Here is a 72,089-nt window from a genome sequence, read left to right on the forward strand (position 1 = left end):
ACTGAGCCACCCAGGCACCCCAAGAGGACATTCTTGATAGGACATTCACAGGGAGACCTTTTTGGTCCTTAAAAGGCTGTGCTTATGCTAAGGGTATTTGAAGATCAAATACCTGTTCTCAAAATACTGCTTCTTCTGTTATTTTTAAGGTGACTAAAATATCTTAAAGAGGTACACCCAGTGAAGAAAAACACCATTGGTCTGGGGAATGTAACAACTAGAAAAGTATTGACCTGTTTTATATATGGAGTAACTCTGCCTTCGTGGAGGCACTTGAAAATAAAATTAAGCATAGGTCAAAAGAATTTATGTGAAACTTTTGGATACTTTAAGTGTTCTTATTATTTTCCTTTGCCTGACTTGGGCAAGATTATACTTAATTTACAGTGTTTTATTTTTGTTCTCTTGATTATTGTTTGTGTGGTAGATATATAAGTAAAATATTTTTATTATAATCATTTTAACAGCATGTTATTTTTAAGTGTTTATATTATATAATTATTCAAACCTATACTGAAGTAGAGGGCACAATGGGCCAAAATTCCATGTAATTGGCTTCATGAATTTTCAGTAGTTTGTCATTTTTCCCCATTTATTTCTCCCCTTTTAGGGGCATTTTTAAATTTTAGATATGGTGGCATTTCACCCTTGCATACTTCAGTGTACGTCTTTCACACTTACTGCTTGGTCTGTTACATAGCCCCCCAGTACTGAGTGCATGATTTTGTGATTTGATCTGGATTCAGCTCTGTGACTTACATCTGCTCTGTGTTGTGTCATTTCGGCTTACTGCTGAGTTTTCTCCTGGCTGTCAACTAAATTTGGTCTGGCATTTGGTTTGTGGCTGCAGGTTGGTGCACCTTGATTTTGTCCACATGGCCTCTCACCTTCCTGTAAGCTAAACCTGGCTTTTTCATTGCAAAGTGGTTTCAGGATTCCAAGAGAGAAAACAGGTCTCATGAGCTCTGGCCTTGGAAGTCACACACCACCACTTCCTGCTGCGTTCCGCTGGTCACAGGAAGTCAAAGGGCCAGCCCTGATTTGAGGGGAGGGAAATAGGTTCTTCCTCTAGATGGGAGGAAGGGCAAAAGCACATGACACAGAGGCAGGTGGGCAATGAGAGGAATTGTTCTTGGTGTTTTTTAAACAAGACTCTATTTTTAGAGCAGTTTTGGGTTCACAGAAGTATTGAGCCATAAGGTACAGCAGGTTCCCATATATCTTCTGCCCCAGCACATGTATAGCCTGTCCCATTAATCAGCACCACCACCAGAGTGGTACTTTTGATACAATTGATGAGCCTAGGGGCACCTGGGCAGCTTAGGGTCCGCCTTTGGCTCAGGTTATGATCCCGGGGCTTGGGGATCACATCGGGCTTCTTGCTTAGTGGGGAGTCTGCTTCTACTTCTCCCTCTCTCCCTCCCCCTGCTTGTGTTCAGTCGCTCTTTGTCAAACAGATAAAATCTTTTAAAAAGAATTTTTAAAAATTGGTGAGCCTACCTACATTAACACCTCATTATCACCTAGAGTGCAGAGTTTACATTAGGGTTTACCCTTGATGTCTTACGTTCTGTGGGTTTGGATCAATGTATGACATGTTTTCACCCTTATAGTATCAAACAGAGAAGTTTCACTGCCCTAACAATCCTTTGTGCTCTTCTTATTGAGTCCCACTCCCCACCCCCAAACCCTGGTAATCACTGGTATTTGTACTCCCTCCATAGTTTTGTCTTTTCCAGAATGTCATATACTTGGAATCCTACAGTTACATATCCTCCTTAGATTGGTTTCTTTCACCTAGTACTGTACATGTCAGATTCTTCCATATCTTTTTATGGTTCAATAGCTCATCTGTTTTCAGCGCCGAATAATATTCTGTTGTCTAGATATACCACAGTTTATCCATTCACCTCCTGAAGTACGTCCTGGTTGCCTCCAAATTTTGGCTTTATGAATGAAGCTATTACAAGCATCAGTGGGCAGGTTTTTGTGTGTATGTAAGTTTTCCACTCCTCTGGATAAATACCAAGTAGTGCAATTGCTGGATGGTATAATAAGGCTGTGTTTAGTTTTGAAAACAATGCCAACCTGTCTTCACACGTGTCTCTCCCGTTTTGCTTTTATAAGTGAAAAGTCTATCATAGGATATCTGATATTTTTGTTTTTACTATCACCATGCCACTAAAGGAGTTAACAAATTTAACAGTATTTTTAAAAAATTAATTTTTTTAAGATTTTGTTTATTTGACAGCGATCACAAGTGGGCAGAGAGGCAGGCAGAGAGAGAGAGAGGAGGAAGCAGGCTCCCTGCGGAGCAGAGAGCCCGATGTGGGACTCGATCCCAGGATCCTGAGATCATGACCTGAGCTGAAGGCAGAGGCTTAACCCACTGAACCACCCAGGTGCCCCCAAAATTAATTTGTTTTTAATGTTATGTTTTAGTTTACATTCAGTAATTTTGTGTGTGTTTGCATGTGTACACTTCTCTGACTTTTGACAAATGTATAGAGCTCTCTAACAGTCACCGGAATTAGGGTATAGATGCGTTTCCTCACTACCAAAAACTCCTATGTGCTGTCCATTTGAAATCAAACCCCACTTGTACTCCTAACCACTAGAAACTACTGATTTGTTATCAATCTCAATAGTTAGGCTTTTTTTTTTTTGGAATATCATATAAGTAAGAATTGACTGAAGGTAATCCTTGTGAGTCTGTGTTGTTTCGCTTAACATAATACAATTGAGGTTGATCGGTATTATTGGGTCAGTAACATGTTCCTTTTATAGTAGTCCATTTTTAGGATGTACCACTGCTGGTTTTTACATTCTTTAGTTGAATGACATGTAGATTTTTCTAGTTTGGGGGAATTGTCAATAATGTGTGATAAATATTTATATATAGATTTTTGTATGAACCTAAGTTTTGGTTTCTTTAGGGTAAATACCTAGGAGTTGGATCATATGATAAGAGCATGTTTAAATTTAAAAAATAGCCAAGCTGTTGAGGCATGTGGATGGCTCAGTTGGTTAAGCATCCAACTTTTGATTTCAGCTCAGGTTGTGATCTCAGGGTCGTGAATTCGAGCCCCACATTGGGCTCTGTGATTGGTGTGGGGTCTGCTTGGGATTCTCTCTCTCCCTCTCCCTGTACTCCCTGCCCACTGCTTGTACTTGCTCGCACATGTGCTCTCTCTCTCTCTCTCTCTGTCAAATAAATAAATAAAATCTAAAAAATATGGCCAAACTGTTTTCTGTTCTCACCAGCACTTTGTAAAGCTTTATGTAGGTTTGTTTTAGCCATTCTAATAGGTATAGGCATATGTTATTATTATTTTAATTTGTATTTTCCTGATGACAAATGGTCTTGAGTATCTCTGCGTGTGCTTATTTGCATCCCATGTCTCTTCTTCAGTGAAAATATATGGAAGGTATGTAACAGGCAAAACTTTTGCCCGTTCTTAAAATTAGGTTGTTTTTTTAGTGAGTTTTGAGCCTTCTTTTTATCTTCTACATATAGGCCTTTTGTTTGGTAACTGCTAGGCAAATAGTTTCTCCCAGTCTATAGATTGTTCTTTTATTCTTTTGTGATGTGAAGAGCAAAAGTTTTTAATTTTGATAAATTCAGATTTGTCTTCTTTAACTTTTATGGATCAGAACTCTTTGTTTAACCCAAGATCATGAAGATTTTCTCCTAAAAGTTTATATTATTTGAAATTTTGCATTTATACCTGTGATCCATTTTGAGTTAATTTTGTGCAAGGTTTGAGATACAGGTTGAAGTTTTTGCTCTCCCCTCTTGGTTTAATTTGGGGCAGGGCAGGGAAGAATAGAGATGTGCAGTTGTTCAGCAACATTTCTTTAGAGGACTCCTTTCTTCCTTGAGTTCATTTTAAAACTTAACAGTTGGCTATATTTGTGTTGGTCTGTTTCTGTGCTCTGTGATTTGTTGAGTTGATATTTGTGTCTTCCCTCTCACCAATACCCCTCTCCAAGGACCGGAAGGTCCTTACATTATAAGGAGGACCACATCTAGCCACATCTAGCTCTCTTGCTTGTGGTAACTTTATAGTAAGTCACTCTTTTTGTAGATTTATTTATTTATTTTAGAGAGAGCAAGTAAGGGAGGGAAGAGGGAGAGAAGGAATCTCAAGCAGATTCCCCACTGAGCACAGAGCCTGATGCGGGGCTTGATCCCATGACCCTGAGATCATGACCCGAGTTGAAATCAAGAGTCGGGTGCTTAACCAACTGAGCCACCCAGTTGCCCCTATAATAAGTCTTAAAATCAGGTTGTGTGCATCTTCCAACTTTGTTCTAATAGTAATTTTTTAATATTATTTCATAATAGTCTCCAATTTCAGTTTTTCCCAATAGCTTTAAAATTATTTTTGTTCAGTTGTTTTGCTTGAATCAAGACCTGAATGTCCTTTGACACACTGAATTTGGTTGTATATCTCTGAAGTTTTTCCTATAACACTTCCCCCACCTTCTGTTCCCCCTTCATGCCTTAAGGAACCAGGTCATTTGTCCAGTAGAGTGTCCCACATACCCCCTTCGGCTGACTTTTTTCTTCATGGTGTCATTTAGATTGCTGTTGTATTCCTCATACATCTTGTAAACAGGCGATTAGATCTTGATTGGCTTTGGGTTTAGATTTTGATTAGGTGACTTCACAGGCTCCTTTCTAAGCTTTACATCAAGAGTTGCACAATGGTGATGTTTTGGTTTTAGAGTTCATTTTGCATTTATTAGACAGAAAGTTTGTTTATAGAGGGACTTCACTTGATCAACTTTGCATTGGAGAGGCAGGACAAATGTTTCTTTCCTTAATTTATCAATTTTCATAGTAATGAGTTGGTGCCCTGGCAACTTCTGATTGAGACCAATTATTTTTACTATCCTTGTGAACTTATGGATTTGTAGTCACTTAGCATATTTAAAGCCATTTAAGTCATTATTTTTGATGCTCAAATTATCTCATTTTAGTCCACTGAAAGCTCTTTCACCTTGACATTAACCCATTACTTCTTTTTTTTTTTAAGATTTTATTTATTTATTTGAGAGAGAGTGAGAATGAGAGAGAGAGAGAGCATGAGAAAGGGGAGGGTCAGAGGGAGAAGCAGACTCCCCGCCGAGCAAGAATCCCGATGTGGGATTTGATCCTGGACTCCAGGATCATGACCTGAGCCGAAGGCAGTTGCTTAACCAACTGAACCACCCAGGCACCCCGAACCCATTACTTCTTAATAGCTTTCTTGTTTTCTGGATCAGTAGTATCCTAAACTAATCTTGTTCATTTTCCTGTCCCATTCCTGGATTCAGCCATTTCTCCAAAGAATCCTTGGAACCTTTCAGTGGCTAATAGACTCTAGAAAACACATTTTGGTGACTGGTAAAACAGGTAAATTTTGAATGTTGGCAACGTGGTGGTTTTCAGAGTTTTTATTTTAAAGCATCATACAGATCTTCAGAGAATGTTTATACTATCCTCATAATCCATTGTTAAGCCTCAATTAAAAGGACTGGCCTAGGGTAAGAATTTACCAACCTCAAGTCCAAAAGTGGCTGCCCTGTATTTCCATAACTATTAGTGTACCTAATTACCTAAAGGGTTGGAGCATTGTGGGGGGACAAATTCTGTGAAAGATTTCTCTGAGGCAATGATTGACTACAGTTAAATGCAAATGTCGCTGCCAGTAGGACTGGAAGGTCCTTACATTATAAGGAGGACACGTCTAGCCATATATCAAGATTTGGTTTATATCAGGTCACCAACTTTGCTTTCAGCAGTGTCACACTTACTTTCCTGTCATATTTGTTCAGCGGAAATTGGGAGAAAAAGGCATGCTCCAGCATTAAATCTGCTATGAGTATACAAATTTTTATTAAGCTAGACAACAGTGTGAATGCAAAGACTTTAAAGTGACAATTTTTGTATGGAACTAGCTAGACATTTTGATCTCATTACCTTGAATAAAGTTATGCTGCACTTTGCATAAATGTGTTTATTCTCCTATTTGCATTGGGAAATGACCTTTCCCTCAGTACTGATGCGAGCCTCAGGGCAGGAAACACTGACTGTGTAACTTAGCTCCTGTTCACCGTGTGCAGGCAGGTGCTGTATATAGTCTCAGTCTGTCTACTTTCTCATATTCTAGAAATGAGAAAGGTCGAAGATAGCTGCATTCAGTGATTTAAAATTCAAATGAGAAGCTGTCTCTTGCTCTGTGAACCCAGTCATTATCCATGATCTGTATGTCCTTTGCCTACTTGATTTTTTCCTTAGCTTTTTTATTACTTGTGCAGAATACTAGAATAAACACACAATGTATATGAGATACCAAGCATCGGACTCTCTTTATCTCCATCTGTATTATATCTACGTCTATAGGTTCATCTACATCTGTAGCTGTATTTAGCTAGCTGGCTAGACTACTAAGCTTTCGGTAAGCTTTTCTTTATGTTTCTTTTTTTCCATTGTGGGGAAGCACTTATTGAGCACGTATTCTAAACCATTTACAGATATTCTAACAAGTAACGGGTGATAGGCTTCTGAATGCTGACATGTATGTGTACTTGATGTCCCACTGAACCTGTAATGTAAGAGGTATTTGCCCAAATAAAGATGTGCACAGTACACTCTGCATCTAGTCCTCCATCATGAACCTTCATTACTGGCTCATGCCCCCCGTAATTTACCCAGGTTCTTAGACTGATGATGATGCTAGCTCAGTAGTTTTGTAGGAAGAACTGAGCATATCTGTTTTATCGTACAGCACAGTGTCAGAGGCCTTCATAAATATTTTGGCTCTGCATATATTCCAACCAAAAGAAAATAAACTGCGGTTGTGGCCTTAAAAACAGCTCCATTGACTTAGCCCTCTACCACATGACAATCCATTGTTTAGCACTGGGGCACACCATTCCCCTCGTCTCTGCATTTTATTTATGAATTTTACATGAAATCATTACCATTTCTGTATTCAATTTTTCTGCAGCGGCGGAAGCAGGGATCTAAACAGGCTGTTACATCTCAAAGACACATTCATTAGGCCTGAATTATGAGTTCAGCATATCCTGAAAATAGGAACTGCTCAGAACCTCCTCACAGCTGTGGTTTTGCTTCTCTCCTACAACTGCCATTGCCATGTACAAAATGACGACTCCATTCCACACCCACCAGATGTTTTTGCCCTCGTTTTATGGTGTTAGCTTTGAATACAGAAAGCTTGTGTTTTATCAAAATCTATATAGGCTGCTTTTAAGGAAGATGAGGGAAGAAAACACAAGGTTGTTGATATTAATATAAAGTACTAGAAGAATCTGTCTCCTGGCTTCAGTCACTTCAAAAGATAGAAAGCTAGGAGTCTTTTATATTGGAAAAGATGTATTGAAGAGATCTAACATTTTAAAAAGATGGTGGCTTGAAAATAAAAAACTGTAAAAAAAAGTTGGTGGCTTATACTCATAAAATAGCACGTGCTTCAGTCATAAATGGAAGATAATAAATATCACTACTGATCTTCTCTAGAACCAATCAATTAATTTTTATTAATTTCTTTTAATGGTAATATGTTCATGGTAGAGCCCTCAGACAGTTTTATGAGAATCTCATTATCCAAGTAGAGATACCTCTTGGAAGATACCAATTCTGTATTTATTTGGGCCACCATATTGTGTCTGCTTAATCACATCTCTTACATGGAAAAGACTTGTCCTGAAGGCAAAAAAGGAATAAAGGAATTAAGATTTGGTAAAAATAACTAAGTAAGTAAAGGTAGTAAGGAAATTGGAATTAATATCTAGCCTTCATGGCTTCTTGCTCATCCATGTTCATTCATGTTAATATAATTTAAACATAGCGTTTATTATTTGTCAGAGATGCAGGTAGTTGGTGATAATTATTATGTGATGAAAGCTGGGATAGAAGAATGAAAATGAGCCTTTACCATGTGTCTTGTGTATTCCAAGTACTTTTTTATGTAGCCTATTTTATTTAACCCTTAAAAAATGTCTATGAAGAAGGTATTTGTATTGTTTTGTTAGAAATGAAGATATTAGCTTGAAGATGATTAGTTGTCCTTTTTAGTGTTGTAGAGCAACAACGTGGCAGAACACATTCTCTTCAGATCTGTCCGTTTTTATGAAATGATGCTGCTTCATTTGAGCAACATCATGAGGGATAAACAGAAGTTTGACAAGAAGTACACATAGAAGGAATGACATTCCAGCTCAAGACTCATAGAAAAGGAGAAGCACTGTTCTTTCTGGTAATTGCCAGAAGTTCAGTCCGGTTGGAGTGCAGGCTGAATGAAGGGGAATAGGGAGAGAAGAAGCCTGATGCCTTGGCCCGCAACTTAGAAAGTGTTTGAATGAAAATCAGTTTTATTGATGAATAAATCACATACAATAAAATGCGTCAATCTTCAAGGTACAGTCAGTCTGTAAGGGTGATCTTCTTTACACGGTACTGATTCAAACGCTAATCTCTTCCCCTTCTGGAAACACCCTCATAGACACATGCAAAAAAAAATGTTTTACCACCTTTCTGGGCATCCCTTAACCCAGTCAGTTTGACTCGTAGAATTAACTGTCACAATTAACATTTTCCTGCTGCCTGGAAAACTTACATGACATTCCTGTAGTCTAGGTCTGTTGGCAGTAATCTCTCTCTCTGTTTGTCTGCTTATGGTTATTTATTTCACTGTAATTTTTAAAAGATATGTTCATAATACATAGAATTTAAGTGTGACTTTTTTCAGTATTTAAGAAATGTTCAATTTTCTTCTGCCTTAAATAATTTCAGATGAGAAGTCTATGATCTTTTGTATCTTTGTTCCTCCATACGTAATGTGTCTTCCTTCTCTAGCTGCTTTATGCCTTTCTCTTGATGACTATTTTTCATTAATTTATGAACTACCTTGGTGTAATTTTCTTTGTGTCTTTCATTGGGCTTGGGAAAGCTGCTTGGACCTGTAGGTTTATAATTTTTATCAGTTGGATAATTTGTGGTCAACATTACTTAAGATACTATTTTTGACTCCCCCCCCCCCATTCTTTTCATGACTATAACTACGTGTGTTAGACTTTTTTTGATAATGTCCTACAGGGCACTGAGGCTGTGTGTATTTTTTTAGTCGTCTTTATTTTATGCTTCACTTTGAATCATTTCTAGAGCTAGGTATTCACGTTTACTAATCTCCTGTTCTACAGCATCTAATTTGCTACTATTTTCCAGTGAAATTTTCGATTTCAGGTACTATATATATTTTTTAAGATTTTATTTATTTATTTGACAGACAGAGATCACAAGTAGGCAAAGAGGTAGGCAGAGATAGAGGAAGGGAAGCAGTCTCCCTGCTGAGCAGAGAGCCCGATGTGGGGCTCGATCCCGGACCCTGGGATCATGACCTGGGCTGAAGGCAGAGGCTTTAACCCACTAGCCACCCAGGTGCCCCTCAGATACTATATTTTGAAACTCCTGAAGTTTCATCATGTCTATTGTTTCCCCTTCTAATTCTCTCTACATGATGTTCATATGTTCTTCTTGTTGTTGTTTGTATGTTCTTTAAAATTCTTGAGCATGTTTATAATACCTATTTTAAAGTTCTTGTCAATTTCATCATCTCTGTTTTTTCTAGGCCTACTTATTTTGACTTAGTTTTCTCCTGGTTATGTGTCATATGTTTTGACTGCTTCACATGGGTATTACTCTTTTTTTAAATGCATTGCAGGGTCACTTGGGTGTCTCAGTGGTTTAAAGCCTCTGTTTTCGGCTCAGGTCATAATCTCAGGGTCCAGGGATCAAGCCCCTCATTGGGCTCTCTGCTCAGCAGGAAGCCTGCTTCCCCCTCTCTCTCTGCCTGCCTTTCTGCCTACTTGTGATCTCTCTGTCAAATAAATAAATAAAATCTTTAAAAAATAAATAAATAAACTGCATAACAAACATTTTAAATTTGATGTTGAGTGTTGGATTTGTTCTAGTAGGCAGCTTAGGCATTTGCAGATCAGCTTGATCCTTTAAAGGCTTCTTTACAGCCTTATTTGGGGCAGTCCTATAAACTAAGCCTTTATTCTAGGATGAGTTTAGCCATACTACTAAATCATAATCCTTTGGGTTTTATACAAAATTCTTCCATGTATTCAATAAAGTCTCTCCTCCTGAGCTGGTGGGTAAGTGAACAATTCTCAGCCCCTAGTGTCTCAGATCCTTAGTAATTGTTCTTTAATAAGAATGACTCTTTGCTTGGCCTCAGGGAGTTTCATCTTGTGTATATTCATGGAGGTATTCAGACAAGAAAGTCAATAGGACGAGCACAAAGATTTCTAGAGGACATTCTCTACATAACACTCCTTGGTTTGGTACTCTGTCTCCCAAATTATAGCTACCTCAGCCTCCCCAGTTTTCATTTTTGTCTTCTCAACTCAGTGATACTGCTGAACAATGTTTGGTTCCCGTTCCATTTGTCATAGTTCAGAAATTTCCACTCAGTAGAGAGCTGAGTAAGTCCCAGAGCTCATCTTAATTGTTTTCCTTCTCACAGGGATCACATTCTTGTGCTTAGTTTTGTTGAATGTCAAAAATCACTTATTCCATATATTTTTTCCCACTTTTATAATTGTTGATAGTGATAGAGTAATTGTCACGAGGTGAGTTTTTACATGGAACGATCGATGATGTACACCTTGAAATCCTAGACAACAAAGTCCTGAATGATAATAAATCACTGTAACTAAATCATAAAAATTGCCTGAATTTCTGATTTTTGGAATGATGGGATAGTAAATCAGACCACTCTCATAATTTAGGACAACTAAAAATAGTACAAATAAATCAAAAAGAAAACCTTTTAAAAACAGTGGAGAACTAACAACAATGGTGAAGAATTTGCAGGCCCAAAAAGGGAAAGCTGAGAATGCAGGAAGTTAAATGTGGCCCTCAAATAATTTTTTGTATTGAGAACATTTGCTAATCTGGAAGAAATTGCTGTGAAATTGAGTGCAGTTTTGGTGGTCTTGCAGAATGATCAAAATATATGTCAACAGTTGATAGAAAAATGACCAAATACTTAACAGATACTTAAGAGGAAATTCAAGGGGCGCCTGGGTGGCTCAGTCGGTAAGTGACTTTGGCTCAGGTCAGGATCCCAGGACTCTGGGATTGAGCCCTGCATTGGGCTTGGGACATCTGAGTAGCAATCAAAGGATGATGTTTTGTAGGCTGTTGGATATACCAGTCCAGAATTTAGAAGAACGATCGTGTGGCTCTTGGTTGTTATCAGTGTATGTTTATACCTGGTGTTTAGAAAACACAGGGAAGATTTCCCAGGAATAGAATGTAAAACATAGGTTCTTAACCATTTTATCTCTAAACACAGCAAGATGAAGGAGTCATTCTGCGAGAGCATTGTGGTTTTCTTTCTTTTTTAAAAATTTTTTAAATTTATTTTCAGCATAACAGTATTCATTGTTTTTGCACCACACCCAGTGCTCCATGCAATTCGTGCCCTCTCCAATACCCACCACCTGGTTCCCCCAACCTCCCACCCCCTACCCCTTCAAATCCCTCAGATTGTTTTTCAGAGTCCATAGTCTCTCATGTTCACCTCTCCTTCCAATTTCCCTCCACTCCCTTCTCCTCTCTAACTCCCCTTGTCCTCCATGCTATTTGTTATGCTCCACAAATAAGTGAAACCATATGATAATTGACTCTCTCTGTTTGACTTATTTCACTCAGCATAATCTCTTCCAGTCCCATCCGTGTTGCTACAAAAGTTGGGTATTCATCCTTTCTGATGGAGGCATAATACTCCATAGTGTATGTGGACCACATCTTCCTTATCCATTAGTCCGTTGAAGGGCATCTTGGTTCTTTCCACAGTTTGGCGACTGTGGCCATTGCTGCTATAAACATAGGGGTACAGATGGCCCTTCTTTTCACTACATCTGTATCTTTGGGGTAAATACCCAGTAGTGCAATTGCAGGTCATAGGGAAGCTTTATTTTTAATTTCTTGAGGAATCTCCACACTGTTCTCCAAAGTGGCTGCACCAACTTGCATTCCCACCAACAGTGGAAGAGGGTTCCCCTTTCTCCACATCCCCTCCAACACATGTTGTTTCCTGTCTTGCTAATTTTGGCCATTCTAACTGTTGTAAGGTGGCATTGTGTTTTAAAATTACATGGTAATGTTGAAGTGAATTTTGGTGAGTATCCTAAACGAATCATTTATCTACCAGTACCTGATTAACTCAGGTGTTGTGTGTCAATGTTGGCAGGCTAAAGCTTTAAAAATTGTTGGGAGAAACAAGATTCACTTGGCTCGAAATCCCATTACATTTCTTCAATAGCATCGGCGTTATTGTCATACTGGGTTTTCTTGGGAAGCATAGTAATTAGCTGCACATATTTGAATAGTTTTAAAATAACGGGAGAGCTCTTCCTTGTACTTAAACCTACTATTGACAAGATGTGACATCGGAAGAAGAAAGTAAGTTTCTGTAAGAAGCACAAAAAGTCCAGGAAATGTCAGTATGTGGTAGGATCTCTTTCCTTTATTGTACTTTTTATTTCCAGAGTGCTTTTTATAAAAAATTTATGCAAACATGAGGGCAGAAATCTTTTTAATAACAATTTTATTGAGATACAGTAAACGTACCATAAATTGACCCTTTAAAGTGAACAGCTTGTTAGTTTTTATATATTCACAGAATTATGCAACCATCACTACCACGTAACTTTAGAACAATTTCATAACACCTCCAAATCTTGTAATCAGTAGCAGTCACTTTGCATTCCCCCCCAACTCTCAACCCTTGGCAACCATTAGTCTACTTTTTGTCTCTTTAGATTTTCCTACTCTATTTAGCAGTACTTCACTGTAAGTCAACATGCACATTAAGCAAGATAGAATGTTGCTTAAATCCTCAGTGTGTACATCATCAGTGTACAACTCAATGAAACTTTAAAAAGTGAATACCGTTGTGTATCCAACACCCAGGTCTGGAAATAGATTATTATCAGCACTCCAGAAGCTCCCTCTTGTGCCCCCTGCATTGTCCCTGTTACTTAGAGGTAACCAACTATTTTGAATTGTCACCCTTTCTTACTTTTTTATGTTTTTGAATATTATTTTTGAGATTCGTTTGTGTTTTATTCATTCTATTTAATTGTTGATCCCTTTCAAGGGATCAAGGAAGTCTTTTCTTTTTTTTTTTTAGGTTTTTTTTTAATTGTTCTTGGTTTTCCTTCAGTTTCATTATAGTATGTCTAGATTTAATTTTTATCGATGCTGCTTGGAGTAGTTTGGAGTTTTTGATTCTATGACTGATTCCTTAGTGGATTATCAGTCAACATTATCTTCTAATATTGTTTTTCTTTACATTTTTGCTCTCTTCTTCCTATTTAAAAACTCTAATTTTTTCTCCATTCTCTTTTTTAAAAAATCATTTTTGTTAGTGCATAATTTATATATGGAAAAATGCACTACTTTTACATACAGAGTTGAAAAAATTTTGACAAGTATTTTTACGCTTGTAGCCACCACCCCAGTCAAAATAGAGCACATTTCTCTACCTGTGCAGTAAGCATTCTTCCAATCCTTTCTGGTCGGTCTGCTTCCCCCATAACAACCACTGCTCTAGTTTCTAACCCCATGGATTTGTTTTTTTCTGTTCTTGAACTTCCTAAAAATGAGATCACTCAATATATACTCTGTGGTTTGTGGCTCTTTTGCTCTGAACAGCGTTTTTGAGATTCATGTGTTGATTCACCTATGAAAAAATTCATTGCTTTTCAGTGGTGGGGTGGATTTCATTGTATGAATATCTCTTTATCCATTCACCTCTTGATTACATTTGCATTGTTTCTGGTTTGAGGCTATTACACACATAGAGCATTCTGAACATTCTCATGCACATCTTTTTGTGGACTGTAGAAAATTTTCCCTCTACCCTTCTAGGTTCTTGGCTCAGATGCCTCCCCCACCCCCATAATAAGAGACTGATTAGCAAGAGAAAAATGAACAGAAGTTTAATAACGTGTGCCTCCAATGTGCATGGCAGAGACCCCGGAAAACTCCCTAAAATGGGCAAAGCCATCACCTTAATTATCATGTCCAGCTAAAGGCAAAAGAAGATGCTGAGGATGGGGAGTCAGTTATGAGAGGTTACCAGGAAAAACACAGCAAACAAGCGTATGGGGGTTATACAGGTTTAAATCCTTGCCTTCTCCACTGATAAATGTTTCTAAAGATTGAGAGTCATCCTCCTCTTTCTGGTACAAAGAGGAAAAACCCGTACAAACGGAGATTTCCTTTATAAATGTCTTACAAAAGGGTAACTCCTCAGGTTTTCAGAGCTTTTTCTGTGTGTGCTGGTTCTTAAAAATAATTAGCCTAAAATAATTCTTATGCCATAGAGGCATATTTTGGGGTGGCATATTCTGCTCCCCTACCACCTTCTGAGAGTAGTAGCTGCTGTTTTTCTTTCATCGTCTGAGTATCATCTTGTCTCTGATTAACCAGGATCCAAACAGGGAAGGGATTCTGGGAAGTGTACTAAACCGCTTTAGAAAAAAATAGTGAGGTGAGGTATTTTTCTAGTTAAGATTTTCTTTAAATTTGTTTTTTCAGATCTGCTTGGTTATTTTTTCATACCAGCTATGTTTGGAGATGTCTGTTTGAATTTTTCATTCTATTTGATCTTTGCTAATCTGGTTGGACAAAAGTTTCTCATTTTTTTTCCTGTTAGCAGATTTGTCAGAAACCTTTTGTATATGTTTTATCCCTATTTATAATTATTTTATGAATTTCTTCTTAATTCTTTTTGTCCCTTTTTGTATTAAAGTGTTTATTTTTAAAACTAATGTACAGGAGTTACCTATACAAGAATGTTTTATTTTTCTGGTCTTCTGCATATATTTGCAGATATTGCCCCCAGGTTATCATGTGCCCTTTGTATTTGTTTATGTGTTAATATTTTGCATTAAACATTTAAAAGTTTTAGATTATCAAATCTGAATATTTTTCCCTTATGAGTTCTACTTTGGGCCTCATTCTTAGAATGTCCCTTCTGTAATCCTGAGGATCACATTAAAATGTGTATGTTGCTTCTTTGAAACACTTTCTAAATGTTTATGATATTTTAGAAGTATTTTTGCTGAAATTCCAACATGAAAAAGGGTTTTCTGTTAGTGAATTGAATTCAACAGATATTTATTAAATGCCCACTGGAAACGAGGTATTTTGTTGGCAAAACAGAAATAAATACAGTTCCTACCATTGAGAAATGGCTGGTGGAGGACCTACATATGTAAACAGTCACCATATTGAGATGTGATAAATATGTGCTTAGAACTGTTCCAGAAAGATACAGAGAAAATGTTGCTGGATGTCTGAAAAGGATGTTTGTAAATAATGTTCATTAATTAATGGCATATGAAGAATTAACTCACAAAGGTAAAAAATGTGATCATGTTAACAGTTTGAATCATAAAATTATGAATGTTATGCTGTAACAAACTGCATAATTCACAGGATACAGATAAACATTAGGCACAGGTGAAGGCTTCTCTATCCACAAAGGCTTCTGAAATGGTCAGAGGGAACCTCCAAAAATGTCCTTTCCCCTCGCATTAGGGACTTTTTGATTTCGAGTCAACATAGGAGTGTTTGGCAGTGTAAGCAAAAATAGTATTTATGAATGCAATCCAGTTTGATTTGGAACATTTTCTTTTTTTTTACTCGGTTATTTAGATAGCTTCTTTGACTACCCCTCATCTGCTCTATCTCATAAAGGCACAAATTCTAGCTTTATTTACATTTTAAAAACCTGCTGGGAAATACCATTTGCATCTTGATAAGGAAGTCACTCAAAGTCATTCATTGACATGATTGATGGTTGGGGACTAAGTCAGGGGCCTGCTGGTAAACCTCTCTCTGGGCTTTTCCTCTTCATTCTTTGAGATCATCTCTTTGAATTATTTATTTTATTGTCCTTGTTCAGTGTTTTTCCTTTTTTAAACAAGTGTTGTCTGGGAGTCTAATATTTTCCAGGCACTGTGCTAAATGTTTTTCACAAGTTATTTCAGTGTAAAACTGTAGATTCAACTCTTGCAGCCTTTAAGATAATAAGATATTAAGATGAAGTGCTCAGAGAAATGAAGATAGGTGAAAATAACTTGCTGTAATGAATAGAAGTGATCTTTTTCTTGGGAGCACATCTATTACAGGCAATAATACTGAAACTGGAGATATGACAAGATGATTATCATTTTGCATTTATCTAATACTTTTAAGAAATAAAACTCAAATAGGTTGTATTAGTTATGGCTGGGTAACAAACCACCCCAAAACTCAGTGGCTTAAGACAACCATCATTAATTATTTGGGTTGGTAATCCAGACGCTGAGCTGGGCACTTTTTTTTTTCTTACCACCTTCTTCATTTTTAATATTGACTGATTGGATTGATCAAGGTAAGAACACTTAACATTAAGATATACTCTCAGCAAACTTAAGTATTCAGCACTACAGTGTTAACCATAGACTCTGTGCTGTAAGATAGATCTCTAGCACTTACTCATCTTGTATAACTGAAACTTTGTGCCTTTTGATTAATACCTTCCCCTCCCCCCATCCCTGCCTCTGGCAAACACATTGTACTTTCTGCTTCTATGAATTTGACTATTTTAGATTGATCATCTACCTGGGGTCATGTAATATTTATTCTACCCCCTGAGTTTTTTGATTTTTGTTTTTTGTTTTTTTTTTTTTTGGTCTTAGTTAAGTTCCCTCTCATGTGTCTGCATTCAGATTTGAATCAGCCACGTGGCCCTACTTCTGGCGTTGGCTGCCTGTCATCCTTGGTGTTAGGGGACAACTCGGCATTGTCTCTCTAATTCCCCAGCAGATTGGCCTAGGCTTGTTCACTTGGCAGCAGCTTCTAAGAGAAGGAAGTGAATCTCAAGTGGTAAGGCTTTTTCAAATCTTTCAAGGACCAAAGTAAGTCAGGTGGCCCAGCTGAGAGTCAGTGTGAGGTGAAGCCTGAAAGGTATGGATTAAGGGAGACATCAACAAGATGTGGGCCACTGTTAAAATAATCTACCACAAAAATTGTGCTTTTGAGAATATTTTTTTCCTAAAGTTTTCCCTAAGCTCTCAAACATCTCATCTTTCTTACCTCTTTTCTCTTTGTCACTCTTGTTCTTACTGTTGTACATACACACACACACACACACACACACACACACACACTTTTTTTTTTCTAACAGAAATCAGATACCCTTGACAGAAGGCATAGAGACCAGTAGTGCAGATCAGAACAATGACATTATTTTTCAATTCTTGCCTTGTCCTAGCTCTCTGAAACATGAGTAGGTATTGAAGATTATATAACCAGACTGCTATCAAAATTGAATCCTTAAATCGGCTTTTTAAAAGAAATGTGTTATTTTTAAAAATGTGTTTCCAGTTTGATCGAGAAATAATTGATAAATGTCACTGTGTAAGTTTAAGGAGTACAATTAAAAGAAAAGAATAAAGGAAGAAATTTTCTCTTTATGATTAGGATTTATTCTCAGAGCTTTCCTAGATACCGTCTAGCACTCCTGACTGTGGTCATCATGTGCTACATTACACCCCCAGTACTTCTTTCTCTTATAACTGGAAGTTTGTGCCCTTTGACCGCCTTTCTCCAAGCTCCCGCCTCCCAACCCCCCCTAATTAGCTTTTCAAAAGGAACAAACTGACTGTGGCCTCAATATTGTTGAGGAGGAAAAATTTTCCTCTATCCTCGAGATTCTTCTGGGTGGTCTAAGAATTAAATTGACATTAGACAGGTTAACAGGAGAAGCTCACCTTTAATTATGTACTTTTGGGGGTTCAGAAGAGTATGAGGCCTACAGGCAGTCAGGCATTTGAGGCTTATGTGCCAGCCAGAGGTAAGGAGAAGGGGTCAAGGTCTGAGACTTCAAAGCAAGGAAGACCATTCACAAGAAGATCAAAAAAAGGAGTAAAGGTTCTATAAACAAATGTTTATGGGGGGCCATGGAGAAGAATTTTAATGAACAGCTTTCTCTAGGTTCTTCCTGGTCCATCACACGTGGTCATGCTATGCTTTAGTTATCTCTGGTGCTAGTTCCTTCCCTGGAGCAGGTCGCCTAAATTCTCTTGGGCATTTGGGGGTGTGGGGAGGCAAAAAAGAAAAACTTCTAGAGTCTTCTGTTTCTTAAAAATACTCAACCTAAAATAATCCACTTGCCAAAGAGACACATTTTGGGCTGGTAAATTTTGCTCCCCTACAGCAGCAACAAAGAATTGCTGAACGCAGCAGCCAGAGCAGAGAGATGCTGCCGGAAAGGAGCAGCACACCAAATTGCCTCGCCAACCTTGCTTCCAGAGCTGTGCAACAGGGTGCCCAGGCAGCTTTGAAGTGTTAGTTTCTATTTGTGCTTTGCTTTAGTGTTAACTTCCAATTTAGGCTTTTTAAATGGAAACTCAATCTTAAAATCAGTTTGGATGCCAGAAAAGCAGTTTTTGAAGAGGCAAGGAAACGAAGACATTATATTTATATAAAACATGGGCAGATGAGGAACTGTAATAAGAATTTCGAGTGACTCGTATTCTAGAGTGCCTTTTTCCCCCCTCTACCACGGTCTATTCTTTATCACTAGATAACTCAGAAACTTTGATTAAAAAGTTGTAGAGGTTACTTCTAGAATGTGTTTGTAGGACAACAAATAAATATATGATCAGCCCAGTTGTCTGAATATGAATTACCTACTTGATCTCTGGCTTAGGATGTTTTCAGTGGATACTGTGATTCAGCCCTTTGTTTAGCGCCCTCTGAGACCAAGCACCTTTTTGTTCAGGCTAGTGTGCACCAAGGAAATTAATCTAATCATTAAAATGGGAGCATAAAAATGATATGTTAGTGAGATTAGGATATAATTCATTGGGTAATGGCAGTGCAGTCTACATAGGGTATGCCTTCTAAGGACACTCAAAATAATAATCAAAGAACCGCATCCAACAAATCCTATCTATAGATAATAATTTCTAACTTAAGCTCTCTTTTTTTAATTTTCACAACTAAGTGAATTGGATCCTTTTTTCCTTATTCTCTTGAGGAAGGAACCAAGTCTCACAGAAGGCACGCATTTGTTCTTAGCCGGTGGAGTGGTGCACCTTGAGATGTGAACTTGGGAATACTTCTCTAACTCTAAAACTCATATTCTTTTCATGGCTTATTCCTAGTTTCCCTTCATCAACAGAGATACTGTATCTTTTTTATATGTGGAAGATGTTAAGCAGCTGTTTGTTAAATTGAACAAAATTAAATGTTGGCAGTTTCAGTATCTGTCATCCTGGCCAAGTTAATTTAATACTATTATTAGTTTTTACTAAGATTACTTTGTTAAGAACTTGTTTTAAACTTTTTTTGAAATGCACAGAAAAGTTCCTCCTAAACAGGAGCAGAAGAACAGGTGTCTTTAATTTCAAGTTCATTGTGGACATACTTTTTTGTAATGAAATAATGAAAATCACTAAAAAAAATGAAATAAGGATAAGAATATACAGTGTAAGTTAAAAAAAAAATACCACTAGATTCCAACATAAAATTGCTTTCTGAGTTGGTAAGGAACATTTGCAAGTGCACTTACTTGAAATTCTGTGCCTTTGTCCTTGAGGGCTACTAACATACGTTTGGTGGACCAATACAAGTCCTCATGTCCATGAAACCACTTGAGGCAGTACTACACTATGAAATTGTTGGCCTCACGTAGGCAACACATACTCTGAAATGGAATGATGTTGGGGGAAAAAGCATTTCGTATGTTTATGAACTGGTAAGTTGTTTCCAGCATCTTTTGTGAAGTGGAAAACGAAATACAAAAGATGTATAGATAGTTTGCTCCATTTTGGGTAAGAAAAAAGAGAAATAAGAAAATAGATAGGGATGTGTTAATTTTTCTGAAAATTGACCCAGGCAAGATAAATCCGATATTAATGATGAATTACCTATAGCTGGTGTGTGGTAAGGGACAGATGGCAAAAATTGCAGATAGCATCTACACTGCATATTAATGTAGTGATGTTAAATTTCCTGAATTGTATGATTATGCTGTGGTGTGTATTAGTATGTTCTTGTGCTTAGGAAATACTCGATGAAACATCCATGTGTACAAGGCCCCAGATGTCTACAACCGATGAGCAGTTAATGTGAAGCATTTTTCCGTTTCATTCTTGCATCTCTTCTGTAAGCTTGAAATTCTTTTCGAATAAACAAAGGACACTTAGGTAACCAAAAGGATAAATATTCAGAACTGAAAAAAAGGAGGAAAAACATCAACACCTACTTTTTTTTTTTTTTTTTACCAACTTTGCACATTGAACTACTACACTGATTGACTTTTAACCTTGAGATTGTAGGAGGAGTAATAAGGTAATTTTTTTTTAGCCTTATTTACCCTGGCAGAATTGTGTGCAGTATTTAAAAAATCATGCATTACACGTTGCATCTAATTAATCTCCTGCCAGACGCTTAATCTCCTGTGAAATTCAGCTGCCATGGAAATAATTTGACAAAGTGGCCTCACTTGTTAATAGTAAAAGTATTTGAACATGCAAGCCAAATTATAGACTCCTCCATCATCTATAGCTCAGTGGTGGCCTAAAAAGCAAAACCAACGTCCAAGAGTGGCCAATTTTGAATTTCTTTGGATTTCTTTATTATCTGCGGAAGTGTTAGGCAGGGCTATCTGCCACTAAATATTATCCCTCACACCTGTGGTTCCTAAAAGGGGATTTCAGATATTTGAGTCCTTTAATCTCCTCTGTTTGAATAAAATAAAACCATGGAAGGTAGTAGATACTTTCAGCCAACACATTTGTTGACTATCAACTAAAAATGAAACATTTTGAGAGTGGAAAATTGAAGAAGTTCGTACAAGCGGGAATTGGCCTGAGGCATACCTGATATTTTCATCAGGTTCTTAGCACCTGGATGAGGATTAAGAAACCGGAAGACGATCAGCAGTGGGAATATGTTCAGGAATTGGGTGAGGTGCCTACTGGGGTCTTGACAAGATAATGGAATGAGCTCAAAATTAAAAACAAACAAAAAGGCACAGATGAAACCCAGCTCTTTCCAAATAGCCAGATTTCGAAGTATTTGTTCTGTGGAGTAGGGGAAGGCTGAAGGCCCAGGATGGAGGAAAGGGTGTATGTTTCAGGTGTTGGGAGAAAATCAGGAGGTATAAGAATCATGACATTACTCATAAACTGAAGGTTGTGAGACTGGAGGGATCTGCTGTTGGAGACCCGCCTGCGGTGTCCGCGAGCTTTGGTGATGTGGCCCTGCCTCTCGCTGGTGGTCAGGTGGACTGGCGCACAGTCCTCATTTTGTCTGGGATCAGGAGTCTTCCCATGATGCACAGGGTGCGTTCACTTGGTTCAGATGGCAGTACTGTTCCTTTTTTATATCTGGGTTTAAACGTTCCCAGGGATTGTCTCATCTCTGGGGAAGTTTTCGGTCCAGATTCCAATCACAACAGGTGTCTCTCTTTAATGAATTGGTAAATGCCTTCCACATTTTAAATCTCAACTCTGCCCATTCAGTATAATTTAAACAATGGAAGCCAAAAGTTTGAAGTAGCATAAATTATTTGGGTTTGTGACCTTTATCATGTTTTTCTACTACAGGACAGTAAACTTAATGGTTATGGACAGAAATGGTATCTTCTTTACTCTGTGCAAAGAAGTCTGTCTTGGCCCTTGAACTCATAACTTCAGGACTTCAACTACCAGAGATGAAAAAGTATTAGTTTAGTGTCAACCAAGATGATCTCTTTTACACCCTCTGTATCACCTACCAGGAATAGCTGTTGGCACCAGATCTGAGAAAGCCCCAGCATATGTGAGGGAACCAAAGACAGACATTTCCGAAGAGAACCTACATGATTTATTAAAGATCAGGGTTACAGAAAAGAAGAAACTGTAGTTTTCATGCAATGTGGGCTCTGTGCTCCTTTTGCTTTGTACCTTGGTCTCACCTGTAGAAGGAAGCTTAAGCCTAAGTTTTTCCCTGTTGGAACAGGAAATTGAGATTCATTCTATGTAAAGTGAGTTGACCAGAAAAAGAAAAGAAGTTATCATGTCCTTAACATCCAAAGACCACTGGACTGAGTAGTCTAAAATTGAATAGTTCATTATAGTAGCCACTACATACATGCGGTTATAGAAATTTAAACTTAATAAACTAAAATGTCAACGTTCGGTTTCTCAGTTTCACTAGCTACATTTTATATTCTCAGCAACTATATTTGGGTAGTGGCTACCATATTGGGCAGCACAGATAAAGAATTTTTTTATGATTGTGGAAAGATCTGTTGGATGGCACTAATAAAGAATCTGTTGATTGATGGTGAGATAAATGTCTCCATTGATTGGCGCTCTGATTATCTGTGTTTAGATTCAATCTTGATCCCCCTTCTCTGATAATCAGATTTCCCAGTAAAGATTTTGTAACAACTTTGTAGAAACTCCTCTCTCCCGTGGGGACGAAAAGTCTTAGCAGATTCCAAATACTTGAAGAGCCATCTCTGCCCATAAAAAGGTTACGAGTCAAAGAATACATCCTTTTATGTACAGTGTAAAGTGGTCTTTTGTCCATAACATCTTGTGGCCACATTATTGTTTCTGAAGAAGAGCAAACTGATAGTAATGTGATTAAGGCCCCATGTGTCTCTACTTGACTCTAGGGAGAGAGTTAACACCATACATTATTCCTCTCCCCTTAAATACTTTGATATTCAAAGTCTCTTTATAGCTACCAGACAACTGAGTTTGATTCCCAATAGGCCTCTAGCTTTTGAGTCTTATACTATAAATTCTTTCAGCTCAGCCATGTCATAATCAATTCCATCCAGAGAAAACTCATCCCTGCCAGTTGGGGATCCTCCAGGATGAACAGATGAAGTAGAACTCAATGCCCTAGCGCCTGAGAAAGTCCTAAAATTCAGAGCTTGTGTATCTCTTATTTAGAGAAAATAGGAAATTCTCTTGTAAACCTCACACTTTCTTGATTGGATCAGCCAGCCCACCTCCCTGTCTGTCCTCTTTCCTCTCAGAAATATTTGTTAGAATTTACTACAGAGATGATACATATTTAATAAATTATGTCTTAGCATGACTGTCATTAGCCATTATGTTTTCCAGGTATGTTAGTACTTGATTCAGCATCTCTATAAGAAGCTGTTGTAACTTGGGCATTAAAGAACTGTGAAGCTGAAGGAAATTAAGCAGTTCATTTTTCTTTGTTTTCTTCTAGAAGAGATATAGTATTAGCTGTTAGAGTTAGCTCCTTGACTCCTTTTTAACAGTAAAGGGATTCCTTCTAACATTTCATTCTTTCATATGATGTCTTTAATGTGTCAGAAAAGATACCTTTCATAACACAAAAGAATTTTCTTCATATTCCCTGTTTGCCTAATAGACACCTTTGGATCCTCAACTTCCTTGATGTCTCAGCGCTTTTACTAGAAGACTATTCCCTCCTGCTTTGCCTTCTAACTGCCTGTCTTCTCATTCTCATTCACCTCTTCCTCCTCTTTTTCTGACTTCTGCCTATTTTGTGAGGTCAGTTTCTGGTCTTTTTCAATAATACAAATTATTCTCAGGGTCTTGAGAGAAATGTGGCTGCTTTAGGGTAGTAGGTCATCAGGGATAATGTGGTTGGTTCTGTACTAAAATCAGGCTTCCTACTACTTGAATACTGATGTGTGCTACAGAATAAGTTTGCAAGCCAGTAAAACACCTACCCAGCCTGCTTCAAGCACTGATGACAAATGCAGTGGAAGAATGGCCAGCAGACATCCTTCTAATAGTAGGCTTGGGCCTGACTCGGGGGTATGCAGAACACAGTCATATCCCAAGAGAGGGAGAACCTTGAAGAGGGTTAAGCTAGGCATGCCCATTTTTGTATTCTACTTTGATCAATCAAAAAGCCTGTCATATCTCCTTTGGAAAGATTGGAGATGGATCCAATTTATTTTCCCAGTATTGTTCTATCTTAGGAAATGGCACAGAAGTTAAAATTAGGAGATAGGAAAGGGGACAGAACCTCCCATTACAGCCATTTCTGTGTTCATTACTTTGAAGGAAATATCGGTAGCACAAATCTTCACTTAAATTTTCATATATCCAAGTGTTTTTATGATTTTTCCACTGAGTTGTATCATTGACAGCTCAAAGCTAGTATGTCTAACTTCCTAACATGTACACAGATGATCCGTGACTTAGGATGGTTTGACTTAAAAATCTTTGACTTTATGATGGTGCAAAAAAGATACATTCAGTAGAAACCATATTTCAGATTTTCAGCTTGGGTCTTTACCTGGGCTAGTAACATGTTCCAATCTTCCTTGGGATGCCGGGCAGTGACAGCGAGCCATAGCTCCCAGTCAGCCACCCATCAAGAGGGTGAACCACCAATACACTTATAACCATTCTGTCCCCGTACACCCATGCTGTTTTTTACATTCAATACAGTATTCAATAGATTACCTACGATAATCAATACTTCATTTTAAGGTAAGCTTTGTGTTAGATGATTTTGCTCAGCTATAGACTAAGGTTAAGTGTTCTGAGCGCGTTTAAGGTAAGCAAGTTTAAGCTGTGAGGTTCAGTTGGATTAGGAGTATTAAATGCATTTTTGAAGTAAGATATTTTCAACCTCCAACAGGTTTATTGGGGTGTAACCCCATCATAAGCCCAGGAAAATCTGTCATCTTAGTAGATAGTCTAACCCATCACAGTAAAGGTCATCTCTACCTATGTAAGTGCTCCAGCCACAAATCTAGGAGTCTTCTTTTATATTTCCCTTCCCATTCCATTGGTTCTACATACAAAATACATGGTAACCCCATCTGGTCATCTCTCTCCCTACTGCCATCAGCCTCTTCAAATCACTTACCATCTGTCTTCTGAAGGATTGCAGTGTCTTCCTAATCCTTTCCCCGCTTCTACCCTCACTTTCCTCCAATCCTGGATCCACACAGTAGCGACAGAAGACTTTAAATGTTATAAATCAGATTGGAATGAGCCTCTGCTTTAAAAGCCTCCATGGCTTCTCCTTTTCCTGAGGACAGAACGCATATATCCCCCCGCCCTCCCTTACTGCCTATCTCTGTAGTTTGTTTGTTTCCTTTTTAACCCTACATGTAGTAATTATTTTCTTTCAGTAAATGTCTCTAGTATATTTTAGCTCTTCTATGTAATGTACACTCTGTGAAGGCAGAAGCTATCTTGTACCTGGTTCATCACTCTGTCCCCAGAACATGAATGCCAGGCTCTGAGAAATTCTTTGGATACGTTCTTTCATTTGATGTTCATGGCACCCTGATAAGTTTGCTAGTATCTCCTGGTTAGATAGGAGAAAAAAAAGTACTCTGAGACCTAGCATGGCTAAGTAACTTGGCCAAGATTGCACAGCTTTAAAGGTATAAATGTTGTATTTGAACCTACATCTGTCTGACACCAAAGCCTGAGTGTCCCACCACCCGCTGTTCTATTACCGGCACATGGAAACCAGGAATAAAACTAATTATCTGCCTAACTCTTTTTCTCTTTTGAAAGAATGTACCTAACAAGGAGATAGGCTAAAAAAAAGAGAGAGAATTTTCCTTTCTGCAGGGAATATTTTAGTAGGTCAAATAATTACATTTTAGGGGGACATCTTTGCCTGGGAGAGTCGAACACTTGCCATTTAAAAGAAACAGCCAGAAGCACTGTTGAATACAACGGGATATTGCCACAGTATGTAGGAATGAGCTCACCATCAGACATTTAGAACGAATCCATTCCTTGATTCATAATTAAACAATCAAGAAATGGTTTGGGGGCACTCACTGTGTGTCAATCAATACAACTTCATTATAAGAATTACAAAGACAGTCTCCGCTCTCAAGAAATTTAAAATCGAATGGAAAAGACAGCCGTGTAAATAAGTAAATGAAATACAAGTCAGAACAAAGTAAGAACTAAAGCAGAGGAAGAATCTCAGTGTCTTTTTGACACACAATTTGTATTTTTGGTACTGAGTACACTCTCATGCATAGCATACTGATAATAAGCTTGACAGTTTTTGTGCGGTCATTTTATTTTTCTAAGTCAAATACCTAACACCTTCAATTTTTATTTGCCATGTGTGTGTATGTATATGAGACTGAGGAAGTGTGGCATGGCATTGAAGACAGAGGGTTGGAATGGCCCCGACCAGCATTCCCGTGGCTCTAGCATCACCCAGCTCTGCTTCCTTGGGCAAGTTTATTAATTCTCTAAACTTTCCTCATCGGTAAAAGAGGATAATAATAGTGTCTAACTCTCAGAGTTTGGGGGAAGGTCAAGTGAGACAAGGTCTATAAAATTTTCAGCGTTTCCAGTACCTAGTAAGTTCTCAAAGGCATTAGTTCCTATCATGGTGGTAATGTGGATTAAAGATGTTTTTGGGTTCTTTATAAAATACAGAAACCTACATGGAGTGTTTAAAGAAAAAGAAAAGCACCTGACCAAAAAAAAAAAAAAAAGTCACATACCATTAAGCTCTAGTTCCTGCTCTGTTGCTTTCTACGCAAGTGACTTTAGCAACCTTAACTTTTTATCTGTTCCAAACAGATATTTCAATGATAAACGCCATTCCCCCTCAATCACAAGGCAGTTGAGGGCAGGCTGTAAAGGTAGAAACTGTTGCGCACATAGGGACACACAGATTTATTTGATAAGCCGCTTTTCCACAGATAATCCAAAAGCTGATGAAGTATGTATATTTAAATCTGTTTATGAAAGGTTATAGAGTCTGAGAAATAAGCAAAGACTATTTCTAGTGTATGTGATTGCTTTATAAGTTCAGGCGGCCTTGATATGTTTCACAACTGAAATAAGTCAAAGGGTAGCCATGCACCCCCAGGGTGACCTGAATTTCTCCAGGGGCTTCAGTAACTGTGTACTGTTGTCTCTCAAAAGGAAATGTCCAGTGCCCAGGTCCCTTGGGTCCCCCTCATTTCTGTGAACAACTCCTCTATCATAAAAACAAATGCCCTATGTCCCAAGCGGGGCGCTCATTGTTGTGCTATGCAGATCAGTTCTATCACATTAGACAGTGGTTTTTACTGTGGTGTGATTCTGCCTGCCAGGGGACATTTGACAATGTCTGGAGATAGGTCTGGTTGTTAGGGCAGGGGGTGGGGTGTTATGCTACTGGCATCTGGTGGGTGGCCTGGGATGCTGCTCACCACCCTTTCATGCACCAGATATCACCCCCACACTTACTTTCATGATGGCATTATCTGGCCCCAGTGTCAATTGCTGTGGTTTAGAAACCCTGATACTTAGGTGATTTCCACCTAAGTGGTAGCCCAAATCAGAAACCTGGGAGGCAACCTTGATTCCTCCTCCAGCCACACATAGGCCAGTCTGGCAAGAGAATGTTTTCTATCTTTTCCTTGCCATTACCATTTTCATCTGAAGTAACTTGTGCCTCAAACTTCTCCAGTTTCCTTAGAATGGGGCTTTGTCACGTGCTCCTTCTAACCCACTTTCTTTTTTGTTTTCAGAATTACTTTCCTGAAATGAGATTGTGAGTATTCCTCTTCTACTTGTAGTAGTTCAAGGGTAAACTCAAACTGTTAAGGACAGACTAGAGAAGGCCTTTCAGAGGTCAGAAACCACTGGTCCATCTCTGTAGGACCGCCTCTTACCAAACCTCTAGTGCACTCAGGATTTCAGCACATGGACAGCACATGCCATGCTTGAGATCTCTCCCTCTAGTCCCAGTCTTTTCTTTGTCAAGCCTTTGTGCCTTTGGGACCCGGGCCCTCTATTGTAGTAGAGGAGCTACTCTACTTGTAGATTGTAGTTGTAAAGCAACTCCCACACCGTGTCTCCTCTTCATCCTTTTAAGGCCTTGCTCAGAAATGGCCTGCTTGGGAAGCTCTCTCTGACTCTTGTGTTGAGATTAATTACCTTTTCTTTGTAAATTTCTCTACAACATGAAGTATGAAAATGTACTGATGTCCTAGATTGTGAGCTTCTTAAAGCAGGGCTCTATTTTATACCTTAGTGTTGTCAGTACCTAGTAGTGTCTGGAACATACTTATTATACTTAACTTTGTTGAAGGAATCAAGTCAAACTACAAATGATAGAATATTATTTAGGAAATGGAAAAAACAACATGGCTCTGTTAGAGTTCAGTAGGAAAGAGATGAAAGAGTCAGATTGAATAATCTGAAGATAATGTAATAAGGAAACTCTTTACATGGGGTGGAGAAACTGAGAGAAACTGCAGGGAATTGGAGTTGGTAACGTAAGGGAGGTGTCGCCACCATGGCCCACATGAGTGAGAAGTGGGAGCCACCACTGAAATCATTGGGGAGGGAGAGAATGAGAGAGAAGCATCTTCGGATCTCCTGCAGGGGCTCTTCTGTTTGAACCCAACCAAAAGCCAGAAAGAAATGGGGGCATATCAGTGAATCCACCCAGATCAGGCTGAAAGGACCAAAACCAGGATGGAGAAGGGTGAGAAGTAGATCTGGACAGGGTAAATAGAAAATACCAGCACCATGACATAGTGAAAGGAGGCATGCATTTCAAAGTCTGGCAAACCTGGGTTTGAAATCTAAGTGTTTGTGTTGTCTAGTTGGGTGATCATGGCTAAGATGCTTTATGTATCTGGACCTTAGTTAACATTAATTTAACAACATCTTTTTAATGTTACAAGGAGGATTAAATGAGGTAGTATATGTCTACATGCTTTATAGATCATCTAGCACAGAGTAGGGCTAATAAGATAAAGATATCAGATATATTTAAAAAAGAGAGAGAGATTCTCTCTAGGTAAAAAAAAAAAAAAATAGGGAGGGAAGGGATTGTGCCTAATCATTACCAGTCCCCTTGCAGACGGTGGAACCATAGCACTAGTCCCACTAGTGGAAAAATTTCCCAAATCACCCTGAGTCAGTATTACCCTCACGAGCTTTTGTGTATGTGTGCATACAAAATGAAGCTAGAAAGCTCAAATCTGCCTGCATCTGTACCTTTACGAGCTGTTTGTTATGTTACAGTGACACAAAGTTTGCTCGAGACCTCTTTACATTTTCCTCATGTAGACTCTATCTGCTTTCAGAAGTAGTCCAGTTTAAATAGCAAGAATTAATCCACTGAAGATACACAATTTGGTTGAAACATCTGTTTGATATTCTGTGCAACCAACTTCATCTATTCTTCATAGAAAAAGAACACAATCTTACTTATAATAAACATTTATTTTTGTAACAGCAATCATGCAGCTGCAGAAAACATGGTTTATCATTAGATAATCACATCCTTGGGGATTGGATGCACCCAACTGTGTCTTACGCTTTCTATGTTGGAAATTTAATTTTCTCATAAATGTCAGAACTGTTGCCTTGCCACATATTGCTTAATTAATAATTAAACCATAATTCCCTTCTCATAAACTATATTTAAATCTATATGCTATATGTATGTACACATAAAACACGCAGAACTAAACACAGATAGCAGAGCCTTTGTATCTCAGATAAGTACATTTACATTTCATACCCTGGTATTAACTTGTACTGGTTGGTACATTTACTTCCTCCATGAAAACGTCTCATAAAAATGATCCAATGGAAGAAACATAGCCCAGTTCGTAATGTCCTTCTTTGCTCTATACTCTGTCCTCAGTCCGGATTTTTAAGAAATCCGGCTAAGGGTAAGAATGAATGGGAGTAGTAAGTAAAAGCTAAGGAATCACTTTTGAAATGGGACCTAAATCCTAGTCATGGTTCTCAATGGACTAGAACTATTTGGGTCACTTGGGAAAGACAGGCCGTGGGTGGTAGTACAGCATCAAGTGATGGTTTTTTCCCATGTATTGAAAGTGGAATGTATCTTTCACTGCTGTGGGCAGATTGCTGAAAACATGAAAATCTGTGATGACCTATTGGATCATGCACAAATTATTTTTTAAAAAACAATTTTTAAAAAGACTTTATTTACTTGAGAGAGAGAGAGAATAAGAGAGTGAGAGAGAAAGAAAGAAAGCATGAGAGGGGGAGGGTCAGAGAGAGAAGCAGACTCCCCACTGAGCAGGGAACCCAATTCGGGCCTTGATCCCGGGCCTCCAGAATCATGGCCTGAGCCGAAGGTAATCGCTTAACCAACTGAGCCACCCAGGTGCCCAGGTTATGTGCAATTTAAATCCATTTTTGAGCACGATGGCCCTTGGGCATAAGTCTCCAGGAGGAATCCCTGTCACTTGGAGGCAACAGGGTCTTGGGACTCCTGAGATGACTGGCAGGGCTTAGATGGGGACTGCCGTGTCCCCTTCAAGCTGGTATGCATTTTAGTTGGTATGGAGCTGTAGAAGAGGAAAGCTTTTCCCTTTTTCCCTTCTAGCTTAATTGGCTGGTCCAATAATTCATTGACATAAAACAGATAAACAGGAGAAAAAATAAGATTTAATTTCATACATGCAGGAGCTCATCGAAATATGAGACTCAAAGAAGTCACCAAAGCAGGCAGCTTTTACACCTTTTAGACAAGGAAACAATAAATTTGTGAAGAATTGACAAGACAAAGGGTTTTTGGGCTTGGGGTAGCAAATTAGAGGAGGAGAAACAAGGTTTGTTTATATAGCCTTCTTGGCCCTAAATTCCCTGTCTTTGATGATAAGGATGCCTTCTACCCTTCTGTCTGGGGAGGGCACCTTTTACATGGGAGATTGATTTCCTGCTTTCAGGGGAACAAAAGAGGGTCACAGTGTCCTTCTGGCGCTGGCTGTTTCTTAAGCGACTTTAATTCAAAGTAATATGCCAAAGTGGCATGTTTTGGGTGGCATAATCTCCCCGCTTCAAAACCCAAACCAAATCACAATGAAGTTACTTAACTATTGAGTACGTCTGTCTTTTACATCTCTGAACACTATGGGATGTAGATACTGGTCCCAGGAGGAGGAGGAGGAGATCTGTGTGGAGCAAAATCACTCCCAGCTGTCACCAGTCCAAATCAGTTGCATTTCCAGCTGGCAGCAGACACATGAGTGGGTCCAGCCTAGATCAGCCTAAATCAGCTGACAGCCAGCTAAGTAAATGTTTCTTGTCGTATGCCATTGAGATTTTATGGTTGTTTGTTTTGCCTCGTAATTGTGACCAAAATTAACTGTCCCTTGCCTCTTGCATCTTACCTCTACTGACATCAGGATAGTTGTGTTGGCTGGTAATGGTCACATTAGTGGTGATTGCCATTCATTGTATTTATGGCCCTCCATGTGCCATGTGCTTGACGTATTGCTATCTCTGATCCCCAATTTTATAGCTAAGTAGAATGAAATTCAAAGAGATGAGGTTCATCTAATTGCTTTCTTGACATCTCCATCTTGTGTTCTCATAGGCATCACAGAACATTTGTTCAAAATTGAGTGCTTTATCTTGTCCTCCAACCTGTTCAACCCCCAATCTTTCCCACCCCGGTTAATGGCAATTCTGTCTTCCCAGTTGTTCCGGTACAAAACCTTGGCGCTCTATTGGACTTTGTTCTCAGACCTCAAATCTGACTTGTAAATAAGTTCTATTGACTGTACAGACTGTACATTTTAAATATTTACAAAATCACACTCTTCCATCACATCCACTGCTCCCCCCCTCTTCAAGATAACCATCAGCTCTTGCCTGGATTATTGCAATAGTCTCATCTACTCTGGCCACTTTCACACATGCATTGCTATCATTGAGTTTCCACATTGCATCTAGGGTAACTTCTGAAAAGGTCTGTTAAATCATGTCACTCTTGTGTTAAAATCATTCTCAGAATAAAATCCACAGTTCCTGCAATGGCATATAAGACCCTACAGAATTTTTCTCCAATGGAATGTAAGTTCCATGAAAATAGGAGTTATTATATTTTGCTCACAAATATTTGCCTGGGGGCTCAATAAATATTTGTTGATGGAATGAATGAAACAGACCTTGAGTACATGTAGAAAATGGCAGAGAGAGAATTTCAGTCCTGTTGGATCTAAGGTAAGAGACATTACTTTTTTTTTTTCCCCATTCACCTAATGTTCAACTTTTATGTATTCAAGACAAATATTTCGGTTCTTTCCCTAATGACTCGTGTATTTCCTTCTTTCTACTGTGTTTGGTAAATGTTACCAGATAAAGAAAAATGAGTTGGTGGTCATGGTGATGATGGGCTAGTGTGCTAAGGTGTTTCATTTAGGTATTAGGATGGGAGAGTACCAAGTATGACTGTCACCTCCTCTCATAGTGGCAAACATCTCCACAGTAAGATGGGGCTAGAAGGGGCTATGACCGAGATCTTGCCTTTCCTCTTTGATGGTGATTTTTATATAAGCAAAAAACTTTACTTTGTACAGTCTAAGAGCTGTGTTTTCTAAGCTTGCGGCAGAATGTGTCACAGCATTCCACCAGAAAATTAGGTGGTCTACTTAACTTTCAGTATTTCCTTTTATTCTCTCCATACCAGAGATGGAGACCCACTCCTTTTGTAATAAGCCTTCATGTTGTGGAAATCATTATGAAAACACCTCCTGCCTTTCTTTTCTTTAGGTTGAAATAGTGTCAAATCATTGAACCTTTGTTCCTCAATCCTATTTCTGAGTCTTTAATCATTTTCATTACTTTTCTGTAAGTCCTCTTGAAATTCCTCACGTATTAAAAGTTGAAGGGCCTTTACTGGCATTCTTCAGTAGGAGGTTTATCTATTTGTGTTTAATACAGCACACACATTCTGAACCAAATGCTTAACTAGAATACAGATATAGTCCTAGTGTAAATACTATTATAATGTTGCTTTATGTGTTAGCTGATAGTTTTGACTTTTGGTTTTTATACTATTATTCAGTCAACTTTGGATCGCTTAGAAAAAAGAAAAAACCCACTCCTTTATGTATACACCACACTCTAAAACTATTTAGAATAGTTTTTTTTAAGATTTATTTATTTATTTATTTGGCAGACAGAGATCACAAGCAGGCAGAGAGGCAAACGGGGGCAGGGAAGCAGGCTCCATGCTGAGCAGGGAGCCCAATGCGGGGCTCGATCCCAGGATCCTGAGATCATGACCTGAGCTGAAGGCAGAGACTTTAACCCACTGAGCCACCCAGGTGCCCCTTTAGAATAGTTTTAAATAGCTTCCAGGGCCCTGTGATCTCTGTACCATTGCAGTTTTTAGATGTAGAGCACTAAGCTTTTAATTTATGGATGAACTCATGATTACAGTATTACATGGATATTGCCCCCCCCCCAAAAAAAATCATCAGGTCCCACCAAAAAACTTGGAATTCCATGATATTTGCATTGCTTCCATAGGCATCACCAAACCGCTTCCTTTTCATTGGGCTAAGAGACGCTATGATCTGGAAACAGAATTTTCAGTTTACTTATAAATGTAATCCATGCATGCCCCCTCCTATAATATAAAGGCAATGAGTGAACAGTTTGTGTTTACTTTCCGATCTTATGTTTTTAAGAATTAAAGAGATAATGTGCATCACTAATATAAAGGCCAATCACAACATTATTTCTGTTTTGTAGATTTAACCAGTAAGAAAACTCTTAGATTGGGGCACCTGGGTGGCTCAGTCAGTTGAGAGTCTCATTCTTGACTTTGGCTCAGGTCATGAACTCAGTGTGATAGGATCAAGCCCCACATCAAGCTCCATGCTCAGCATGGGGTCTGCTTGTCCCTCTTCCTCTGCTCTTGTCTTACACACTCTCTTTCTGTCAAATAAACAAACAAAATCTTAAAAAGAAAAATATTGGATTATCCTTAAAATGTAGTAATAAGATGCACTTGATGCACCTGGATGAGTCATTAAGAGACTTGAAAGCTTGAGGGGCGCCTGGGTGGCTCAGTCGGTTAAGCATCTGCCTTCAACTCAGGTCATGATCCCAGGGTCCTGGGGTGGAACCCCACCTGGTCAGGATCCCTGCTCAGTGGGGAATCTGCTACTTCCTCTCCCTCTGCCCCTTCCCCTCTGTGCTTATGCTCCCTCTTGATCTCTGTCTCTCTCAAATAAAATCTTAAAAAAAAAGAAAAAAAAAAGACTTGCAAGATTGTTTGATGAAAGTAGATAACTTGGCTGAATTGTTCATTTTGACATCCATATTCTCATAAAATAGAAATGAACTTTGGGGGGAAATAAATTTGGGGAGAAAGGGAAGAGCCCTCTTTGGCTTTGACGAGCTGTTTTCTGAGAAATGTGCTTTCTCTTTGTTTCCAGAAGAATTATTTATGACCTGATTTTCCATAAATGAAATTTCAGAAGTTCAGTCAGTTTACTTAGAGGACGCTTGATTCCATGTTCAAGTTCTTTCCTCATTAAATGTCAATGAATTGCCATTAGGTACATCTGGGAAAACTTTGATTAGATAAAGCCCAGCTGATCATAACCATCTTTTGAATCTATAGATATATTATGGAAATTTGTTTTATAGAACAAGCAGAGACAGTGCATTTTGTTGGTTTTGGAAGACCGGACTTTTTATTGCTGTTTCAAAAGAGAAGATTCTAATACATGAACTAGATTTACTGTAGTCTACTCTAACCTCAGAATTTTAGTTTTTTTTTTTAAAAGATTTATTTATGTATTCATTTGAGAGAGAGAGAAAGCACACAGAAGGAGAGGGAGAAGCAGCTCCCGCTGAGCAGGGGGCCCAATGACTTGGGGCTTGATCTCAGGACTCTGGGATCATGACCTGAGCCAAAAGCAGATGCTTAACCAACTGAGCTACCCAGGCAGCTCAAGCACTACTTTTCTGATAGTCACAGTCCTATCCAGCTTCAAAGGCAGGGAACATAGATCCTACCTCTTTACGAGATATGGATGGATGCTTTTGGAACACCTTGAATTTGTAGGCCAAAGTTGTTTTATTTCCTCTTTTCTAGAGATAGCATGCATAACTTAATATTCTCAAACTAATTTAGGGATATAAACAAGTTTCATGACCCAAGGGGAAAAGCAGACTTCTTTATCAGCCACCTGAGGGCATAGTCTTGGAAGTTAATGAGTTAATGACGTATGACACTGTTCTATAGAGTACTGTTTCTCATGCTTTAACATACATACAGATCACCTGATGATCTTGTTTAAAATGCAAATTCTGAGTCTGGGTGCGGAACAGGTCTGGAGTTGGTCCTTAGATTTTGTGTTTCCATTAAGTTAGCAGGGGATGCTGATGCAGTAGGTCTGCACTAGGCCATACTTGTATTTTCCCCTACTGTAATTTGGAGCCTTGTAATTCTATATAGTATCATATTATATAACAATTATTAATAAATAATAATTTTATTTACTAATGGTGGAATATTCAAGTAATACAATGTGAATAAAGTGCCAGCATGTAGTCACTACAAATAATTCATCGATAAATCCTTAATCGACTGGTGTATTCTTCTGGAGTAATATACCACCAAAGTCAGTCCTGTACTAAGGGCAACCACATGGAGTCTGAGTTGTGCACTGCTCGCCTACCGTGGGTGTCATTTACACAGAGCGGGATATGAGCATTGACTCGTGGAGTTGTGAAATACAGAGGCCACGAGTATTCTCTAAAAACAAGTTATAAAGAGAAGGAGTTTTATTTCGAAAGGTCATCCTGATTTTCTCTGCTGTTGTTCCTTCCATTTATTTGGTTTTAAATTCTCAGTCCTCATTTGGGTCCTACTTTTGTCAATTCATTGACTTCTGACTTCTAGCATTGGATGAAACCCCATTCTGCCCCCCCACCCCAAAGTCCCACCCCTCTGTTCCCAGTTCTTGTCCTTCTATCAGAGATTTTGGTTACAGATAGTAGGTGCTTAAATATTTTTGTAGAAGTCATAGCAAACATGTAGTGGGACTTTATTTCAGCCTGTGCTCCAGATCACACATGGGACTGGGGCTGAGGAAGGAAGGAGCCTTGTGGATCGTTCTGCAGGCCTTTGCTACGGTCCGGAGTATATTTCACATTTTTCTTTCAGAAGCAGGCCGTTGTATACAGAAAGACTATTCTCAATTTTTAAAATTAAATAACGTGCTCTAGAAACAATAGTGACAGATTTCCTGAGAGAATATTGGATTTAGAAACTACCAGGTGTACCCGGTGTGATAGTCTCTGAAGGGCACGGCTGCTGACAGCACCGAGTTCTCTGGAGTGGCTGCCCACTAGGATAACTGAAAGCAATTTAGCAAAAATATATCCAGTTGATGATTTATAAGTGCATCTCAGATGTGCATGTGACTTTCTTTCATCCCGAACTTTAGTTCACAAACCCCCATTTCTGCCACTTTTCCACTCAAAAGTAATGTAATGACATCCAGATTTAAATGTGGTTAACTCAGAATTTAAACTCAATGTTTTCCATTTTCCTCTTCTTCTCTTTTCTCCCCACGGACCTTCTAAAGTCTGGAAGAATTTGCACAGAATTCATACATTTTCCTGGTTGTATCCCTTCACTACTGTGGTGTAATAAGCCACCACAGAACTCAGTGACTTAGACAGTAAAATGCATTATTGCTCACAAGTCATCAGTTAAGTGCTGCTTGTGGTCCCAGCTGGATTCAGTTAGGTGTCTGTAGCGCTGTGGATGTGGCTGAGGCTCACTCACACGTCTGGTAGTCATCTGTCACTGGTACGGTCTAGGATGACTTGTGCTGGGATTACTGGGCTCTCCTGCAAATGATCTTTCATCCTCCAGCACAGTAGCCCAGACTTGTTCAGGTGGTAGAGGCCAGGTTCCAGAAGAATTTGTGGAAGAACGCTCAGCCTCCTGGGGCTCAGGCTCAGAAAGATACCTTCCCTGTGGTTCATTCTCTGGGCCAAAGTAAATCACAAAGCCAGAGCAGTTTCAAGACTTAGGGAAATAAATTTGACCTCTGGATGGGAGTTGCTACAGAGGAACATTGCAAAGACTGTAAATACGGGGAGAGTGAAGTGTGACCGTCGTTTTTGCAATCCGTTTACTCCACTGGCATTGGAGGAGATGTCTCAGATTGGTCTGAAAATCCCTGCCGTAGCTCACCTCCTTCTATCTACTTTAGTTCCCCAGGTTTGTGAGCATCAAGCCCTTGGCTTAGATCCTCAATTGGGGGTCTAAATTTCCTATGACAGCTTTAGATCGTGATGGCTACATACTCGGTTCTCCTTTCCTTGATGACAGGTTCTTTTTGAGTATCCGTTCTGTGTCTTGGACAATTTTGAACTATTGCTGTACTCCATTTACATTCACAGTTACTACCACTGTAACTCAACATAACTTAGGTCATCTTTTGTCTGTCTCTGCCAGTTAGATGATACGGACTTTGAGAGAGGGATTTTTGCCTCTTAATTATTACTATAGCTCTGGCACTCAGAACAGTGCCTGGAACAAGGCAAGCCCCCAGGGAAGTTAGTTGAATTAATAAATGATGGAATGGGAGGATTCAGAGAGCTGGCCCCCCTCAGACCCATCTACTTCCACAGCTCCCTCCTGTTTTGAATCTCTACCACTCAGGTTTCAGCCCTCTGAAACATTTGGGTCTTAATATGCCTGCTAAATCTTTATAATTAAACCAAAATCAAACAAAAACAGTTTGTCTATTAAATCTGTGGCTCTCAAGATGGAAAACTATGGCTCTCGGAAATAATGCCTCTGCTGTTGCCCTGTTTTCATTTTTATTTCTTTCAGAAATTCAGCTAACTTCTTGACTGTATTCTTTCCCTCCTTGAGGATGCTGACTGTTGGAGGGAAAATCAGTGGGCTCAAGGAAGCTTACATGGGGGAAAAAAAATCCTCAATATCTCAAAACATTGTTCTGCTTTACAAGTTAAAACTCAGCCATTTCTGGCTGATTCCAATTATGATGATTACTCGGAAGATTCAAAGTTGAGCTGAGCCATGCAATTTGATCGAATTAATTTCATTTTTTGGAATTTAAGGCAGAAATGTCCTGTCTAAACCAATTTGTAATGGATGAGATTAGACTGAGTGTCAGAATCACACACTGATCTTTCCCAAAATCTGGTCCCACAATTACTGTCATCATCTTGGCTGCTCTTCCTGCTTTTAGTTTATGCTTCTGATCTGTTTTGAAAGATGCCCGATTAGCTTTCTTCAACCTTACAAAATAATAGGCCACTGGTTAAAAACACCAGGTATCTTAACAATTACCCTTTAGAAATAAACGAGATTTCTTTTGTTAGGTGTTCAAGATTTGGTACAGAGTGGTCTGGACAACTTTTTCTTCCCGGTAGTGTTTTAACCACCTCCATGTGACGAGTTTTATTGAAAACTGTCTGTCCTTGAACCTCAGCGTATGAGGGTGTGAAGAGGGCTAGAGTTAGAGAATTTTGTATTGAACCTAGCAAAAGACGCTACACCAGCATATAGCAGACTCTAGCACAGACTCTATATTAAAGCCAGTCACAGTTGATTCAAAAGGGGAAATATGCATGTTAGAGTGGTCACGTAATAATAGACAAAAGCATCTGGGTAGGTTCTGTGTTCAGTGTCTTGGGCTCACAACCGCTCATGATCATTGTGCATCATTCACATGAGCCGGGTAAACCAACCAGCTTTTTAGTCTTCAAAAGAATTCTTACCTATTTTAAAAAGGAAGGAACCTGAAATTTACTGAGAATTATTTATGGTTTGCTAGCTTCAACCCCACAGATGTGCCAGAAACTATGACCATTATGCTTCATGTAAAGTGTAGATAGTCTATCCTTTTTTTTTCCTTTAATCTTATTTTTGTATGATAATTGACTCATGATGTTATATCACTATCCTTTCTTACTTGTTTTTCTTCTTTTGGATGCTATTAGCAAAGATTAGGTATTGACTGTAGATAAATGTTACTCAAGATTTAGATTTGGAATACCAGTTGATGTTCCAAATTAGGTAAACGTCTGCATCTTAGAATTATGTAAAGTATGGTTCATGGGAATGTTTAGGTTTGTATATATAAATCTGGTGAAGTAAAAATGACTTTTCACTTTCTGAGAGTAGGAAGAGAGTTTTAGGTAGCTGTATCACTCTACATTTTTTCATTTGGCTAAAACTTATGCATGTTTTATATTTTCTATTTAGGGATAGAGAGCAAACAGTTAACTTACAGATTTTTGCCAGGAGATCAGCATCTTCTTTGTAGATGCGTTTGATTGCTGCTTTTGTTTTTGGCAAGGTGCAGCAGAAACAGCAGGAAAATGTAAGAATAATAGGGGAAAATAATTCTAGTTGTTAGACACATATAAACAATAGGGAGGGCGGTACTTATAAAAGTGAAATCTCTACACTTGAAGATGATATAGAACAGTAAAAGCCGAGAGAAGACGGTATTTAAGGGAATTATGGACAAAAATTTATCTCCCTGTATTTCATCTGAAACAAAGAATCACAGAGAAAATATAATGTTGTCGGAGCTGTAATGTGTACTCTGTTTCAGAAAAGGAGAATTGATTTGTATCATCTCTTCTGAAACTAAAGTTGTATCTTAAAAGAATTGCTCGTTTTTGAAATGGGGCATCTGTAAGAGTATTTGCCGCTTAGGAACAGAAATGGCACCTTTGCACTAATTGATCGCCAGATATCTGCTGAGCACTTTCTGCATACAAGGTTCTGTAGTAGACACCGGTGCACTCTGAGTACATTGGAAAGTGCGCCTCATCCTGAGGAGAGAATTACTTGAACAAATCTTCCCTTGGTTTCCAGAATAATAACCTTTTTGGGTTTTCTTTTTCTAACTGTACTGATTTTTGTTATTTTCATCTTTGGGGGGCCCTCTTTCGTCTTCCTCTTGGTGTCAGTATTCCTCAGTTTCAAGTAAAATCTCTCTTTCAAGGATCCCATCCTTTAACGTTATCTCCTATCCATGTATTGTATGGATGACACCAAAAATCTTTTGTCTAAATTGAACACAGATGGCCTAAATATCCTGTCCTACACTGACCAGGGTGACTGTATCATTTATGACAAAACCGAACCTGTAGGGGGAACGAAAGGCGGTGCTCTCAGTAATTTTTTCTGGGGCAACAGTAATAAGCAAAAACTGTTCTGGGCAAATCTGTAGATAGGGTTACAGTACCTTAGTCCCGCAGCTGATTGGATACTCCTGCTTGGGTGTCTTTTAGGCACGTAAAATACGACAGGTTGGGAGAACTCAACTTCCTCTCCTTCCAGATCTACTCCCCGTGCCTTCTCTACCTACACACAATTTTCCCTGGTTGCCCAAGCCAGAAATACGCTCAGTGTCCTAACGCCTCTGTCTCTAGCCATATCTATAGATGTCTCGCTCTCTTTATCACTCCTCAGTTAAAAATCTTCCAGACTTCCTCCAGATTTCCTGCAGAAAGAGGTCTAAATTCCTTAGGGCCTGAAAACCCTCCATGACTTGGCTTTTGTGTGCCTTTCAGCCTCTTGTGTTATCATTCCTCACTGAGGGCACAACTTGGTGGTGTCCATTCCTCCCTGGAGTGGCCTGGAATCGCCTTCTGTCCTCCTTCATTCTCTCATCTGTGATCGTTCCCCAGATGGCTTACTGGCTGCTACTTCTCGAGAAGTAGTTTTCTCTAGAAAACTCTTCCACAGCCTTTCTGGAACATCTGCATTTGTTCTTCCTTAAAGACTACTTTTGATTATAATAATTCCCTGAAGTATTCAATTCTGTCTTATGTTTTATTAAACTGACGCGACATTTACAGACAGTGACACATGGAAGTCTCAAATGAACTATTAGATGAGTTTGGACAAATGTATGCACCCATTTATTGCAACACTCCAGTCAAGACATAAAACATTTATACTCCCCTGAAAGTTTTCTGATGCTCCCTCTGGGCCACCAGCACAATCCGTAGGCAACCACTACTCTGATTTTTATTGTTACATATATTGATTTTGCATGTCTCTAATTTCATATAAATTACCTACTTTCATTAAACAAAAAACCAATATACATGACAGCATATATAAAAGACAGTGACTTTTATAAAAGACAGTGCTTTATTAGATTTTTAGTGAACACAATCGATAGAAATGCGTAATGATGAAATTTTAAAAAACATCTCATAGTGTGCTTGCCGTAAGAGTCAGAGATTAGTCACTATAGTATAGGCTGGTTTTACATTTTCATAGGCTGCTTAAAGCCTGTGTTTTTGGAATTGAGTAGTATTTTTTGTCCTCTCCTAAAACTGAGGAAGAAAATGGGTGTCTGCCTCATTCAGCAAGATTCTACTTAATAAGGCGTACTTGTAATGTTAGAAAATATGCCAACTATGAACCAGAATGCATGTAACTTGAGCAAAACCCTAATGAGCTCTGTCGGGGCAATTGTGCATTAGAATTCTAATAAGGAGAAGCTAATTGTCAGCCAAATTTATAGTCAAAGGAGGAGAATCAGTGACTGTATTAATGTCGAGATTGGGGACTATACTGCCTATTAGGATGAAAACCTAGTGTGTTTTCACACATTACTTCTTGATCGAGGCTACTTCTAGAACAGAGGTTTCTGCCTGGGAGTAGGGTGGGGAAGGTTTTTTTGGTCAAATGGCAAAGCAAACGGATTCAAACGAGTGCAAGAGCTTCATCTAGCTCACGACTAGAAACTGTCCCGCAACACTGAGAACAGTGTCTGACATTGACTAGACACTTAATAAACAGCTAATAAATAAATGAACAAATCATTTTGGTTTTTCTTAATGCTCGGGAGTAGCTGTTGAATTTTTGAGTATGCTATCATATTTAATAATCTTGCAAGGAAAAGAAGTACTTTCATTTCTTACAATAATATCTGTTCAGCTCTCCAGTGAAGTACTGTGTGGAGAAAATGGAATGCTTGAGACTTGTGGAGGGGCTAATGAGCCTTGCTGGTATTAGTGAAGAAGTCTTTATAGTTTCAAATGGTTTGCGGTTGGAACCAGCCTCCTTCCACATGACACAGAGGTGAAAGCAGCCAGCAGTTTTGCAGCTTATGTACAAAGCCCTGTGTTTCCAGCCCCACCAACAGTTCATTCCCTCTCAGCCTCCGTCTACACACACACACTCACTCTGCCCTTCAACTGTTAGCCTCTGAAGGGCTATACTTTTGGAAAAAATAATATTTTCCATTTTCCTCAAGGTAACCTATAAACCATCCGAATACCCCATATTTTTGTGAAACTGCTATAGATCTGAAAAAATAGGTATTGACTGAGGCAAGGGACTAATTCTGACACTTCCTTTCAAGAATCGGGGGTAGCAGTTTGTCAGACCACGTGGAGCCGTCCGTTAGCTGGTGTCTGTCGCAGCTTGCAAAGTCACTTGGCGTCTGAGGGATTTTAAAAAAATAAACTGCACGAGTGGCTGTCACCGCACAGCTGTTGATCCCAAAGAGGATCTGTTGTCTATTTGAGTGAGCAGGTAGTTTGTTTATGCTTCACGGGGAGCTCAAAGCCTAGTAAACTAATTATACATGTTTGTTAAATATGGAAGATAGGTCATTTGGGAGTTTGATAGAGGATATTGGGTAGTGGAATTAAAAATACAAGATGAATTATTTGGACAGAAAGGAAGGGGTGTGACTTGCTGATTAACTTTGATGAAGTCACTTGGTTTTCTAGGGCATCGAGCCTTTTGTTCGTAAAAGGAGAGGCTCATGTTATTCCATCACTGAAATCCCTATCTTTAGGAGGCCAAGGTGTGGTAAGCAGTTTCCCCTCGCAATGAGAGTAAGATGGAAGCCAGTTTCGTAGGAAGAAGTATGCATCCACTTAAACCAAAGGGACAGGCACCATTTAACAGGAGAAAAAAAAATCCTCTCTTTTTGGAGGAAATTTGAAAGCCTATGCAGTAACCAGGGGGGGTTAATTCCTTGGGTCTTGTTACAGCCAGTAAGATGTTCTGTTCAGGTCTCAGGGATGATTAAATAACCTTAACATTTCTTTGAAATGGGTGGTGGGTAATGGAAAAAGGGACTGTTAGACTTTTCCAGTGGGACAGTCATGAGAAGCAGCGAGGCCATGGGGAGGAAGGTGGGAGAAAAAATAGAAAGGGGGCGATGAAAACCAAACAGGTTCACTTCAGAATCCAAAGGGCTTGTTTCCGAGGGCTACGCAAATTCTTAAAGCACTTTTAAGTACAACACAAAGGCAACTAGTTACTTTATAATTATAAATTTGTTTTGGCCAGGGAAATGAAGTGTTCTTATGGAGATCTTTTCTGCTCGGCACGTAGAGTTGAAATGTAGGAAAACAGAGCAATGAAAGCAGCTCATGCTGTGTGGGGGGCGGAAGCACTGCCATTATCGAGCGCCATGGGCCCCATGGGCTGGGGTAGATGACTCTTAAGCATTAGTTCATATTTTTTCAATTAGGCATAAGTTGTGTTGCTTTATGTGTTACAAAAGAGTTAGTCATTTAGTCCCCATAAGGAGTATTTTGTCAAAAGCAACGATTATAGCCAGAGACAAAGGAGCCCGTAACTGGATTATAGGCCTCTCCCCATTCTAACAGGATTCAGCTCCATACACAGCTAATTGTGATGTAACAGTGATAGCTTTTGGAACCCAAATAGTTGTCAATAAAAGAGGAGGCTGGCAAGACATGATGAGTGAAATGATGGTTGAAGAATTAAAATGTAATACATGAAAACTTGTATCAAACTGTCTAATTCAGCAGAGATGAAATGAAAAGATTTGTAGCATGAGCATTTAATATTTAACTTCAATTTTTTCATAGCCTTGTGTTTGTTCAGTCTGTATGGGTTTGTCTTCCTGTGTCTTGGTTTCCATTTATAGGCCTGAGACTTGGAAGACGTACCTCCAATACATACCTCCAAATTTCAACTTGAGGTTTAAATGAAAGAGTATTTATTATTTGTTTTTTTTAAAGATTTTATTTATTTATTTGACAGACAGAGATCACAAGTAGGCAGAGAGGCAGGCAGAGAGAGAGGGGGAAGCAGGCTCCCTGCTGAGCAGAGAGCCTGATGCGGGACTCGATCCCAGGACCCTGGGATCATGACCTGAGCCGAAGGCAGAGGCTATAACCCACTGAGCCACCCAGGCACCCCAAAAGAGTATTTATTATATCACAGTGTTGTTTTAGTGTGACATCTGTGTTCCATGCCCACTCACATCGACATTATCTATTGCCCTCAAAAGGAGAAAGAATCTCCCACTGTCATCGTTCCCAGATTGAAGAGATCTCCAGGTCATTGAAGTGGTAGATCAGGTGCTAAGAGCTCTGTAGTCATCCCACGTGTGCTTGTCTGCTTGATTCCCACAGACCGGGCTCCTCTAGGGGCAACCACAGCAGACCCACCACCCTGTCACATGGGAGGACAGTCTGGGTGTGGTGGCCATCACTCGCTCATTTGGAGTAGGACACGGTGTCAGTGAACGTAATACGGGCTTTCCAAAAACAGTTATGTTTGAGACCCACCACTTGGACCAATTACCTATGCTCCCCATATGAAAACAGCAGAAATGACAATAACGCAACCATAGGCTTGTTGTGGAAAAAAAACTGGATAATGAATGTGACAAGGCTCCACCAAGTAGCTGACACAGAGCAAGTCCCTGCTTTTGCCAAGGGCAACAGTCACCAGCCAGCTGGGGAATTAACCCTTCGCTTCATGTGCCCTGCGGTGATTCATGTATGTATGCTTCTCACTCTTGGGTCCCGTTCGAAGTTCTTCCTCTAGGGTAGAAACCTAATTGAGGATGTCAAGAGAGGGATGTTTGTCGATTTTTTCCCCCCAGAACGAAAAGTCAACACTGAGCAGCATGGCAGAGTCCGTTGGGAGCAGTGGTTGCGGCCTTCTCATTTCATCTGCTCATGGGGTCTCTATATTCCTCATAAGGCCACCTGCCGCGGTGGGGCAGTGCTGTAATACTTGAAAAATAATTGTACAGCAAAATCATATTTTTGAGATGTCAGCCTTTGCTGCTTTTTCTTGTATTTCCTTTTATCCTTACACTCCCCTGTGTTAGGACAATTAGGTAAAATGCCTAATGCTGTATTCACAGCAGGCAGCAGAAGTCGGTCAGTTTTGGGTGTTTGGATTCTAAAAGCTTCCTTTTTAGAGGGGATGAAAAAACCCAGGGCATAAACAAAGACTTTGGAAGCATTAGGAAACCATTGCATAAGTCTGTCCTCCCTTCAAGGTTAGATAGTTGCCCAGAATGAGGCAGGGAGAGTCAGAGGGGGTGGCAAAAACTTGGTTCTGAGGTTTCAAGGGAAGGGGACTTGGGACCCACTGGTCACCAATTTGCACTAAAATCTTAGGTAGGACTGTGGGAAGCAAGGATAGAGGACACTCGCTGTTCATGTCTGCCTCCTCCCTTCGCTAGAGAGAGTGCGGGGAAGCAGGAGACATGACTGTGGAGGAAAGATGGCTGATCTGAGAGCCTGCCACAGAGTTGCCTGGTGCCCCGTGCAGGCACGAGCTGCAGATTATATTCCATGGCCCTGACAATGGCCTTAACCAGTCTCACACGCTTCCTGCACCTGAAGAAGACTTGTGGTCAGGACAAGGGTTTCAAACTGTGACCTGTGTAGACACCCTGTGTGCTTGCACGTGCGCGCGCACACACACACACACAATGGCCACGTGAACATCCCAACAGGAACCATCATGAGAGAGGCTTGCATTCACCCCCAACACCTTGTCACTGTGCCGGCCACCTACCTTTAGGGAATTTCCTGACATTCAGTTGCTGTCTGTTGGCTGGCTGAGAACTCAAAACAATTCAGGTTCAGATAGAACAGGTCCTCTGTTTGGGGAAGGACATTGGTATCTGTTCTGGTACAAGCATCACTGGGGGGACTGAGCAGCAAAGGGTATGCCAGGAATAAAGTGGAACTAGCAATCTCACTGAGATTGGATTCCAAGGTAAGGCAGCAGCGCTGACAAAGGAAATGAGAGAGATCTGTCTTCGGTATGAACACATGCATTCCCAGCCCGTGTGCGAGAAAAGACAGACGGTTGGCGCAGGTCTTTCTGGGTAGCTGTAGTTCATTTAAAAGGCAGATGAAGCCAGTTTCTTCCTGGCCTGTGTCACCCAGGAAAACACGGGAGGTAATGGAGCTTTGCAGCAAGCCAAGTGAAAGCTAAGCTATGCACTTTAGCGGCTGGGTTCTGAGAATGTGTGTGTGTGTGTGTGTGTGTGGACATGGTGTTGACTTGAAAGAAAGTACCATGTGCTGCAGGCTTGTAACCACGGCCAGTTCTGGAGGGCACTCTCCTTTGGAATTGCATTTCTAGAACCAGAGTGGTCACAAAAATCCACTGGGCCCCTCTTAAAAATAGCGATTCCTAAGCATAACCTCAGATCTACGGCCTTGGTGTCTCCAGGGCAGAGCCTTCAGATTTACATTTTCTTTTTTTGTAAGGGAGAGGAGGGGCAGAGGGAGAGAGAGTCTGAAGCAGCCTCCGTGCTCAGCGCAGAGCCCAACGTGGGACTCGATCCCACGACCCTGAGATCACGACCTGAGCCAAAACCAAGAGTTGGCTGCTCAACCCACTGCACCACCCAGAGTCTCCTCATTGTGATTCTTTTTGAACACTCAACTGGGAATGAAACGATGAGGGCATGCTCACTGGACAGTAGCCACAGCTAACATTTCTGTATGTCCTTTTGGGTTTTAAAATGTATGATCTTATTTAATATTCATAGCTTGGAGACACGGGTTGTAGGAAACCCATTTAGTCGTGGAGTTGCAGCCTTGGAAGTATTGGTTGGGTAGCTTATCTAAAGTGTCTGGCTGGAAATCTGCCAGTGTGTCTTGCTACTTGGAGGAATGGCATCATGGGAGCAAACACTGAGCTGCACTTCTCAAACCTCAGTGTTCACAGGCATCATCTGCGGATCTTGATAAAACACAGATTCTGATTCAGTAGGTCTGAGGATGGGCCCGAGGGCCTGGGTTTCTGAGGACGTCCACGTGCTGCCGTGAGGACACTGGAGTTCAGTAATCTATGAGCAGCAGAGAAAACTACCCTAGATATAGTTTAAGATCGCTGGTGAGGAGGCATTTTAGGGTGTTGTAGATATGCCTGTTGTCATTACCCTGGCAGAGGAGAGCTGCTTAACAGAGATATCCAGTTGATAGAATGCTGCATAAACCAGCTTTCATGATACTTTTGGTGATGATATCCAGATGAAGTCAGAGAGGTGACACACCAGAAATACATGGACCAGTATTCCATTATCAGTCTTGGAACCGTACAGTGAGATTCTCACTTTATTCATTTTTCGTCATAAAAGCCAAATGAACAAGTGTAAGCTATTACTTCAGTCTGTAATTGAAAGGCCGTGTGGCGTAGAGATTTACTGAGTATCTGCTGTAGTATCAATCATATTAAAAATAAATGCTCAACCGCACACACTCTTAGAAAAGGATGTTTGTGTATGGTCAAGCCTCCACGTACGAAAGAAAATATATCTGAGCGTGAGAGAATTGAACTACAGTTCATTGGTCTTTAATAAAGTTATTTAGCTCTAATCCTTAGGTAGATATAAGAAAATCAGAAGTGCTTGATTCAGATAGACACTGGGTAAAATGGAAAGAAAAAAAAAAAAAAAAAGAAAGGCCTATACTTCCAGAAAAGTAATGCTGCACAGGCTTTATCAAATCCTCCCTATCAACACTGTAATTCTCAATAAAGCTCAGCATGACAGTTTGAAATAAAACAGGGACGTGACAAGACGATAACTCTGGGAGCATTAGAGTAAGGTTCAATATGTTTCCCTTCCCCCCTTAATGCTCTCCCCGGCGTCTTCCCGAAGCCCCTGAAGGAGCCAAAGGGGTAGTAGGATCTATCTCTACATGTACGGGCACTGATTTTCTTTTCTTCCTTTTGTGGCTTCTTAAACCAGTGTTGTGGTTATTGAATTCTCTTGCAACACCTTAGCCCGGAAGCGGGAAGGGAAGCATGAGTTAACCTGTGATGACAGCAGTGCCGTGTAAACAGGCAGCTGTGCTACCATCTCCCTTGCCAGCAGTATGCGTCTCTCCGGCTCATGAGTCTGCTGGCTGCCTAGGACTAACCTTCTCTGGATTGGGCTTGGCTGGGTTGGCTGCAGCCTCCTCCCGGGACTCACGTCAATAAAGAGGTCCTAGTGGGCAAGTGGAAACACCCATGAAGTTCTTAATGCGCGCTGTCACGTCAATGCTGTTTTGTTGGTCAAAGAAAGGAACATGGCTGAAGCTGAAGTCAGTGGGTGGGGAAATTAACTCTATGAGGATCGTCTACAAAGTTTCAGGGCCCAGGTATAGGAGTGGTGACAATGTGGGTTATTTTCTTAAGAAAAGATTTTATATATTTATTTGAGAGAGAGAGAGAGAGAGCTTGAGAAAGGAGAAGGTAAGAGGGAGAAGCAGACTCCCTGCCGAACAGGGAGCCTGATGATGCAGGACTCAATCCAGGGACTCCAGGATCATCACCCGAGCCGAAGGCAGTGGCTTAACCAACTGAGCCACCCAGATGCCCTATGTGTGTTCTTACTGTAGTATATTTTGGTAGACAGAAGGACCTGAAACTTGGATTTTTTTTTTTTTAAGAGAGAGGGAGAGAGCTCACCTGAGTGAGCATGGGGAGGGGCAAAGAGAGAATCTTTATTTATTTATTTATTTGACAGACAGAGATCACAAGTAGGCAGAGAGGCAGTGGAGAGAGAGAGCAGGGAAAGCAGGCTCCTTGGTGAGCAGAGAGCCCGATGCAGGGCTCGATCCCAGGACCCTGGGATCATGACCTGAGCTGAAGGCAGAGGCTTAACCCATTGAGCCACCCAGGTGCTCCGCAAAGAGAGAATCTTAAGCAGGTTCCACGCTCAGCACAGAACCCAACGTGGGGCTCCATCTCACAGCCCTGAGAGCACGACGTGAACTGAAATCAAGGGTCAGACCCTTAGCCAACTGAACCTCCCAGGCACCCCTGAACTTCCATCTATTTTAAGCAGAAAACGTCTTGGGTAGGAAGGAAGAGAAGACAGTGATGAGTAGAGTTGTCCAACAATACACAGGATGCTCAGCTAAATGTCAATTTCAGATAAACAGTATTTCTTTCTGTATAGATATGTGTCTTGTGATATTGTTTGGTTCATGGTAAACTGGTCTGTATTGGATAGGTGCGATATTTTGGACCCATATGTGTACCAAACGTTGATGCTTTATCTGAAATTCAAATTTTACTCCATGTCGTGTTATTCCCTTTACGTAAATCTGGCAACCCTGAGGATGGGACTGTTGAGCCAAGGGCACCTCCCAGAAGCTAAGTAGGGACAGTGCTTAGATAAAATGAGCCTTGCAAACCTGTTCTATTGCCTGCCTCCCAAGATGTTTTATAACTTTGATAGCTTTGTTCTTGCCCGTTTCCCACCGGGAGCGTGGTTTTTGGCAGACGAGACTTGGCCTGTGCCAGTGTGGTAAGCAGCTAGCGGCCTTTCTGAGAGATGGGGCCTCTGAATGACCGTCCATGCCCACGCGGTACCGGCTGTTCAGTATTTTTATTTTCACTCCTGCTCGTTGGCAGACATGAAGGCACCCGAGTGTGCGTTAATGCCGTAGGCCCACTGAGAAAGCTGATAATGTGGAGCCTGACAAGGCATTAATCTTTTAATGTGTCCCCAAATATTTATTTAAAAGTTCAACTTAGCATTATAGGACGGAAGGGCAGAACATATAACCCCCTCAGCAAATATGAAAGCCGGATGGTCACAGGAGCTCTGTTCCTTGGAAAGCAATTTTTAGTGTGTCTATTCTCATCTGTTAATTTTTTATTGCTAACTAATAAATGGTGCCAAACTTAGTGGTTTCAAACCACAGTCGTGTGTTGCCTCAGAGTTGTGCGGGTTCCACAGGGCAGGGCCCGGTTCTCAGCTCAGTGAGTCACAGACTGAAATCTCGGGGTCTGCCAGGCCGAGTTCTGTGGAGACTGGCAAAAAATCCGCTCTGAGTGCATCCTTGCCGGCAGAATTCGGTTCCTTGCGGTTCAAGGACTGTGGTGTCCATTCTCTTGCTGGCTGTCAGCAGAGGCTATTCTCTATTCTGTTCCTTGACATGCGGCCTCCCTTATTCTTAAGCCAGCAATGGCACTTCCACTCTCTGACTGTCTTCTGCAACCAGCCACAGAAAATTCTATGCTTAAGGGGCTCATCTGATTAAATCAGGGCCCGCCTCAATGCTGTCTGTACCTTAAGATGGACTCACTGGAAGATTCCTTTACAATAATGCCTAGTTCAAGGCTGGAATAGCTGGGAGAAGGTGAGTTCACACCAAGGGCCTAGGATCTTGGAATTTTGCCTACCATGCTGACCATGCTTTCCAAGGGCTTCACGAGTTTCCCGCCACACAGGAGGCTCCTATCGGGTCCCAAATCCTGGTGTCCCATTAGCCAGCTTTTTGCACTCTCTCAGAAAGGAGCATTTCTTTCTTCATTACCATAATTTCCCAGAAACGGTTTGAGTGCCCCTTGTGATTGGTGTCCTGAGCAGCCTGTCCCAGATACAACCCTGCTCTACCATTCAGTGACTCTCTGTGTGGTGTGCTGCAGTCATTTGCTCTTGCGGGCTTTTTTTTTTTTTTAAAGGTTTTATTTATTTATTTGACAGAGAGAGAGAGATCACAAGTAGGCAGAGAGAGAGGGGGGAGCAGGCTCCCCGCTGAGCAGAGAGCCCCATGTGGGGCTCAATCCCAGGACCCTGGGATTGTGACCTGAGCCGAAGGCAGAGGCTTAACCCACTGAGCCACCCAGGCGCCCCTCCTGCAGGCTTCTTTATTCCATTCTATATTATACATTATCTCCAATGGCAAGCAGGAAAAAATAACACAGATTTTTTTTTTTCTCTGTCTCTTCTATTTTCCCATGGCAAAGCGATTTGAATCTAGTTGGATTTCATGATTTAGTTTTTTCCCTAGTTAATTTCTGGAACAGAGATTTTCCTCCTATTTTGTATCATTTATATGTTAAAAATGCCACAATGGCAGGAGCTACCCACACAGTCTTCTGCTGCAAGAGAGGTCTGCTGCCCTTACGCAGTTGTTCTTTGACGTCAGAATCTCATTCCATGTTAATTTCTTCTGTGATGACTAACACCTAAGGTTGATTTGCAGGCTTTCATTGTGCTAGGGACATGCAGATGATCTATTTTTTTCCTCAGGACTCTGAGTTTTACCAACACGGTTAAGTATTTCACACTCCATTTATTCCAGAAGATGGCGCTGCTGCTGCTTCTCCCGCAAAAGAGCTTGGTAAACTAGGAAGAAAGCCTCGGTAGGATATTTTAGCATTTCATAATAATACACCAGGCATCCATATTGACAAAAATATATTTCAAAAATGACATTTGAAAATACCTAGTACATTGCTTTTTCTCCTTATGTTCGGTTTAGTTCTATAGAAGAAGAGATCACAACTCCTACTCATTAAAAGAAATGTGTTGAGGTAGAAGGAGTGGAGAACCTTCTGTGCTGTCCTGTTAGCAGAATCAGGAGTCAGTTGCTGACTGAACTGAATAGTTATTCTTATTTGCGAGGTGTGCAGTAGCTTCTGATATTAGATAGAGACCCACAGCGGCCTTCTTAAGTGGTTCTACTTTGAATAATGTTGTCACCAACAGTTTTCACTTGAAGAATGAACAGTACCTATTGCTATTAATAGAAACTTGAGCTCTTGCTCTTAAATGATTTACCTTTTAGAGAGCTTTTTTGAAAACGACATTGATATGTTGAAGTATTCAGTGAATGTCAGAGATCGAACGTTCTTTTATACCTAGAAATCTCATAATGGAATTTAAAATTTTGACTTCAGCTGTTCAGGTGCTGAATGCTTTATTTTTTTATTTTTTATTTTATTTTTTAAAAAGATTTTATTTATTTGAGAGAGAGCATGAATGCATGTGAGAAAGTATGAGGGGGTGAGGGGGAGGTTGGGGGAGGGCAGAGGGAGAAGCAGACTCCCTGCTGAACAGGAAGCCCGATGTGGGACTCGATGCCAGGACCCCGGGATCATGACTTGAGCTGAAGGCAGATGCTTACCCGACTGAGCCACCCAGGCACCTGCTGAATGTTTTACCAATGGATTAAATCCTCTTAACAAGTACTTCCATTTGAGTCAATAAAGAGGTAGGGTACAGAGAAGTAAGGACTCAAAGTTGATACTAGTGACATGAAATCAAGGACAAAAAGTTATTATTTACCTAAAAGTAGAGGCTCGGAAATAAATAAGTGACCCTGAATACTTTGGAAAGTAATCTATTTCCTTTGAAAATGTATTAATTCCATGAGATAGCCAACATACTGCTTATTTTTATGGCTGTAGATGTGCATATTCTAGCGTATCTTTGTAAGAATTTGCAAAACTTTCGTCTATATCCAGCTAGTTTGGCTGTATCTCCCTAGGCATCCTGATTTCATCAGCATGTGTTCATTTACTTGTTCTTCCAACAAATGATTATTGAGAGTCTTTCTCAAGGCCAGAATCAGTCTAGCTTCTCCATAGTCAAGAATGCCTGCTCTAATGGAACTTACCATCTAGTAGAGGGAGACAGGTATTATGGGTTCAGTTGTGCCCCCCAAAAAGGGGGCATGCTGTAGTGCTCACCCCCAGTCTGTAAAGATGAGTGACCTCATGCAGATATAGGTTCTTTGTAGATGTGATCAAATTAAAATGAGGTCCAGGGAGCATGTCTGTCTTAGTCAGAAGAGCATTCAATGACTGATCTTGGGGGCTGTGAGTTCAAGCCCCACATTGTGTGTGGAGATAACTGATCAATAAAAACTAACTTAAAAAAAATCAAATTGAGGTCTGACTTGATTTGGGTGGTCCCTAAACCAGGGGGCAGTAACCATGGGAAGCTAGAAAGAGGCAAGGAAGGATTCTTCACTAGAGCCTTCAGTGGGAGCATGGCCCGACTGATCTTGTTTTCATACTTCCAGGCTACAGAACTTTGAGAAATTTCGCTTGTCATAAGCTACCCAGTTTGTGGTAATTTGTTGTAGCAACAGTGGGAAAGTAATACAGCAAGTAAGAAAAACTGAAGTAGCAACTTATATAATATATGAAAACGTGGTTTTGGAAAATAATGCTAGGAAGGGGAATACGGAACATCACACAAGTTGTACTTCTCAAAAAATTTATTTACTTAAGAGAGAGAGATAGAACCGGGTGGGAGGGGCAGAGGGACAGGGAGAGAGAGTCTCAAGCAGACACTGTGCTCAATGCAGAGCCCGCTGTGGGGCTCGATCCCATGACCCCAAGATCATGACCTGAGCCAAAACCAAGAGTCAGGTGCTTAACCAACTATATCTGGTAGGAGTCCCACAAGTTACAGTTTTAAACAGGGCCATCACAGTAGACCTCATGGAAAAGGTAATATTTGAACAAAGAATTAAAGGAATTGCTGGAGCTAGTCATGCAAATATCTGCAGAGAGTGGTCCCAGCATGGGGAAAACCAAGTGCAAAGGTCCCGAGAGGAGAGTATCTGTTGTACGGTTGTTTTCGTTTCTTAGAGTTACTGTAATAAATTACCATAAGCCAGGCAACTTAAAACAACAGAAATATATTCTCTGACAATTCTAAAAGTCAGAAGTCTGAAATCAAGATGTAAATAGGCCATGCTCCCACCAACAGTTCTAGACGAGAATCCTTCCTAGCCTCTTCTAGTTGTGATGGCACAAAGTGTCCCTTGCTTGTGGTTGTGTCGCTTTAATCTTTGCCTTCATCTCCACATGACCTTCTCTTCTGTGTCTCCGGCTTGGCCTTCTCTGTGTATCTGTGTCTTCTTTTGTGTAATTTGTAAGGACACTTGTTGCTGAATTTAGCATCCCCCACCTCCTAGTCATCCAGAATAATTTCAGTAAAGATACTTAATTACATCTGCAAAGAACCTTTTTTCCAAGTAAGTCCACATTTAAATTACACAGGACTCATCTTTTTGAGGGGCACCTTTCATGCCAGTACATGTGTGCTTGGATAACAGGCTGGAAGCCTGTGTGGTTCTAGCAGACACACGGAGAACAAGAGATGGAAGAATGCTGTCAGAAAAGAATCCGGGCAGAGGGTAAGAGCCATCACATAAGGCATCAGAGTTTGCTCTCTTGACCCTGCTTGTCACGCTGAGTTCAATGGGAACATAGAGGTTACTATGGAGGAACTGATCCCTTGACAAGCATGAGATTACCTGCATTTTCTCCATGTTCTAAGAGCACTTGGTTGTGTGCTTCTGTTACTGAGTCATCAAGAATGAAAAGCTGTAATAATTTTCACTAGTAGCTCAAGAAAAACAAAGAAGGTAAAGAATTGTCCTAAGTCAAATATTAGGACTAATATTTCCAGCACTGCCCAGCATGTCCATCAGACTGTTGGATCCCAGTTAGAGGGGGGGAAAATAAGCCCCCTGGAAGGTGCAGACCGGCTTCCGCTTCCTGTTTTCTGCCTTTGAAGGTAGAAGTCTTTTAGGCCAAGACTTCCAGGTCATAGTGACAGGTCAGTGATTTCATCCAGCCTGTACTGGGGTCTTTCTTTATTGTCTACAACTGTGACTTCTGCCCAGAATGACAAGCACTCAGAATCCACTCCCAGTGCAAAGAATAAGTCATTCCAGCACTGGCCAGTTTTTTTGTCCATGTTGACGCTGCATTTACTGCCTGTGGTCTTCTGCGCAAGCTGGAATTTTCAACGTGGCGTTATGGGCATTTCATGCTTGTTTGATAAAAACATAATGATAAAATAAAATACAGTATCAACTGCAGCTGCTACTTAAAAAAAAAGTCCAACTCCCTGCCACTACTAGTGCCCCCTAAGGTCTGTTCTCAACCAAGAAGCCAGAATGAGGTATTTTGTTTTTGTTTTTTGTTTTTGAGCTAGAAGTCAGTTTAGGTTATTTCTGTGTTACGACCCACTAACAGCTCTGCATTTTACTCAGTGTGAGAATCAAAGTCCTAACAATGGACTAAGGGATCTGGCCCCTGTCACTCTGCTAACTTCATCTCCTACCCTTCTCCGCCTCACTGACTGCTGCTGTTACGGGGTCCCTCGGCCTCTTCAGGGATCATGCCAAGCCTACTCCAGCGCCAGGCCCATACTTTCCCGTGAGTGGCCACACAATCGTTAGGCCCTTACCTAGCATCTGGAACAGTGCCTGGCAGATATTGTATATTTAGTAAATACTGGTTTAATTGCTGAGTGTGATGTGCCTGACATACAGTGATATGTTATTAATACATTATCTAATTTTATTCCTAAAAGAATGTGGTTTTATCATGTATTTTACACATGAGAAAACTGAGGCTGACAGAGGTTAAGTAAATTTCACGAAGTTATAAAAGGAAATGGCACAGATGGTACTAGAATCTGGGCGCTCTGTCTCCTGAGTCTAGGCTGTTACAGGTCTCCAGTTTATGGACAGTATCGTAGGCACAGAAAGTTCATGTAATGTTTGCAAAGTCACGGTGTTAGAATACAGTAGAGCCAGAGTTCGAATCCAGTTTTGATCAATCATAAAGTCCTTATTTTCTAATGACTGTGGTAACTGTGGTGAACCAAATCCATGGCTGATTTTTATAAAAATACAGTTAAAAAAAAAAAACAAACAAACAAACCCAAGCCCTACATATCATAAAATGTACCATCTTAACCATTTTTAAGAGTACACTTCAGTAGCACTGAGTATGTTCACGTTGTGCAACAGATCTCTAGTTCTTTCTAGTCTTTGTTCTTTGCCTTCCAGCACACCACTTCTATAAACTCCCCTGTTTATTGTAGCCTAATGGGTTACCTTTAAGATGCTTAGTCTTCATATCCATTTTAATTTTAGCACAGTCTCTTATTGTACTTCCTTCTTCCCTTCCCCAAATTTCTGTCTTACTCTCTGCTTTACCATCATGGGGTAAAAAAAAAAAAAAAAAAAAATTCTTCCAAAAAAATGGAGCAATTTGTGGGACAACTGAAGCCCTATCCCCAGTGAATACCAGTTCCCCATTTCTTCCTCCCCCAGTCCCTGGTAACCACCATTTCACTTTCTGTTGCTCTGAGTTTGACTCCTGTAGCTACCTCCCATAGGTATAATCACACTATAGTTGTTTCTTTGTTTTCTGTTTTTTTTTAATGGTTTCCTTTGTGTGTGACTCACTTCACTTAGCCTCAGGTCTTCAAGTTTCATCCATGTTGTAGTATGCAATAAGATCTCCTTCTTTTTAAAGGTTGGATAATATTTCACTGTATGTATCTATCACTTTTCTTTTAATCCATTCACTCGCCAACGATAACTTGGGTTGCCTCTGCCTCCTGGCTATTGTGAATAATGCTGCGCTGAACGTGGGTGTCCATATATCTCTCTGAGATCCTGCTTTGAATTCTTTTGGACACACACCCAGACATTGCCGATCATTTTGAAAGTCTTGAAACTGTTCCAAAAATTATTAGTGAGATTTCATAACTCCTTTTTTGGCCGTAGCTGTAGAATTCATTTTAGATTTTTTTTCATCTCTGTGGCGCTTATTACACTCCTGAAGGACCAGCAGCCAAGTAATCTATGCATCTACCTATTCTAAAACGTCAGCTATTCTAAAACATCAGACAAATCTAATCGTTCATCATTTATTTTCAAGGAAAAAGGAGTCACCCGAAATGTATTTTGCATTTTATTGATTTGCCTGCTCAGCTACTTAGTGATAAATGCAATGAGAAGTTCTGGTGATAACTGGCATTTATTGTTTCTACTCTAAACTCTAGATTCCTGACTCTGGTAGAACAGCCTCAGAAACCTGAACTTCCATGGACTGTGTTACAATTTCCCCCTCTTTTTCTTGCTTTTGGAAATTTGAGAAAAATACTTAATTTTTTTTTTACATGACACTTTTATGTATTATAATATCCCCATTGTAATAATAGTGTGCCCCACTGGTATATCACAGAATTATAGTTCTTTTTTGTGATGGGAATAATTAAGATCTGGTCTCTTAGGTTTGATTATAGTGCAGTATTATTGTCTGTACTCGCTGTTCTGTGCATTAGATCTCCAAGGCTTGTCTAGTAATTGCAAGTTTTGTACCGGTAAGCAACATCTCTCTTACTCCCCTACCTCCCAGCCTCTGGTAACCACCATTCTGCTCTCTGTATTTATGACTTGAAGCCTTTTTAGGTTCCACATTTAAGTGGTAACTTACGGTATTTGCTTTCTTTGTGTGGCTTATAATGCTAGAATTTCCTTCTTTTTCAGGGCTGAATAACATTAGTGTGTGTGTGCCTCTCACATCTTTTTTTTTTCTTCTCATCTTAAACCATTTATCCATTGACAACCACTTAAGTTGTTTCTGTATGCTGGCCATTAGGAATAAGGCTGCACTGAACATGGGAATGCAGATATCTTTTTGATATCCGGTTTTCATTTCCATTGGGTATATATTGTTCGATCATAGTGTAGTTCTATTTTTAATATTTTGAGGAATCTTCATACCGTTTTCCATAATCGCTGTATCAGTTTACATTAGCAGCCTCAGTATACAAGCGTTCTCTTCCCCACATTCCCTTGCTATTCACTGCACTTGTTATCTCTCATCTTTTTGATAATAGCCATTCTAACAGCTTTGTAGGAACAGCTCATTGTGGTTGGGATTTGCATTTCCCTGATGATTAGTGATATTGAGCATCTTTTCATGTGTCTGTTGGGCATTTGAGAAATGTCTATTTAGGTTCTTTACCCATGTTTTAATTGGCTTATTAGATTCAGGATTTGCAAATATTTTCCTGAACCCTGTGGGTTGCCTTTTCACTGTCCTTTGTTTCCTTTGCTGTGCAGAAATGTCTAATACTTCAAATAAAGCATTAAATAGTAGCAGAGAATATGGACATCTTGGCCTTAATCATTATAGCAGTGAAGCTCTTGGTGTTTATTAAGTAAAATGCTGGCTTTGGGGCATGCATGTGTGTGTGTAATAATACTTTGAAATATAATCGTTGGGCTTTTAATCAGAAATGGATGCTGAAGATTTTTTGGAGTATCTTTTTAGCATCTATGAAGATTATCACATGATCTTTCTCCTGAGCTCTATTAATACTGTGAGCTATTTTAATAAATTACTTAATATGAAACCATTCTTAGACTTCTTGGGAAAACCTCACTTGCCCCTGATATGCTGTTGTGGTGATGCCTTCTTGAATTCTCCTTGCTAATATTTTATTTGGGATTATTGCTCTGATAGTCCTAAGTGAGACTGGACTGTATGTTTCTTTACTGTCCAGTTTCTATCCAGTTTTTGCATCAGTGTTAAATTCCCTTCATAAAAACACTTTGTAAATGTCACTTCTTTTTCTGTGCTCTGAAACCATTAAGTGGCATTAGGTCTATTTGGCCTTCGCTGAATTGGCTGTGTTCCTTTGGGCCTGGGCTTGGCCTTTTTTCTTTCTTTCTTTCTTTCTTTTTTTTTTTTAAATATTTTACTTATTTATTTGACAGAGAGAGATCACAAGTAGGCAGAGAGGCAGGCAGAGAGAGAGGAGGAAGCAGGCTTCCTGCCGAGCAGAGAGCCCGATGCAGACCTCGATCCCAGGATCCTGAGATCATGACCTGAGCCGAAGGCAGCGGCTTAACCCACTGAGCCACCCAGGTGCCCCCTGGGCTTGGCTTTTTAGGAGGCGGTAGTTACCTAACAACTTTTTCTGTTCCTTCTACCTTTGTTATCTATTTGTACTTTTTCTATTAGAATCAATTTTGGTAAAATATATTTCTTAGAAAATTATCAGTTTAGGCTATTTTTCACATGTATTTGCAAACACCATATACTCTAAGATTTTTCTCTGTTAGAATCCTGGCAAGAAATAATTGGCGTAATTAACCAGAGCATTCTCAGGAAAGTTAAATAAAAGGACAAAGATGTGGGCAAGGTTTAAGGAACTCAAAGAGGAATAGCGCAGGATATTGGGCTTTTAACAATGGGGAGATCTCACCAATGCGCCCCTCACCAAGGGGCGAAGGGAAAGATTGATTACCCGAACCAGAAAGGGTGGTTTTATAGTGAAGGCTGCCTAGCAGGAACTGTAGTTTGGGGTGAGGAATGCAGACAGTCCAAAGTAGCTTAGTGGGAGGGCTCTTGGGGGCACTAAATAGCCCAATCTCATTTCCTTACCATTCTCTGATTTTCCATTTGGCCAAACCAAATGAAAACCAGAGGGAAAGGGAGCTTGCAAATTTTGAATCAGCTCTCCCTTGGCACAGGGCAAAGCAAAGAAAGTGGGGAGGGGCAAATGGGAGAAATCCAGCACAGTTTTAAAAATGTAGCCCCTAGTAATTATTTTTCCCAAGTCATTTCTTATTTTGTTTTACATTGTGCTTTCTTTACTTGATTAGGTTAACAAGTGGTTGATCTGTTTTGTAGATTTTTTAAAAAGATTTTATTTGACAGAGACAGAGCAAGAGAGAGACAGCGAGAGAGAGTACATAAGTGGGGGGAGGGGCAGGGGAAGAAGCAGACTCCCCATTGAGCAGGGAGCCCGATGTGGGGCTCCATCCCAGGACCCTGAGATCATAACCTGAGCTGAAATAAGATGCTTAACCAACTGAGCCACCCAGGCACCCCTACAGAATTTTTTTAAAAGCTTATTTACTTTACTTTCTCTTCAGCTGCATGAAATTTTTCTTTCGTCTTTATTATTTTCTTTTCATTTACTTTTTCGTTCTTTTTTTCACCTTCCCAGTTGAATGATTAATTTGTATTCATTCATTCACTTCTGTTTTCATCAGTATATAAGGCTAAGTTTTCTGTGCAGTAAGTGTATCCCAAGACGACCATTTCTTTTTGTTTTAATTTTCTATTATGTTCAATTAGCATATGGTACATAGTTTCTGATGTAGTGTTCAGTGATTCATTAATTGCATATAACACCCAGTGCTCATCACCACACATGCCCTCCTTAATACCCATCATCTGGTTATCCCACCCCCCTAACCCCCAACTCTTGTGTAACCCTCAGTTTGGTTCCTGGAGTCCAGAGTCTCTCATGGTTTGTCTCCCTCTCTGACTTTTTCCCATTCAGTTTTCCCTCCCTTCCCCTGTGGTCCTCCACACGATTCCTTATAGTTCACATATGAGTGAAACCATATGATAATTTACTTTCTCTGCTTGACTTATTTCACTTAACATAATCGCCTCTAGTTTCATCTGTCGATGTAAATTGTGGGTGTTCATCCTTTTTGATGGCTGTGTAATATTCCATTGTATATATGAACCACATCTTTATCCATTCATCCATTGAAGGACATCTTGCCTCCTTCCACAGTTTGGCTCTCATGGACACTGCTGCTCTGAACACTGGGGGTGCATGTGCTCCTTCTTTTCACTACATCTGGTCCTTTGGGGTAAATACCCAGCAGTGCCATTGCTGTATTGTAGCTCTATTTTTAACATCTTAAGGAAACTCCATACTGTTTTCCAGAGCAGCTGTACCAGCTTGCATTCCACCAATAGTGTAAGAGGGTTCCCCTTTCTCCACTTCCTCCCCAATACTTGTTTCCTGTCTTGTTAATTTTGGCCATTGTAACTGGTGTAAGGTGGTATCTCGTTGTGGATTTGATTTATATTTCCCTGATGGCTAGTGACGTTGAACACTTCTTCATGTATCTGTTAGCCATTTGTATCCAAGATGACCATTTCTATTATTGTGTCTAGATCAGAACTCCTCTTCGGACTTTGTAGGTTCATAATTTTACAACTGCGGTTGTTGGAAATTGTAAATGAGCCTGTTAAGGAACACTAAACCCCAACAATACTTGGCTGTATCTCAACAAATACACACTTATGGAATGAATACAAAGTGAACAGCAGCCCTACACATCTGAGAATTGGTGCTTTTGGGTTTGTGGTACGGTTGCCAGTGACAGCATTATAGATGGAGTGAGAAGGTGCTGTGGCTTGAACTGTGTCGGTGAAAGTAACAACAGAGTGTTCAGAAAACTGCATTGGATTGTCTGAACCCTGGCTCCAGTGAGTTGAAGACCCTGATATTAAAGTGTGACAATAGCAGTTGCTTCCCAAAATGTGATATTAGAAAAAGAAATGTTGTCTTTCTTAATAGGTTATTTTCTAAAATAGATGACTTTAAATATACTTATGCATTATCATATTAATAAATTAAGTATTGAAATGGGGCACTTGAATATATCAAATCCATCCCCAAGAAGTTTTTCATATATTCAAATTGGAAGAAATATATATATATACATATATATATGTGTGTGTGTGTGTATATATATATATATATGGTTTTTTGTTTTTTGTTTTTTTTTGGTAGGTGTATGGAGCTAGGGTGGGTATCTTCAAATTGGGAAGAGAAGGTAATCCCCTTAGTTTGGGATTCCCTTAGGAGCATGAATTTAACTATGATTTCTGTCTCTTACAAAACTGTTTTCTTTGGAAAAGTTATTTAACTTCCTAAACCATGATGACCTCCCTGTAAGTTGGGCATATTGATGATTTCTGTCCTATAGAGATGTTATTAGAATTCGTAACTTTGTATGTGAAAAACTTGTCTCACAGTGTTTGTCACATGTTAATTCATATATAATTAGATTAATTAGTATATGATTATTATTGTGTGTGTATTTCTTCTTTTACCCTTTAACCTACTGGGGTTTCACGAATCATGGTACCAAGTCTTACTCTCTCCTAATCTCCCAACACAGTGCTGAGCACAGAGCCATTGCCCCATAAATATTTTTTGGAAGGATCATTTTTTAACCCCATGATGGTAAAGGACAGTGTAAGAAATCTTGGGAAGGGAGGGGCGCCTGGGTGGCTCGGTGGGTTAGGGCCTCTGCCTTCAGCTCAGGTCATGGTCCCGGGGTCCTGGGATTGAGCCCCGCGTCTGACTCTCTACTCAGTGGGGAGCCTGCTTCCCCCTCTCTCTCTCTGCCTGCCTCTCTGCCTCCTTGTGATCTCTCTCTCTCTCTCTCTCTCTCTCAGGTAAATAAATAAAATCTTAAAAAAAAAATCTGGAGAAGGGAGGAAGGAAGTACAATAAGAGACTGTGCTCAAATTAAAATGGATATGAAGACTAAGCATCTTGAAGGTAACCCTTTAGACTATAGTAAATAGGAGAGTGTATGGAAGCAGTGTGATGTGATGCAAAGAACAAAGACTTTGGAATTAGACTTGCCCTTTAACTTGATTTTATTTACTTCAGAGCTCTGGATCTTGAGGGGAAGTTACTTGACAACTCTGAGCTGCTGTTTTCACATCTACTATAGATGTAAAAATAAAATAAAACCAAGATGGTTTTATTAAATTTAATAAAATAAATTTAATACAAATAAATTTTTATATAATTATATATTATATAAATAAAAATAATATAAATTTAAATAAAAAATAATAAAATATAAATAAAAAATAATAAAATATATTTAATAAAATAAAACCAAGATGGCTAGTGAATACTATCTTTCGGAGTATTAATTGAGATGTCTGTAGTACTAACAGTATCATGCGGCATATAGCAACCATCCAATAAGTGTTTCTTGAAAGAACATCCTTTTGAATGCAAATAAAATCCAGATCCCTGTTTTCGTCAAACTAACTTGACAAAGAAATGCTTTTATGACAGTGAGCTAAGAGAAGTCCTGTAGTCCCTTTTCATGAAGTTCATGGTATGATTTTAAAAATTCTATTTCCTATGATTCTCCTATGATCTACAAGGTGACATACAGTTTTGATAAGGAAGAGTTTAATTTTTCATAATTCTAATGCTCTAAAGAAGTGAGAATATAAAATATAATGGACTTTTTATGAGTTTCTTTGGAAAGAACACAAAGCTAATATCTTTGCTCTTAAATCTAATACGTGGAAAATTGTGATCCATGAGACCAAAAAATGATACTGTTAGGCTGTAATCAGGGATACGTGTGGTTAGGATTGTTTGGAACTAGTTATGTGCATTTGCTTGGCCCTCCTTAGGACCATACGCATTCTTCTCATTCATTCCATCTGTTACTTAAAACCTTTCAGTTTTCTACCTATATTCAAAAAATAAATTGCTGGCAATATAGGCTTGCCAAATATTTTCCCCACATTCTGATAGAATTCTCTAGGGAAAAAAATAGCTTCATTACACTTTAAATGTGGTGGAGGCTCCCTCATCAAAGGATGATAACAATGCACGGTGTTAATAGTCTGAGGAATCTTTTGTCAGCTGTGAAGCAAGTGTGCAGAGAACCAGCTGCTAGAATGAACCACTTTCTATAATGGCGTCACCATTTTGTTACAACGCAAGCACTCACCACAATTAAGCCCAACTACCGGGTGTGGGAAAAAAAAAACAAAACATATTTTAGAAGCAGAATCTCCTATGCCTTAGATATTCTTTTTTCTACCTGTAGACATTTTTTACATTGATGAATGAGAAGCTGCCATTGTGCTCTATAATTATTGTCTGAAAAGTTATTTCTGACAGTTGAATACACTTCCTAATATTGATTATCTTGAAGGAATACAATGAGTTCATAAAATGGTTTTCTACTTTACTAAGCTGTAAGAAGTTTAAGAAATGGTGAAGCCATTTTCAGACTTAGGAAGAGAATTTAGAGAAGGCTAAGATGTCTGCTGGATAAAGGTTCCCAGGAGCTTATGTAACTATTGAATCAATATATGCTTGTTGAGTGGAAAAATGAATCTTTATATTTTGCAGTGCTGAAGGAGGAAAAGAATAAAAGAATGAACACATGAAAAGTGAAAAATTAAGTGATAACTCAGGCTGAATTTCAATGTGCAGTATCAAGAAAACACATTTGTGAACTTCATGAGAATATAATTTAGGATTGTAATATTAAAAGTTTCATAAGTTAATAAGGAAAACTTAATATCATTCATTGTGAATAGCTCAGGGGAATAGGGAATATAAAATGTGTTTCTAGTCATAACTGTATATATTCTTATTAAAAATTTTTCTCACCTGAAGTCTAATGGGAAATATATAGGAAAGCCTAGTAAAAATAATATGCACACACACATACATATATATATATATACACACACACACAGCCACAGCTACATATATCAGGTTATGTGTGTGTGTATGTATAGCTAGCTAGATAGATAGATAGGGTGGGATATATATCTCAAACTCTGACCTTTAAAATTAAGTATGGGAATTTCCTATAATTAGATATTGGGTGGCCTGTGAGATAATAGTAGTCAAATTTTTAGTGCTACTCCAGAGTTGAAATTCATCCTGTTTTCTTCAAAGTTTTTTTTTTTAAGATTTTATTTATTTGACAGACAGAGATCACAAGTAGGCAGAGAGGAAGGCTGAGAGAGAGAGGAGGAAGCAGGCTCCCTGGTGAGTAGAAAGCCCGATGCGGGGCTCGATCCCAGGACCCTGGGATCATGACCTGAGCCGAAGGCAGAGGCTTTAACCCACTGAGCCACTCAGGCGCCCCAATTGTTTTTTCGAAGTTTTGCTTAAATTTTCTCTCCATGGGTTTGGCACTGCTGGATTTCATCAATATGATGTTGTCACTAAAAATTGCTGTTAAGCTGCCTTTCACACTAATGGTATAATTTTAGATGTAAGTCATTTCTCCTTTTTTAACCCTATGGATGGACTTTTCAATCTCAACAATATACCTATAGAGTTCTATCCAAAGCTAATGCAAAGGGTTAGATACAGGATTCATGTAGGTTTATCCCATTCTTTTTTTTTTTTTAAGATTTTTCAAAATTTATTTGAAAGTCAACACAAACGGGGGAGGGGCAGAGGGAGAAGGAGGCTCCCCCTGGAGTAGGGAGCCCGACACACTGGGCTTGATCCTGGGACTCCGGGATTGTGACCTGAGTGGAAGGCAGACCCTTAACTGATTGAGCCACCCAGGTACCCTGGTTTATCCCCTTAATAAGAAATGTATGACCCCACAGTAGAGACTCCTAAGGTATGGGACCTACTTCATAGCCTCGGTATGGATATGTATGGACATATATGTCACGTATGGACAAAGGAGGTTGGCATGTACAACCTGGTGACCTAAGAGAGAGCACCCCCCCAAACCCAAAGATGATGGATTTTTATACCAAGTCTGTTTCACCTGAGACACTAAGCAAAAAGTATTCAGTAATTAACTCTTCTGAAGGTTTGTTCAGGCTTTTGTAATGGATGCACACCAAGGTGGACTGAGAGATAGGCAGAGATAGCAGGATGAGGAACCTGAAGTGGTGGTTCCTGGAAGGACTTGGTCCATACCTTGAGTCGGAATATCTGAACTCTCTTCGTACCTTGTCCAATCATGATCCTCTTTAAAAGCTTTGTTTGGTGCAGTGACCATGGTAAGAAATAATAGTGAGCGATCACGAGAAGAGTACGTTAAGGTGGGTTATCCTGTAATCTGGATGGGCGCTGTTACATCCTGTGAAACCACAGGGCCAAGCATCTAGCACTCTCTGTAGTGATAGATCTTCTACAGGATGGAGTCTAAGACAACTTAAATCAGATAAAAGCTACCACTGAAGGTTAGTTATCTGAAGAACTTTGGGATAAATTAGGCTAATGCGTTCTTGTCAGAAGTGAGGAAAGCCAAGCCCTGGGATATTAAAATGAAAGGTCTCACACCCATCTACTGGAAAAATCAAACACAGATCTTTATTCCCTGACTCCTATTCTTGGATTCCTCCCTGTGTACATCATTGTCTCCATTTTCTGGGAAGAATATTAATGAGTTCTGAGTACCAGTTCACCCATAGCATCTTCAATGCTACTGTAATTGCTACTAATGCTACTACTAATTCTAGCTAATGTTCTTACTATGCTCACTCTATAGCAGCCCCTACCCTAACTTATGTAAATATGTTAGCTAATTTAATCCTCATAAAAACTCCAAGGAGATGTTGCTATCATCTCCATTTTATAGGTGAGGACATTGAAATTCAAAGGGTTAGGTATCATGCTCAAGATCATAGTGCTAGTGATTATTTTAAGAAAATAAATCCCTTAAGCACTGAGATATTGCACTCTGATTAAATTCATAAGAAGTAGAATTGTATAGTAGACTTTGTGATCTGTCTCTGGCTTGATCTGGTTATCTCTGTTTCCCTCTCCCTATCTATCTTTCTCTCTCCTCCTCCCTCCTTCTCTCCCTCCCTCCTCCATTCACACACACACACAAACACACACACACACACACAGACAATATCAGTGATGTGTATTTAAAATGTGACTGCGGATGTTTGATGAGGCATCTGTTCTGGAAAGACCTGAATGTTCTCTCTGTGATCATCTGCATCATTGTTCTTTTCCCGAGTGAAGTACTCAGTTCTTTTTCTTCTCCTCCTTACTGGAGACATAATAGCTAAAATGCTAAATCAGTCTCTCAAATCAGTTGGTGCTTTTCTTCTTCTGGATGTTGACATTAATTACTGTAGTCGGTGCCCTGTTTTTACTTGTAGCAAATCCAGCCAAAAACCTTTAATCCTTACCCTGCTGGAGACTCTACATTCTGAAGATCAGTGAATTTGCTCACAATGCCGAAAAGGAGATGTGATTTTTTTTTTTTCTTTTTGGCCTTTCCTCTGCTATTTTGGGGCTTACTCTGTTTCAGCACTTTAAAGTGCTGTACCTTTCAGACATAAGTGTGCTTCAGAAAACCAAAACATATGCATCATGAAAAGGATGGAAATGAAAAACTCTTGAAATAATGCTTTCAAAAGAATGACAGGGGGAAAAATCATTCAGAGGAAGACAACTCTTACTATATTAATAATAACATAAATATTTTGGTAGGTTTGAAGGTGGCCTGGGAGAGATATTAACTCAAGACTCTTCTAGAAAGGCTGTGAAACAGAAAATGAGAATGGTTTGGAATTAATTACCCTGTAACAGAATTTCTCTAAGAAAAACAATGCATACATGTTAGTAAAGAGGTAACCAAAGTGGGAAATGAATCAGTTCATGTCCTCTTTCCCATTTGCTCTCCTAAAACCAAAGTATTAAGAAATACCTAAAAAAAGAGATGAGATCAGTCTTCAAATGAATACTATCAATCACTTTAAAAGATTCAAACATTGGGTGAAATTAGTCAAGGATTATGATAAAGAGAGCAGAGGAAAGGATAATTTGTCTTGAAATGATGCCGACAGGGAGAGAGAACGTGGCAATTAGTGGAAGCTGAAATGGTCTGACCTTTTGGAATGGGGGTGACTAGGGTTAGACACCCAGAGCTATTTTGGGGGAACTCAGTCAACAGATGTTTCTAGCATCACTTGGCAAATGCAAAGTTCAAATTGTTACTCAGAGCTGAGGTGGGCAGCATGATAACAGAGAACAGAAGTATGAGAAGTAGCTATTGACCGCCCTCATCTGGAATAAATTTGCATAGGCTTTGCTTTGGCAAGTATTCAGGGACTAACAGCATTACCCTCGAGTTTACAAACAGTTAACAGAGGCGAACTAGCTACTGCTGGGGCTGCTGGTGAAGAGAGGAGGAGAAAAGGGAGGCTCAATGTTTCCTGCTGGTTCCAGACATTGTAGACCAGTAAATATGTTAATAGCGTATGCTTTAAAACTCCGTTTTTAAAGTTTCTCCGTAGCTCAGAGATACTGTGTTTCTTGAAGTAGAAAATTTTAAAAGCTTCTTTTGAGAGACATAGAGATGCTTACAGTAGAGAAAACAGCGAGTAACTAAGTGTACACAAATTAGTGTGTTTAGTTTTGCTGGGGTTTGTTTCAGGGAGAGGAAGAGTCCTAACACATCTCTACCTGTTGTCCTGAGTACCTCCATCTATGAATAGGAAATAATGAGATTTTATAACAGTAAATGTCTCACAATACCATAAGTATGAGTCAGTGAATCTGAAAATTCACACAAGATCTGCAGGTGGCCATTGTAATATTTATATTACCCAGGAAGAAACTCGTTGTCTGAACAACCCCCTTAAATCCATGGACCAGTTGGGGTTACTGCAGCCCAGAGGTCTGTGTCAGCTCTTAAATTCCTTTCCAGGGCTGTTTGTGGAAAGCGCTTTCTGTCTGCCCAGTTAGAGAGGCCCTTTGGCAAATTCAAAGGTTCAGATAGGCTCGACACAACTGTGTTCAATTATTTGTATTGTTTAAAATCAGTGGATTCACCACTTCCAAAGAGGGATCATAGTAAGAATAATGTGAAATCATAAAAACTTGAAATCAGTTGATTGAACTACAGAACAGAGCTGTTACGTGGTGCTTTCTAAGGGTCCGGAGTCCTGCTTTAGAGAAGACAGAGATTGTTGATAGAAGGAATTAATATATTGTAACAGTGACACTGAAAATCAGTGGAGAAAATATGAATTGGGTAGTGGATGGTGTTAATAAAACTCCCTTGTTTTATGTAAGACATATATATATACATATGCATATGTATATATATGCAACCTGTGTATATCTATCCCTAGATACAGTGAATATGTGTGATTATATGTATATATTTGCACACACATCCAAGATGGATTAATAATTATGAGAGGCATAATTAATAATTATGGATTAATTATTATGATTTATATAATTAATAATTATAAAATTAATAGAAGAAAAAGTAGAAGAATATTTTTGGGATCTAGGGCTGGGAAGAATTTCTCAAATCAAACTCCTAAAGTTTATGTTCTTTGAAGAGGATACCAGTAACAGCCATTCTGGAAAAAAAAAATCTGTTAATGTTTAGTGAAATTAAGTGTATCTCTAGCCAGCACATATAGCTCCGAGAACTCTGACACAGGTCCTTAAAGAAAGTGTTTAAAGGATTACTTTGTATAATTTACACAGTGCTGTATATCAATCGTATCTCACTGAAGCTGGAAAAAAAGAAGTTGAAGACAACCACATGCAGACCTGAGAGGGAAGTGATGAGCAAAATGTGGTCAGTGAGTTCAAGAGAACTTGATGGAGCAGTCACAGGCAACTAGATACGCCTATGTAACAGCTCGGAAAACAAATAGGTCTTAAAAAGGTCAGGGTGAAGTTGAAACAGTAAGAGAAGAACAGACTTACATGAATGCACACAATGCAATACACATACAAGAATGAGTACCTAACAGAAAATGGACCCATGGCTGGGGATGGAAATACTGAATGGGGATAAAAGAGAGTAAATACATAGAACACGAGATTGGCCTTCCAGGGATGAATGATGAGGGTGTTCTCTGAGTTACAGAGTAGAATTGGTCAAACCACTGTAAACAAACAGCCAGATAATGAATGACTTAGAAATGCGGTTGAGCCGGGTATGATTTGGACAAGGAGACAATTGTTTATTCTGCTGACTTCAAGTTAAAGCAGATGGCGTGATGGAGAGGAACATCTTGGTAAACTGGAAAGAAAGGGAAAGATGTGACGTTAAAAGCCGGTGTTGAGTCTTGAGTTCTGGCAGCACTGTGTTAGCCTTGTCAGTTATTTAAACTCCGTGAGCCTCAGTTTCCTCACTTGTATAAGAGAATGATAATATACTATATATACATAGCAGTAGGGCTTTGTGCATTTTTAAGAATCATAAAATATTATAAATATTTACAGTCCATAGGGGCACCTGGGTGGCTCAGTTGTTAAGTGTCTGCCTTCTGCTCAGGTCTTGATCCCAGAGTCCAGAGTTCGACGCCCTGCGTCTGGCTCCCTGCTGGACGGGGAGTCAGTTTCCCCCTCTCCCACTCCCCCTGCTTGTGTTCCCTCTCTCACTGTGTCTCTCTGTCAAATAAATAAACTCTTTAAAATTTTTTTAAATTTAATAAATTAAAAATAATATTTACAGTCTGTAAATGGGTTCCTGAATGATAGCTTCAGTTATTTTGTGTATGCTGCTAGTTCCCAGATCTGTTTAGCCACAACTTTCATTTGTTATCCAGAATCATACACTTACATTGTGGTTTGATATCTCTACTTGGATATCCAGCAGAATCATTATTCTCAGCTCTTGGAACCTGTTCTTTCAAAATTGTCCCTCTTTCAGTGGTTGGCTTTACTTTTCACATATTTTCTAACACCTAGTCCTCAGAATGTATCCACAGTCTTTCCTTTCTGATTTATCCCCTCTTCTAGACAATAGCAAAGTTCCATTAATTATAACTACTAATTGTTCTTCTTTATTCTCAAAACGACTGTCTTCATTTTGGTACCATTCTAAATTGCCTGCATTGCCCTTAAAAAAAAACTCTCAACATTGCTCTCTTTCCCATAACCTTTTCAGTCCTTTTTGGAACAATTTAGAATGATCTTTCTAAATGTAAACAGTATTACGTTACCCTGCTCAAAAATGCTTCCTTGAGTCCCGATTCCCCAATGTGTAATGTCTAATCTAAACAGTTTATTATGATCTGACCTTTGCTTATTACCCCTCAACCTTCAACTTTCACATGAGTGTCTTTCAAACACCAGATCATGACACTTTAGTGTCTCATGTCCTTTATGTTAGTAGGAACTGGCCAACATCTTTGAATGGAGTAGAAAGTAGAGTACATTGCTTGTAGTGTGGCTAAGTACCATGTTGTGGCATTTTGATTTGCACTTGCATACATAGACACATACATACATGTATGCATACACACATACATATATGCATGCATATACATACATATAGACTCTAAGATGTAAAATTTACTTCTTTTTCTGACACCCAGAATCCTCCATCTTACTGTCATTTATGTCAACCAACCTGAGTAGAACTGCTTGCTGCTTTTTCAAGTGTGCTTTTTCTTTCTTCCTGAGAGTTGTCTACCCCCGGAAATGTCTTTGCTCCACATAACCAGTACCACTCTTTGTCTTTCTTCATTGATTCAGCTTCAGAGTCCTCCTCCAGGCAAATTACTTTTGATCCTCACAGGGCCCCCCAAAGCAAGAGATCGTGTCATTGCTATATAATGCTGTAGTCTGTGCCCCTATTGGCACCTCCCATTACACTGTATTGTAATTTCCTATGTAGGAATTCTTGTCCCAGGAAACTGATCGCTTTCTGAAAACAGGGAATGTGTGTTACTATCATCATTTTGATTGCTTCTTCCACCAAACTGATGGATCAAAGAAGATCATCTCTAGCTCTTAAGTTCCCAGCTCTTAATTTCTAGTGTAATCTTAGATCTGACGTTTTAGGGAATATTTATAATAAATATCTTAGTTACTGACTGCATTTCTTTATTAGTGTGGCTGAGCTACTATTCAGAATTTGTCAATTTAGGCATGTTTGTGTCTGTTGGTGATTGAATCTTGTACATTGGTGACACAGGACAATTTTTCCAGTCATCCCCAGTCGTTACCAATATGGAAGATGGATGGGAAAAAAATAAGCTTATAGGATTGAATGGAAACATCTAGGCTCTTTCAGTTAACAAACGTGCTGTTAAAATGTGAAAAACTCAGTCAACCATGTTTCCCCAAATACCCACTTGTCTGGCTTAATGAAGATAGCGGATCTCATTGCCATTTCTGTTTTTAATCCAGATGTTCTATGTTTTATATGCATACACTTAGCAATACCCTTGCACCAGAGATATTTTAAATGATAAATGATATGTTTCTCAACATCCAGTCATCCGAATACCTAATAAACTATCCTTCCCTTAGTATTTTCAATAAACGAAAGTTATTATGTTTCTCTAAGGGAATTTTGCAACTATGGAATTAATGACAGTGCCAGAACCACCAATTTTGTTAAGGCCAAGAGCAAAAGGAGGGAAAAAAAAGCCTTAGAAAACTAACTACTTACCTAATGAAAACAAATCAATGGTGAGAGAAAAGACATTGTTATAAATGCCTTAGCTCTGCTGACTAACCATCCCATTTTTCTTTTTAGAGGAAAAAAAAAAATTCAGGAGAATCCTTCGGGGTAGACAGTTTCTTCTCTCAGTTTTGCTAATATGTATTTTTAATTCTAAACGTATATTGCCAGACACTGTTCGAAATTCACTGACTTCTACAATTCTAGTTTTGAAATAACCTTTGTAGTTCAGTTATCACTTTAGGTCTTAGATTGACTCAAAGAACTGAGGGGGATTTGAATTCGATCCTGTCCCCTCTTGTCTTCTTGGCTTCTGCACTGCCATCCTCTACGTAGTCCTCTCTCCTGATCGTATC

The sequence above is a fragment of the Lontra canadensis genome, unplaced genomic scaffold (genome assembly GCF_010015895.1).
Source record: "Lontra canadensis isolate GAN:19392208 unplaced genomic scaffold, GSC_riverotter_1.0 scaffold127, whole genome shotgun sequence".
Lineage (NCBI taxonomy): Eukaryota > Metazoa > Chordata > Mammalia > Carnivora > Mustelidae > Lontra > Lontra canadensis.